This window comes from Clinocottus analis, unplaced genomic scaffold (genome assembly GCF_023055335.1).
Source record: "Clinocottus analis isolate CAN_PGR_092001 unplaced genomic scaffold, fCliAna1.0.p SCAF_23, whole genome shotgun sequence".
Classification (NCBI taxonomy): domain Eukaryota; kingdom Metazoa; phylum Chordata; class Actinopteri; order Perciformes; family Cottidae; genus Clinocottus; species Clinocottus analis.
This window is the reverse complement of record NW_027175965.1, coordinates 8,259,448-8,320,395: the sequence shown is the minus strand read 5'-3', so window position 1 is coordinate 8,320,395 and position 60,948 is coordinate 8,259,448. Positions and strand designations below refer to the sequence as shown.

Here is a 60,948-nt window from a genome sequence, read left to right as displayed (position 1 = left end):
CTACATTACCTTTATCAAACTCATACAAAAAGACCCATACATACATTTAACTTTTGCCTTAATAAGGCATATGTGTGCTTTTCTGTGCCTTTGATTTCTTCTTGGTTCCCCAAATCTAACGGCATATTTGAATTCCTACTTTAATTAAAAGTGCCATATTGGCTGCTTCACAAACGCAAATAGTGTTGTGTTGCCTTTTGACATTCTGTGACCTTCCTTCAATTGGCAGCTGCTAAAGCCTTCAGTCTCAAAGTGTATTACCGGGTTTATTAGATTCAATAAAGGCAGTGTCACATTGTTGTTGTTTTCCTTGAGAAACATTACGCTTTTACCTCATCACTCTGCTGCGGCTTTGAAAAAAAAACATGCACATCTCCATGGAAAAAGCAGCTTGTGCTGTTCAGCAAACAGCAAACAGGAGCTGCTGTTTTCTCTCTGGAAATGTGGAATTACCCATTTAACATAAAAAGGATGTGGTGTTTACGTGCACAACTTTATGAAAGTGACAGGCAAATAAAGAAGTGGGTAGAGACTCCTCTATCACAAACTTACTTTAGAGTTGTGAAGTCTGAGTGTTTTTTTTTTCTCCATTTTGTACTATATGTACTATTTGTACTGTTTGTTACGATCACTTATGTTTGTGTCACTATCTTCACGATGGAAGAGGCCAATCAGAGCTGTGAATCAGTGGCAGATTCAAGAAACTTAATTGAACAATTTGTGCACAGAATAGGTGCCATATAGTTGTGGAATGAATCCAAAATGAAATATATTTAAGCTGCAGATTTTTATTTGAACTTTATACTGAACACGTTGTTTTTGACTTCTGCCGTCCAATAGCAGCTCCCAAAAAGCAGTAGTTTAGGGGGTTGTATTTCTTGCCATCAATTTTTTTTATCAAAGGACCATATATTTCAGTTGTTAATCTTTTGGACGGATGATTCAACCAGGATAGTTTCATGTTGATATGAGTCAAAGAAATACTCCGTCTGTGAGTCACACATCATTGTGTAAGGAGAAATGAATGAGACTTTTACTTCAAGAACGAGTGGTGTCCAACAAAGAGCCGCCCACTTCGCAACTCTATGACAAGTCTGCTCTGAAAAAGGTCTACTTTCTAAATGCCAACCACAGTGCAGCTACGTTTCTGATATATGATGGTCAGTTTCTTTGTAAGGGAAGAGAGTAAGGAGAGCCGGCCTCCTCTGTGTCGGATGAACAGTTTCTTTGGAGTGTTTCTCCAAGGAGCCATCGTTAATGTTGTCAGTAATTTTTCTGCAGTGACAATTATAACGACTATACAAGGGCCTAATTGATAAGCTCTCAGATACTAAAGAGTCATCCAATTAGTGCTTCATTAAAAGGCTCTGCATTAGGAAGGTCAACCAACTCAGTCTTCATGACACAACATGCAAACAGCATCCAGCTGAAAGGCAAACATACACAATGATGTCTTCTATAGCTGCTCACAGTCATACAAATCTGGCTTATTTCCTTGGTTTGAATTCAAAAGCATGTCTATGTTCACTGACGTGTGTTCAGTACTTATATGTCACATTATAGAGCAGTGACTCTGAAAGTTTGAATGCTTTTAATGAAACCCTTTTTAAAACAATGACTGGCAGCATGGTATGTTACCCAGTGCAGGAAACCTTGGCACAGCAGAGTCTGTAATGATTAACCATCTCAACAGTGGTGTCCTTCTACTATCAACCATCATAAAGTTAACATCCAAGGCGTCTTGTGATGCCATCGTTGTTGTGGTGACGCACATCAGATTGGGCCGATAAGAGACCGAGCAACGTTCAAGAGCGTCACGACACGAAACCAGATATTTACAGAGGAGAAATGTGATTCATCCCACATTATTGTATTTATATTAATTCAGTTCTTTTTTTTTAATCCCCTGAGACTACACAGTGTCTTTTGGATGCTGTAGCTGCTTTAGTTTTGAAGCTAGAGTGAAGATAATTGTATTATGTCATGCTAGCTTATCGGGAAGATACCCCTCAAATGAGCATTCAGAGGATATACGGCTCTTCTCGGTCTATAGATATTATACTATATGTATATAGACATTAGAGGGTTTCTGAGCAGTTTCAAGCACAGATGCTCTCAACATCCAATCACCAAATGTCAAACGTTTTATTTATCATTTTTTCGATGGTGTTCAAGAAGGTCTTGGTGTTGTAATACAGTAACCTTCAAGGGATTTCTTGTTAAATTTAGGGAATCAACCGCATATGAACAGCAACGTTGCGCCTCATGAGACATACTGTATTAGCATGGGGAAGGCCACATCATATTCTTCCATAATAATGTTCTAACCCCTTTAACACAATTGATTTGAATTCATTTTTTTTAAATTTATGATCTAACACTAGAGCAACTTGACACACTGCTTCAAACTAATCTTTAGGGTCTTAACTTTCAGGTGATGCCGCCTGTAAGTGGCCTGTACTGTTGACCTTCTATCTGTCCTCTGTGCCGCCTTAAAAGGACAAAACAGGTTTTACATTCTAGTTTTACATTTTGTTCATAGTTTCTATTGCCCCGTCTTGGCTTATGTGGCATTACACATTGTACTTTAAGTGACGAATACACATTTGATTAGGAGGTAATGGTGTTGTTGTGTACTGAAGGGTGTGTGTGTGTATATATATAGGATAAAGGGAAGGCTGTCTGACCTACACTGCAGCCAAATATCTTTGTACTTCACGCCCTCATTAAACAGGGGGAGCTTAGCTAAACCCACATGTTTGTTTCCAGCTCAGAATGACTCAGACTAACATTCAAAAATAGTAATTTCACGAGAAAAAGCACTGCTGCTGTGATAAAGCTAACAACTGAAAAACAAAGTTTGAATTCCAGCCACCGATTAATGAAAGCCCAGGGGTTTTATTTTCTGCTTCTCACCAGTGATTTCTGAGGAAGGGAAAAGATAAATGTTCCTTTTCTCTGAAATTACTAGTGAATCGTGCAGATTGAGGCACTGGGCTCTGCAAGTGTTTGCAGATAAAACGGTCTGAGATGGTGATGGATGAGGAAGAGGCAGCTCAGTGCTGGAGCAGCACGACATCTAATGGGCACAAACAGTGCGGTCGTGCCTGGTTTTTTGTGTTTATTGTGGAATTGACGACACTGAAGGATTCCCAAAGGTTTCCACGTCACAGAAACAGGTCTGACAGAGAGTAGTTTGAACCCTGAGGAGGCTCTGTGAGGAAATGCATGACTGTAAGTGTGACGGCAGGTGCAGAGAAACACTTTAACTTACAGGCTGAAACTGGTCTGACACTCCTCAAACATCTTAAAGGGAACGGCAAAAAAAAGGACAGCAAACATTTAGAAAAGAGAGAACTAATTAAAAAAATGTTATAAACTTAAAAAGAAAAAAAAAGTTTAAACACACAGAAATTAAACTCCTCTTTTTGTTCTCATGTTGCTGCACTAAACAAATGGACCCATACAGTACACAGCAATTAAATAAAAACAACTATAACGTTTAGATTAAACCAATAAAACATGTAAAAGAAAGACGTATGAAATTGAATAATCTCAACCAGAGGATGAATAAGAATAAACACAAGCGGAGACTCAAAGAGTGTGTCTGAATGCTAAAATATAAATTTACTGACAAACTTTCTCACTTTCCTGTTCTGTAAATGTGTGACCGATATAATGAAAGAAAGAAAATGATGTAACTATGTAACAGTGGAGAGACACGTGTGTGTGTGTGTGTGTGTGTGTGCGTGTGTGCATGTGTGTGTGTGTGTGTGCGTGTGTGTGCGTGTGTGTGTGTGTGTGTGTCTTATAGAGGCCGAATGAAGGAAGCAGATATGGAGGAAGGAAAGAGATAAAGACAGGAGGAGGGATGCATAAGTATTTTGGGGAAATACATTCCATGTGGGTTTGCTCATGAAGCTGAATTATTCCCACCGTTCAACAGACACGGTATCTTGCTTACAGTCTCTTACACTACAACACAACTGTGACTGGAAACTATGAAGCTTAGCACTGCACATCCACAGATCTTGTGATAACACTGTTGTGGGTATGCACCTCTACAGTGTTATAAAGTCTAATAGACACATGTACAAATGTATGTTTTTGCAGGAATATCATGGGAATATATTTTTTTTTAAAAGACTAAAGCAAGACAAACACACTATTAAATATACTGACTGTAGTATAGGGATAATATTAGGGATTAATAAAGTACATATCTATCTACAAGATAGCACAAGACTCCCACAGGGAAATCCATGAAAATTCAAATCTTCATTTCCAAAGTGCAAACTGTCAGTCATTCAACTACTTTACATACTTTTTCATTGGAAACAAGTACATGTTAAATTCATTCTCTGTCTCTCTGACCGAATCTACCGTCATGTCACAGTTTTGAAGTTGAATTTAAAGGATCATTTCCACTCACCGTGTGTTCTCGCGGGGTTTTGCTGGCAGGGAAATGCCGATGGATCGGAGGTGTAACTCAGGTTATGCTGCCGGAGTCATCGCTCCTTTCCATTTTTATTGCAGCAGCAGATTAGTTAGTTAGACTTCAAACTCTGCAACATGCAGCGCTGCGTGCCCCGCCGGGACTGTGACGTCAGCGCCCCGGGTCACGTGACAGGAAGTAAAGCGGTAAAACGTAAACAACTCCACTCGACAAACCACGAGGTCTTTCTAAGCAGTTTACTGGCCTCGTAATGCAGAATGGATTATCATAATGTTATATTATTGTAAACTATACAATGTGGATGGGAAATGTGTTGCGTTTTCAGGCTTTTCAGGTTACAACAGTTTAACCATTTGTTTTTATTTCACAAGCCAAGTTTGTAAAGTACAATTAAAAGTTGGTCATAAAACAAAGATACAAAAGATAATTCTGCCAGTGTCAGACTTGAGGTCTTATGTGAAATATTTATCTATAATCTAGATAACCTTTGCTTTTCTGTGGAACGTAATCAAATGAATCAAAAATCTTTGAAGCAAGAGCTCCCTCCCACTCACACATGTTGCTCAGATGTCTGGTAATCAGATTAAAGATTACAGCTCCAAAAATTGGGCGTAGTTTTTTTTGTTGAGGAGAAGTGTCTCAACAGTTTCACGCAGACGAGATCACTTTCAGGCGACTTGCTTTAACTGTGGAGTCTGTTTCTTCTCTGGAGAAACTTGATCGATGTTGATGTGAGGGAGAGAGAAACAACTAACCGGGTGCAATGTGGTCCTGAGTCAGGGATTACAACAGCTCGTGATCGTGAAAAGCAATGATAAAGAAAACTGTAATGTGTTTTTGGAATATTGCTTTTATTTCATTAAAAATGTGCTTAACATCAGTCTGACAGCAAATATGTGTAGTGCTCACATTTGACTTGAAAAAGTGGGGAAATGCAACGGTCTGTTTTGTTTCTGCAGACACGTTTCATTGTTTGTTCAAGGCAGAAATGATACAATTGGCCAGGATTACAGTTTAACAAGTGAACAAACAAAGAAGAACTATTTGAATTTGGAAGTTCAGCGAGCCAGAATTAAAAGCTGGAAGGTCAAAGGTCAAATATGAGGCAGAAATATTTCACTGTCATTGACCAACGTGCTTTGTACAGTAATAAGAGCCTGAGAGAAAAATCATGAACATGTTTTTTTCTTGTGTGGACAAATGTAGTTTTCTCTCCAAAATCAACAGAACAGACCGGACTCCTTCTGGTTCCTGTCATTTGGAGTACTTGGCGAACGGAGACTTCTCGCTCAATTTGCTCTGGCGAGATGAAAGGAATCTGGTTTGTGATTGACAGAACACAGGATGTGTTACTTGTCACGCTAAGTTTGAAAGGATGAGATTGAAATAAATGTATTTTAAGATATCAATAGATAAGATAAGACATCAACATATTTGAAGATATGTGATTTCGTTCCGGAAGCTCAACACAATAAAGATTTTCACGACATAACCCTTGCGATCACCTTTTAAAATACAGAATATAGTCCTGTCACTTATTAAACCTGCAGATTATCTGCTCATCGCCTGCTCAGTTTCCAAACTCAGCTGTTTCTGCAGAGGACCCCTACATTGTCCTGTACATTTTGCTGTGTATGTTCACAAGTAGTACATTCTGTTCTTCTCCGGCACAACGTCATGAAACCTCGCTCAAGTGCAAATAAAGATTTAGAGATAGCTGGTGACAGAATTTTGCTCTCCGCACAATGGAGATGCTTGGTTACACTTTACACCTGATATGACTCCAGGATGCCTGCTGGCACACTGATGCAGGCCTGATTACTCATCATCAGCACTTTTTACATATCTAAAGAAAGTGCTTAGTCATTACATGCTCCCCACACACTGTCCTGTTTCTGAGAGTTCTTCACACACTGACAATGCTTCAGCAGGCTTAGTGTAAAAGAGAGAGAGAGCAGCACACCACTGTGCTCACTGTTGAGGGGGGAAAGAGGAAGATGGCGACACGTGGAGGTGGACTACGTTTTCAATGCCAGCTCTGATGCACTGCCAAGAGTTCACATGGCAGATCCCTGCAGTGTACTGCCCAGTCATGTTATTATCATATCCTCAATCGCATGCGAGTGTTGCCCCCTGCTGGTGTGAATCCCACAATCTCAACCTTTATCTCAAACAATGGATTTGTTAGCTTCCATCTTTGCATGCACTTGAATTGTGCAAATCTAAATGTGGTTGCAATTGTGCTACAGAAGCTTATGACGTGTCTGCAAGAATTTGGCAGGACATCTTAGGAAAATAGCATTGAATGTAAAATAAAACTAGGAGTTTGCAGCAGTTCTAGCCGCTCTGTTTATTCGTTGTGCATTCTGTACATATTGTGTAGCATGGAGCGGGGACCCCAGTTAATTGTTATGCTGCCAAACGGCAAGCTGGGCACAGATTGTACGATGTTTGTGCCAGCTTTGGCATCCAAATGACACGTATAGTCCAGCATTGCTGGAAGAAGCAACTATGTCACGTCAGGTGTACCAACAAGTATACCGAAATGCTGCTAGCATGGCAAGAAAATCTAATAAATAATCTCTTTTAGCCTCATCTAAATGTGTTATATTCCTATTTTGATAAAGATTTGATTACATTTGCGTATCTAAAAAACTGTTTCACAAGTAAAAGCAGTTAAAACCTCAGGTTCCTTTGTTTCTAACTCACCATTGGCACGTCTTCAAGCCTCTCAAAGTTGCTCCTCGATGATCGGATACATTTCACGGTGGCGACCAACAGCACGAGAACAAAGACAAGATGCAAATTCTGGCCTCAAGGCCAGGATTTGCAACCAAGTCATCTTTTTCCCATGCCTGTGTGAGACCTGAGGGGGAGATAAACCCAACACATTATTGTATTTTATTAAATCAACACACTAGATAGACTTCCTGTCTGCCTCAGTCAGAAAATAATGTTGAAAAGAAAATAATTGCAACTTCTAATTTGCCTGCAGAGAGCACTCAAAGTGAAAAATGTATTAGTTGTGTTTACAAAACAATGACTACATGCAGTATACATTTTGTTGCTATATTGCTATATACAGTGTATATATATATATATATATATATATATATATATATATATATATATATATATATATATACACACTACTGGCAGAGTTTCATGGCTCTTCAAATGCTTTTGTCAGATCTGTGATCAAGCAAATGTTTCATCTTCTACATCCTACTACTCTTTGAGAAGGCTGTATGTTAATCAGTGATCCAATGAGAGGCAGACACATACTAACGGGATCAAACAGACAAACTTGTGCATGCGCCACACACATTAAAAACCAGGCAAACCCCCTACAATCCCACATATAAGATACATGTGAATGAGAATGAAGGTTTTAGAAAATGACCGTCATGTTAGCTATTAAAGGTAAAGATATAGATGTTGTACTGTTTCTAATTGTGCCATAATATGCGCGTAGAGGGTTATCCAGCAGAATGAGAGGGTTAGTGACATGGGTTCTCTAATACAAGGGTTATACAGGTTCAGGGACAAAGGTGGTTTTAGCTCAGCTTTTTATAACATAGGTACGAGTTTTAAGATATTAGAGATTTCCACTCTGTCAATAAATAACCAACACAGACTTACAACTGAAGGAGCCCATTGCTGTGAGATTTCCACTGAAATAAGTAACACACACATAGAGATGAACCAATTTAGCCCATGTTTGTACCTTCATATTATTGTTTAGTAGATATTCTTCATGTCTACTAAAGTTCAGTTTAGCGACGTCAGTATAACACAGCAATGCAGCAGTAGATGTGTCTATAAAATGTCCAAGGGTACTTATTCACACTTCAACACCTGTTATGAATATATATATTGACATGAGAGAAGCAGACTGACCTTGCACCTTCCAGTCTTGTGAGAAAAGATGAGGACACAATTCTCCTTCTCAAGTTAGAAACAATTAAATGTCAGATGTTCATGAGGGAACACCGTGTATTAAAGCCGAGCTCCCGGCTGTTCAAGGTGTTGTTTTGGACGATCGAATTGCGCGTTGACTGGATTTTTTTACATCATCTCTTTTTTTTTTTTACAAGCGGAATGTGGCAACATTGACAGATTGAAGATAACAACAAACATGTAAAAATAAAAAAAAAGATTCATATATCGTCCTGCCAGTTTAACCATTATTACACAAGTACACACTGTACAGTGCAAGTACAGTACAGTTGAAAGTGGGTAATGAAAGTCCGTCCAGGAGGCTACGCCAACATCTAATCTCTGCTGTTCTGTCCAACATAATGAAATGGATCAAAATTTGTGTTTTTGGAATATTGCTTTTATTTCATTGAAAACATCACAATGTGCTGGAAGGTCAAAGGTCAAATAAGATGCAGAAATATTCCACAGTCATTGACAAAAGTGCTTTGTACAGAAATAAGAGCCTGAGAGAAAAATCATGAAGTGTAGTTTTTGTGTCAAAATCATCAGAACAGACCGGACTCCTTCTGGATTTCAGCATCGGATGAAGGTTCCTGTCATTTGGAGTACTTGGCGAACGGAGACTCCTCGCTCATTTTGCTCTGGCGAGATGAAAGGAAACAGCAGAGGAGATGAAAGGAGATAAACTATTAATTTCAACCTGAAAACTGTTTCACAAGTAAAAGCAGTTAAAACCTCAGGTTCCTTTGTTTCTAACTCACCATTGGCACGTCTTCAAGCCTCTCAAAGTTGCTCCTCGATGATTGGATACATTTCACGGTGGCGACCACCAGCACGAGAACAAACATGATACAGAAGATGCAAATTATGGCCACAAGGCCAGGATTTGCAACCAAGTCATCTTTTTCCCATCCCTGTGTGAGACCTGAGGGGGAGATAAACCCAACACAGTGTTTTATTTTATTAAATCAACACCCTGGATAGACTTCCTGTCTGCCTCAGTCACAAAATAGTGTTGAAAAGAATTTGTTGGATCAATGACTAAACAAATATTTAATCTTCTTCATATATTTTATTCCCTAACACCTCTGTTGGAGCATTTCTGACACCCATATGCTCTTTATCACAGCTGTTTAGTAAATGACTTATAATTAAGTGTCCGGGAATCAGTTTACTGCTAACAGAATTAGCTGTCTGAAGCTAATGTGTTGCCATTTCATTCTTAGTAGATATGTATTTGCTTTTGGCCTTACTTTAGTGTATTGTATTCATTTTAATTTGTTTTACTTCCTGTATGGACTTAATTTTGATCTTTGACTCTACTTGTCTCATTACTGAAGATCTTCTTACTCCCAGTGGCCAAAAATGAATCAATGTAGTAAGTCAATTAAATAGTTCGCAGCCTGTTATTATACCGCTGAATGATACTTCACTTAGTTTGTGAACCGGTCTCTTTCTCAGCAAAATAACCACGTCTGAATGAAGGAAAAAGTTCATCCTTTTTAGAGGTGTAACCATTGTTCTCTGATTCATAATAATCAATAAACCATCAAACCTTCAGCTCTAACAGTTGTCTGACCTGGGTAGGTGGTGTTTACAGCGGTGGTTGCAGTGGCGTTTGGTGATTTTGATGCTGATGGGAGTGTCGATCCGCTGTGAACTGTGGATGTCTGGTTGGTCGTAGTCTGAGGAGTGACACTGAAATGTGTTTCTTCTGTCTCGTTGGATGTCTGGTTGGTCGTAGTCTGAGGAATGACACTGAAAAGTGTTCCCTCTGTCCTGTTGGGTGTTTTTGGTGAAGTTGAGGGTGGTGGCGATGATGACACATTTTCTGAAGTGACTGCAATGGTAATCTGGTGTGTTGTTGTTGGAGTCTGTTGTGCATTGTTGCTGGTTGTTTTCTCTGCAGCCAAACTGGTCTGGATTGCAGCCCGTGTGGTTATCTCTGTTTCCTGTTTGGTTGCAGTAGAAGTGGTGGTGTCTGCAAAGGAACAAACAGCATAACATCTCTGTGAGGATGCACAGCATTTGCACCTGATCAAGAAAGGCTAGGTTATCTTTTTCATGATTGATAACCAAACTGATATTGTAAGTAACTCAATGTGTGCTAAAGTTAGAAACAGTTTGCCAATCAATTTTGTTGTTTTTTGTTGTATGTTTTGGTCTGCCATAAGCGAAATGTATTTGCTTTCATGTTTTGTTGTAAGGTGCTTTTATTTTGAAGGAGAAAAATACGGTTAAACCGGAAGTCGGAGTGCGCCGTTTAACGGCTAAAATCAAATTTAAAAACGGTCAATTGGGACTGTTTAAGAAACGGTTTAGCACTGAACCGAAGAGGAACAAGGTATTACGTTGGTTTTCAGTAATGAAGCTAGTTTTTGTAAGAAATAAAACACATTTAAAAATCATTAAGTTAAAGTTCAAGACTATCTACATATATTTTGAACTTCAATCAGAGGTGTAGTTGGAAATAATGAGCCGTATGCCCAGGAGGTATCTACCTCTACTTTAGACTGGTTTCCTTGCAGCATGCATGAACACAGTACTGCACATGGACTCACCCAAGCTTTCCTCCCACATGTACTGTAACCTCCACATAATGGATCTCCCCACCTACAACCGTTCTAATAGAGATGATGAAGTGAGATTCGTGGATTCATTCCCTTGAAACATGCTGGACAAGTCCAAAGAAAATGAGAGTATAGCCATAGATGTACTATTTTTTTTCTCAATTTGAGATCGGTGGCTACCATGACATGACATTTGTACTGGACATTTCAAAGTCAGGATCGTTCATGTACTTCCAGTGATACTGACACTGACAACTTAGTATGACTCGAGCCTCCACTGTCACCGTACTCCATTATCGAACTGCATATCAATAGCAAGTGGACTATAGTAGTGATTTAGAAACCGGAGAAACCCCATGCTAACATGGAGAGACCATGCAAACTCCACACACTTATTTAAATCGTTAGGTCCTAAAAGTTGTTAAATATCTGAGAATTATTTTTCTTTCCTCTGTTGATATGAACGAGGCTGGACTGAGAGTTTTATATATATATATATATATATATATATATATATATATATATATATATATATATATATATATATATATATATACATACATACATACCTGGCCGTTTCCTGGCATTGTGCATGTGTCTGTGGTCATAAAAGTGTTTGCAGAAGTAGAGCAGACACCACAATATTGTTGGTTTAGCTCAGGATTACTTTTACTGATGAAATACTTTAGCTTCCACCAGACAGGAGCTTCCAATTTACTTTCACTTATTCTCCTGATTTATTAATAGCAGTTCATACTTCTCTTTTACAATCTGTATCGATACAAAAGGCAAACTTTACTTTTCCTTTATGGTGAAACACATTGATGTAGGCCTTTTGCTTAACTGTATAGATGTATGTTGTCCAACTTTTAAAGAAATCCTGACCTCAAATAATGTTATAGGCATAAATGTTCTGTTAAGTACAATGTTTTTCGATGCAGTGACAAAGATAATACAACCTGCTTCTCGCCCCAAGTTTCCTGATTGCATTACTTTGCATCTTTATAAGATTTCAAGATATTATTCAAAATCTCAAACATCCATTCAACAGGTAAAATGTAACATGTCGACTTACCTTTACAAACAGCCACTACAAACAGAGACACCAGCACAGTGAGACGCATCGCTGCAGGCATGTTGAGAAAGTAAAATAAGGTGCACACACACACACACATCCTTGACAGCAGGATGTGTTGAGTGCCCGAGGAGTGCTCTGAACACTGGGTTGGTGCATATCAACTCCCTCGGGTTGTTAAGTCAATGTTTGAACAATGCTGTGTATTTGCTTTGTGTTTATAGGCACATGGAGGCTCTAATCCACAGAGAGGGCAATTTCTGAAGAAAAAGCAATGTGAATGCTGGATGATGAAAAGCTGATGCTAAACTGGATCGACGGCTTCAGAGGTGCAAAGTGTAATACCAGAGCTGTATGGTACGTTTACGTTTTGATAATTTATTTACTGGATCAAATTTAATGTGGCTAAAACAAAATAGTGTCTTGCACTTAATCATTCTTCTGTAACAATACATAATAGTTATTTAATGACATTTACTTGTGTTTATATTTTGAATATATGAGGCTACATCCAAATCAACTGCCATGATCCTGATATGTTTTTGCATTTGCAATTGCTTGTTAAATAAGTAGACAGGACTGTGATTGTGTGTATAGTATATCACTTTTTATTTGTACAGTACTTTTTATACAAACAACAATATATTTGTTTGTATAAAAATATATATTTGAATATGTGTACTGTACTTCCTCAGAGAAAGCAACAGACCCCACACACACACACACACACACACACACACACACACACACACACACACACACACACACACACACACACACACACACACACACACACACACACACACACACACACACACACACACACACCTCGTGGACTCTGAGTAACACTTGGACCTGCTCCCGGCCCACGTGACACATCTCAATGTTTTCATGAATACCTCGACAGAATAAACTGAAGACTAGGTTGTTTGGCATCAAAACATATATTGGTCTACACACTAAGGCAAAGTTTAAATAAGAGTTAATATAAGAGATGAAAAAAAAACACGTCAGCTGTTTCACGTCACATCAGATTCTTTCATTTTAAAACAGAAACATTAGCAGCTAAAACATTTAAGGAATGCCACTCTGTTGCATATTGGACAGTATAAATCTTGTAGTTTCACATTAAAAATCTGCACCAACTAACTTACATTTCAATTTTTTAGGGATGATTTTGTTAACGGCAGCAGTTACAATGATGTAGATGTGATTAAAAGTAAACCTCCATCAGAGGAATTAGCACGAGAGGCAGTGACACAGCTTGTCAGGAGTGCACAATATTAAATATACAGACACACTGCACAGACTTCACACTTGAGCATGAACTCCGTCTCTAGGTTTTCTCCTCCAGAGCTTTGGATGATGGGAGCGCTTCCTGCTGAAGCTCCACAGCTCTGCTGTCTGATAGCAGCTCAGTATGGCTGTTATCCTGTCACACAAAAAACAATACACACATCAATATCCCTTCACTTTCCATCACTGATCAGGTAGAAAATAGGACGGACACACTGAACAACACAAGCAAAGACATGGTGATGTGTTTTTTATCTATCTATCGATCTATATATATTTATATATATCTATATATCTATATATATACACAGTATATCTTACTATTTTTTTCTTCATTAGTAGCAACAATTTTACATTTAATCTTTATTAAGCCCAAAACATAAAAACAAAAGATGTAAAATGGTTATTTAATATGTAAAACAAACATTTTCTTCTTAAGAATTGTGAAAACTGTCTGACTTACTCTGTGTTTGAGGTGGGAAAGGTAGGTGTCCCACCCTAAGGTGACAACGTTGATGTAAATAACACGGAATTTAGGTGCCAGGAAGTAAAAGTTGATCATCTGAGCAGGAGGCCAGACACAACAGTCCGCCTGCAGGCAAGAACACAGGGGAGCTTGAACACAACTCAACTGATGACACGACAAACAACTTTTCTTTCAGCAGGCAAATAAGTTATGTTTGAACAAATCATAGACCGGTAAGTGTACTTCCTCGAAGAAGATATTTAGTTAGCGCGTAGTGACACAACACGATGGCTTATTTCAACAGGTTTTTGGTCAAATGCTGGAAAAACAAGCTCACTGTATTTCTTAACACAAGTTCACACAAGCTCACTGTATTATAACATATTATTCTACACCATAAAATACGTCATTTGAAAACCTCAAAAAAAGCTTTGAAATGTACATATTTATTATAACAATAAATATGTGTCAATTTCAGAGTAAACATAGTAAACTAAAGTCTATAAAAGCCTCAATGAATGTGCTTTTAATGAGAGGCTTTCAGTTAAAAGGTGTGCGTAGCCTGAGGCAGTTCTAACTTTGCTTCGGCAAAAAAAATATTGAAGAACCCCAATATGCCCTTTGATAGTAAATTATCACTGATCAGCTGATCCAGATCTACAGGTGAGAACCTGACAGGTGTACTTGCCTTATAAAATTCCCAGAACTTGTCTCTAAACTCATTCCATCCTTCGGATATAGTGTGTCCCTCCATGAGACCCATACCTGCAATAAACAGAGTTGTCTGTCAGGTCCTGTTTCAGAATCAGATTTAGTGAAACCTTGTGGTTTAAGGAAGACTGTGACAAATGTTTAGATGTGTATGTACAGTATGTGCACTGAGGGAAGAAGTCCTGCTCACCTACAAAATACCACATCCCCAAAAACGGTGAGGCGACCACCTGGTCCACCAGAACCTTCTTTCCCACTGTTTTCAGAGCGTTGCCCACAAACGCTCGATCCAGCCACATGTACCAGTAATGTAGCATCGGACCTAAGGAGCAGCCCACCGTGAACATGCAACCTTCAGGTGGAGAGAGTCATGGGTGAATAAATTGCTTAGAGTTGGTCATTCAAAGTGTAAAACATTGCACAGATATTCACCAAAAATACGACATTTGATTTCTTATTAACAGATTTGAAGTACACTGGCTACGAGAGCTCCTCTTCTCTCTCTTACCTGTCCTCCTCCAGTCTCGTACTCTGCCTGGCTGTTTAAAGTTCTCCCGGGTCTGCTGCACGATGTCTCCCATTGCCAATAACACTCCTCCACTCAGGGTGTTTGTCAGCAGCAGGGCTCGGCCCTGGAAGAGCGGCCGCCAGTTGAACTGCATCCGGACGAGAAAAGCTTTACCCATCCGAGGAAGCATGACTGCAGATAAATGAACGTTCCTGTCATCTGCGGGAGAAAGAGGACATTGTTGACCAAAAGAATAAATACAGTAAAAGTTTTCAAACATCACTTTCACAATTACACAAGCACATTTACTGGCTTCCGCCCAGTAAATGTGTGTACATTGTAGTCGCATCAAGTGGTTTGTGGAAGGTTGCAACCAATCAAACACACCTCTGCTCCCTTTCCAAGCGTGTTGGAGAACAACAGCGGCCGGCAGGTAGGGGTAGGTATCTTTAGGATTTCAGCACAACTAGGAGCTTCTCTTATCAATACTCGGTTCATCTACAAGACTGAAAATAATAATACACAAACCAAATATCATAAGAACAATATTAGAAGTTATATGTAATTAAATAGTGTTTCTAGAGCAACAGTTATGTCACCATAAAAATGAATTATTATCTCACTGAAAAAAAGAGTAAAATAACAATTACATTTCTTAGTAAAGTTTTTAAAGAACACAGAAAGGAGACAGTGTCAGTCTTGTCCTCTTTGCTGCTTTGTCTCAGCCAGCAGGAAAGTAAATATAATAGATCTGCCTTGAAGCATCAATATATTAACCGTTTTGCAAACAAAGTGGCTGAAAAGCTCTATGAAGCTTTAACTCCACATCATGACAAAAAGACGACAAACTGTAAGGCATTAACAGGAAGTTAGCAAATTGCCCTTCCTTAGAAACAAAGTTTGTAAAACATTAACACATGATGATTTTAGAGTCTGATTTGTGCAAATATCTGTCGCGTAAATGAACTCTGTGGCACAGGAGAAACAAAAGAGAACAAAATATATCAATAAGTTCAATTTACACTCATATCAATGGGTTGAAAAGGATCAGAGGTCAGTGTCATTACCGCTGATCACGACAGACATACTGGGCAGTGTTGTAGGGTTACAATGAAATGATGTACATTGTACAACACGTCAGTCAGCAGTCGCATTTAAACGGCAGAGAGCAACCAGATCAACGTGTGACCACATTGTGACTACAAGAGCAAGAACAGCAGAGCCATGACATGAAGAATTCAACCAGCCAATAACACAGAGATGTCAAACAGTTCACTTGAGCTTAATAAAGGCCACTTAAACCACGTGAATACATTGTCGCGACCCTGGGGGTCAGGAAATTAAATTAACTTTATCTGTATTACACGGGATGTGGATATGTATATATCTACGTGTACAGTTAGATCTATCGCACAGACGGTAACTTTTAAAACAGTTGAGAGGTCCAAAGGTCACTGAAACTGACGTAACTGTTAATTAGCTAGCAGTTCAGCTGTTGGCTACTTCAAACCCGGACTAAACACTCGGCTCTCACTAATGTAGCCGTACACCATCGTTTACTACACCGTTTTATATCTGGACACTACACCACCAGGGCTGACACTGACGACACATTTGCTTAATTCAATGTGACAATGATCTCTATGCGAACCTGCAACTAACATAAGAGGTGTCGTCAAGTCAATCTCCATTCAAATGGAGTTCCCCATTACGTTAACCTGACCTCAAACGTCCGATACTTTAACGCAGCCTTACCTAAACACGAGCCACGCAGCAATCTTCATACATTCATCTGAGAAACAGTCGTCTCGCGCAACGATACAGCCACTTCACACACGCGCTCTTGTGGTTTGACTTGTACAAAGAACTGGACACGTTAAATGTGTGAGCGCCACCTGCTGGTTTGGAGGATCAATTAATCCGAACAGGACGCCATAACATACTCACAGTTCACTTATAATGTTCAAAGTTTGCCTTTTTTTGACAACCATTTTCACAATGCAAGTAAATATGCATTAAAAACTCTAAGGGTGATATTCTGGAAGACATGACCAGGTGAGATATCATATGTAACCTATAACACAGAATTAAATTGTCAATGTTGAAGCACATTTATAATAAAATTGGATCTTTTTTTTGCATATGTGCATTTTGTAATGTAACAATGTAGTACGTCTCAGATTAAATTTGACTTATTTGAGGGTTAACTCACAAGACAATTTGCCTACCAGCATAAAAATACAGCAGCCAGTATCACAAATGATATGTTTTTTTTTAGATCATCTTTGGCAATTCTGCCTTTTTACACTATTTGACCACCAGGTGGTTTTGTGTTGCACAATGAACCATTTTGCATATCAACTGCTCATCACTAATACAATATAACGTCTGGCTATTTAAAACCACTGCTATAGTAGTACTAGACTAGAATTATTCCTTTTTTTTAATTTTCAAGAGCAAAAACAAATACTTGTTTGTTGTTTTAAGGAATGTCATACTATATAATATGGTGTAAAATAAACTCACAAAGTCCTAAAAACTATATATGAAGATGAATATGACCATGTTACATCCACAGTTCTATTAGTTTTAAGCACATGTAAGAATATAATAATTATAGTAGTTATTAATGTTTGTGATTGTCTGTTGATGAGTCCTCTGCGATGAGATGAACATACATTTGTTTGCTATGATAATCATAATAAATTGAGGAGAAAGCATAATTAATTAGAAGATCTGTAATACGATACAGCCATTTGGAATGGAACAATAATTATATCTAAAAATAGAAATTCTTTTATCCATATTTCTCAGCAATGTGTAGGACGTCGAACAAAACAAGAGAGACAACAGACGGTGACTGTATTATTCTGAAGAAGTATTACACTTCTATTTAACATATTAATATGTTTTTGCAGCGATATGTGTTTTTTTTTACAATGACCATCATGACAATTGTCTGACAATAGGTGGGAACGGCAGCAGTGTTTACTGATGACCTCCTAATCAATAATTCAGTTTCTCCAGCAGCGTTCATCAATAATACATGACAGGTAGACCATATTTGAACGCTTCAGGACTGTTGTTACGACGCGGCTCTCGATTCGTCAGATGTGCTGTCAATCCTGACTGTAGTCCCGCCCACATGTCATTCATTCTACGTTGTTTGTGGCTGAGTAAAGATTGCGGAGTTACGAAAAGACCGGAAATTGTTTTTTTTCTTTCAAAATATTTTTTGTTATAGCGTTGGATTTCTCGCGTTTAGCTGAAGAACACAAGCTCATTTTACTAGAGATGTCACTTGAGTCAGGGTCTGTTTTGTCTGAAGAGTACCGTGCACACATGTTTACACATGTTTAGCCACAAGCAAAACACACCTGATTGTCCAACTAAGAGGCCTGCAGGAGTGGATGGAGCAGTATTACAACTACCGATTGAAATAATACATTTAAAAAGATGCATTGAGTTTTTCCTTTTAAAATGTATTTTAGAGCATCTATTTTGTTCTCATCGATTTGTCGCATTTATTTTGAGCGAGTATACAGGCGGCTCGTTTTTAGCGACCTTTATTCTGAAATTCGTAACCGGATGTTGTGTTGCACGGACATTCGGACTCGACAGCGGTGGTGTTTCTGCGGGTGCTGGACGAGGTGGATAGTAACCGGATAGAAATATATAAAGGTGAGATTTCTGTCTCTATTAATGTATCGCATTGACAAACGTGTAATATTTAAATCTGATGTATCCTTCATTTATTGTGTATGAGCGTTTATGTTCGAATATCTGGGAAATTATTTCAGATTAAAGAACCTTTTGACGATGCTCGCTTGAGAACAGCTGTTTTCATAGTGAAAATCACAAAACCGTACTAGATGCATGCGATGCATATTTATTCGTGTAATCTGTCAGGATGGAACTGGAGGGAGCTGTTTCCTAAGTGGATCTCTGGTTGGACGAGGGGCCTGTCCTGCAGGAAAAGGCGTTTCACACCGTCCGACGCTTTAAATACGGAAAATGTGTCTGGAACAATATAATTCAATTTAAACACCTTTATTTAATTCATAAAACAAACTAAGCGAGAGTCAATATATATATTTTGTCTCGCATATGTACAATTATCTGTTATTTTCATGAGCACCCTTATACTCCCTCTTAGCCCGAATATGTAGAGGATTCTACTAATATTATTTTTTTTATGATTTGAGTTTTATACATGACACGTTGATCCCCATAGAGGACTATTGTGTGTCTGTGGTACAGTGAAACGTTTAGTCCTGAACCAATCACATCTCGGCTAGTGCATATATGATGTGGGTGCTTCCCATGCTGCAACAGCTCCTCTTATTCCAGAAGAAATCCAAAAAGGAGAAACCGGCAATAAGTTGACTGGTATATTCAAAGTAAAATATTAACTTTATTGACTCTGCCTATATTTACACATTGTATGCTTATTGCACATATACAGGGAAAATATACAACATATAAAGAGCCCCAGTTTATTACATCTTTTTTGCATAAACACACGTTAGTCTAGTGTGTGAGAGTGTGTGTGCGTGTGTGTTTTAAGGAAACAGATTCAGATTTCATCCACCTTCATCTACTGATTTCAAAGCTTTAGTTTTAAATAATAGTTGATTCATCCCTGTCAGTTTTTAAACTGAATCAATGTAATAGTAGAACAGAATGAGCTGAAGACGAAAACTCTTCTGCCAGTTTTGATTTAATCTGCATGGATTGCAAAGTGTGGCGTGAGAATGTGAGACGACAGTCTTCTTGTTCACATCTGCACGTCCTCTGCTGACAGCAGAAAGCTACCGGCAGTGAGACTTGAAGGCAGGAGTCTTGGGAACACACTTCATGTCCGTAACAAACACTGCTACAAGAACCAACCCGGGATCAGATTCATATGTCGGGTCGATATCTTTTATTACATTTAAGTCAGTCTGTCAACGTGGTTAAGACCTTAAAGAACTGTTACAGGGCTCGGCTCAGATCAGATAACAGTCTGAGTTTGCTTCAGAGGCGAAAAACAAGAACAAAAAAAACATCTCAAAGGGAAACGTGGAATTCTTGTAGGTGTTAGAACGTAAACCTGCGGAAATATTGAGCAAATATTAGCTATCGGCTGTTTTTAGGCCAACATTGTAGTTTTCAAAAAGCTGTAACTAAAACTATAATATACTAATACATAAAACAAACTATAACATAGACAAAGTGTGAAGAGAAAAATGTTTACATTTTCTCTTAAAAGAAAATTCCTAAGCTGCATAAAATCAGGCAGGACGTGTCCAATAAAAGTCCAACATCTATGAATTATAATCTCCAAACAGACACGTCCTGGATTCACCTGCAGACTCCAGCACCAAAATACATCTCCCAGATCCCGGCTGCTCCCTCCTCTCTGCTTTCTGTTTGCTCGGGAGGGAGAGAAAAAAAAGGAAAGAGGAAGAAGAAAGGCTATTTATAGCGTTCCCTCCTCTCATCTGCATCACCACTCCTCCTCGAAAAGGAGTCACGTGATTGGAGGAAAAGGGGGAAACTGCTGTCTTCTGCAACCTGGGAGCAGGACAGCAGCTGTGTTCAAATCCCCGGCATCTTCTTCGAAATGTCGAAAACTTTAAAACCTTGACAGAAAACTAGCTTTGTTAATTCTGTTTTGGTGTTGCAGTTATTATTGTCCCATTTGTTTTTGTTTTTTTGAAGAATTTTAGCATGATATACTTATTTAGAAAGAGAAGAACAGACAGTGAGGAAAGATGTGTGACTGGGGTTTGTGATGGGAGGAGTTTTACGACAGCATCCTCTCATATTTTAACAGATATTTTGAGTTTGCTTGATTCAATCTGGTGGCAGATAAATATTTGACTCCTCTGAGTTCTTCTAGTTTAGATGTCACTGGTCCTGGTTTTGATTCTGGTTGTGAATTTTCACGTCTGAACATTTTAGGTCAGTAAAAACCTTTTCTACCCTCACAGCCTGTTCACAGTTGGAGTTTTCCTCCCTAATGGTAAATTTACACGAGATTGCACTCTATTTACAGCGGTGGAAGAAATAGTTTGATTATTTATTTTGGTAAAAGATAATACTATAAAGTTGATTATTTTTAAAGGATGGATTCATATATAAGAGTCACTTTAATGTTGTTACTGGTCAAAGTGGAGCTGACTTTAAGTACTTTTTTACCACAAGTATAAAAAGTAAATGACAATTACTTGAGCCATTGCACTTAGTTACTTTTCACTAGAAAATAGCAGACAATAGTTTACGATTTTGAAAACTTTAATGTAAATAAATGGGATTATCCCATTTATTCCCAAGTGAAATTTGTCTCTTAATCTCTCGTGGAGATCTCAAGTCGCCTCTGCGGGTTCCTCAGTAACCGTCTTTGAGCAGAACGTTTGGATGATCTGGGATCAGCTGAGGATCAGCTGTCAATCTGCAGGAAGCCAGTCGCTGCTGATTAAATGAGCCTGACTCGCTGGCCGCGGCAGCACTTAGCTGTGGCTCAATGCAGCTCCTGGAGGGCGTCAATCTTCTTTAGGTGACAGGTTTAGCAGAGAGCTTGATGATGTCATCGCACAGAAACTCTTAGTCATGATTGAATTAGGATTCAAGAAAAACACTTCGCACTTGGTGATGGTGTAACTACTGACGGTGTTGAGCAGAGCAGAAAACATGTAGCTCTATCGTGTTGTCATTAGCTTTTGTTATATCTAGAAACTTAAACTCTTTTTAATGCTTTATGCTATGCAGTGGTTAGCACCGCAAGAGGCCTCCTGGTTAGAACGTCTTTCTCAGTTTTCCTCCATACAGGTTTGGTTAATTGTTGACCCTAAATTGAGAGCGTGAGTGTGAGTGTATGTGTGTGTGTGTGTGTGTGTGTGTGATTGTCTGACAATCATTGTCTCTCCAGGTCCTCTCGCCCAATGTGGACTGGGTTATGCTCCAACCCCGCACGACGCTGTTGAGAATAAGTGTCATAGATGATGGATGAATAGATGGATGGATTATTTTTAAAAGCTCCTCCTCTGTGATATCAAAACGTTTCTCCGTGACTCCAATTGAGCTCAAAAGCACAAATAAAAACCAACCGTGACAAGAGCTCATCACATGAAACTCATAGTGACAGCAGGAACATCAGAGACGTGGGTTTCACTGGGATTCGGCCATCTTTGTTATCGAGTCCCTCCTCCTTCATGACAGAGGAGCAGAGTAATCCTCACTTTTATTTGTAAAGATTTTACATTCATAAAAATGATGATGAGACTTTTTAGATCCTTTCATTGGGGGGTCATGAGTCGGCACATTGGACATGTCGAGAATAAGCTAAAAGAAACGTTTAAAAATAAGAAGAAATAAAAAATACTGCAAAAATGCCATTAATCAATCTATCGAGTACATTAAGAGAAAATAATTTGTGGACTAGTTTCTCCATTGTTAGATTTTGTTTTGTTTAATATCTTTGTGAACTGAATTAAATTATTTTTCGGGCAAAAGAAGACATCTCAAGACATCAAATTGGCTGTAATAATTGCCAAAGTGCACTTTTCACACTAAAACAGAGTTACAAGGCTCCGAGTGTCACATAATTGTAATGTATAGCCCATTGTACATCTTACAATGTCTTACAGTCATATTTCATAACAAACAATGTGTTCCTGCAGCTCTCACCTGACTCGTGTTCAAAGGCCGTTCACTACGGAGGCCAAATGAAAGCAGCAGCGTCGCCCTGCAGGCTGAAAGACATTTGCATAATGAGGATTTGTTAATTACTTTGAGATAAAAACACAGAGGCCTGCAGTCTCTAAGCTTCTGTATGACAATAGTGTTTCGTGAAATGTAAGACACAACTAACCTCTGAGAGGCAGCGGAGAGGCTGCGGTCATTTCAACATTTTAGACGCCCAACAGTTTTTGATAAGACTTTAGGAATGAAGCAAAGAGTCAGATGACGCTGTTGCACCTCCACAGGTGCAGCGAAAAATTAAAAGAGGACAGGCTGAGTGCTTTTTGAGGACAGCAAGCCAAGAGAAGCAAAATGTTTAGAAGAAGTGTGCAATCTAATCTGACTGGAAGCTTGGATTAAATATCTATTTCAAAGTGAACCTTTTGCTGAATGCACTAAAGCTGCAACATTGCTGACTCAGCAAAAAACAACAACTTGCAGATGAAAAGCACATGGACGGAAATATCTACTGCGTTGAGTAGACTTTGGTGCAACCGTAACATGAGCGGATCCATTTTTAATAAGGCTGGCCAAAGACGAAACCCAACACTGAACCTCGACTGTGATCCAGTGAGATCTCACTGCCAATAGGTTTGTTTTAGACATTTAGAAACACAACTTGTTTTGGTTCACGGTGACAAAAAGAACCTTCTTTGTGTTTTAGTCGAGCGTTAACGTCCTGAAGTCTTTGGTATCCTGTTATTTTTGTGAAATGATTGTGTATTTTTAAAATCTTTCGAGGGAGCATTTTGAAAAGATGTCTTGAAAAGTCCATTAACACGTCATATGTGAAAGCCTTTTAGTTTTCTGTGATAAATCCACACATTTTTCGGGCAGTTCGTTCACTTTATTGACACAATGAAGCCACAACAGCAACACTGTTGAGTTTAAAGATAGGTGCTGTATTTAAACGAGTATTTCAATCAACTCAACTGGAGTTTCTCCAAATTAATTTTTGCATCAGGTCTTTGAATAAACAGGAACCTTTTTTTTTCTTGTGAAAATGTAACCCAAAACATGTAGATAAAAGTAACAGTTATTTTTCTCTCATTCATATAAAAACTAAAGTTAAAGCATGATCAGAAATACTATTTAAGTGCATGCACGCACATGTCTTCACACGTAATATTCACATTATTTTAAATACCTGCACAGGTGACTGACATCAACTGTTTTTCTCTGTTCAGACCGGTTCCACGTATACACATAAAGAGCTCAATATGAGCATCAGATCATCAAAATATTCCCAAAACTCACACTGGACATCATAATCATGTGTGAACATCTGTGGGATGGAGGACTTGTGGGTGTGGTGTCTCTTTCGGGTCGGTGTGAACCGTACGTCTCCTCCAACCTCTCTGTGTCGGTTCACACTTCCTGTCGCTGCCGTGTGTTACGCTCTCTCCCTCGGTGAGTCACACTGCAGTTCACTTCCCTGCAGACTCATTTTCAGTCGACTTGATTGGATGCCAATCAAATTTAGCCGAAATAAAACGCTGATTCACATGTACCACTTTAGGAACTGTGGCTTGTTGTATATTTCTGAGCTGGAGACACGTACGTGAATATAAACAAATAATATAAATGCATTGTGTTGAAAACAATCATTAAACTATTATTTTGAATTGCACAGTTTGTTGTACTGAGACACTCTCATCACATTGAATGAAACTTTAGAATAAATCATTCAAATATGCATTGTTTTGTTTTGCAGACAACACTAAATGCTGGATGCATGTTTTTTTTGCTCATAAATTATTCTATTTAGTGAATAAATCCAAGCACTAACATGCCTGGAAACTTCGAACTGAGCAAATATATTCAGCAATTCCGTCAAAAGATATTTTAAAAACTAAAGTATTTGAAGTCCTAACGCGACTATTACTATTTTAGAATCGTACTAATCTTTGCAAATAATTGATGAGGGATTGCCGATGCTCAGTTTGCCAGATGAGGTCTCTTATTTCCCAGTTTCTGGATTGAAACTCATCCTTGAATAAATGCAGGAGAAGTAATTTGTGAGGAATTATTGACGTCAGAATCGAAGCTGAACTCGCCATCAACCAGATAGAAATCTACACCCACGCTGCTGCTGCGTTTGTCTTGTTTAAATGTGTGATTTATTATTTTTTTCTTCCGTTTCCTGTTTGAACCCCACTTAGAGTTTTGTTGCTCGTTGCAGGTTTGATGGCTTTAACTAACCTCTGCAGAAAAAGCACATCAGGGTGTGAAGGAAGGGTCCGTGCTTCTTCATTATTCAACGAGCATCTCTGTGTTCCTTCGTGTAAACCGATCGTCCGGCGCTCTGAGCAGGGTGCAGTTGTTTTGTTTGCGTTTCATTCCCTGAGAGTTCTCCTGTTCCACTGCAGCCGAGTGGAGATAACGCTCTAAATATAGAGCAGGGTGCTGTGACTCCCAGGCCTGTGGGCTCCGAGTCCTTGTGCTCTCAAGAGTCAAAAAGGTTTCCTGAATCCTTTTAGCCCTCTTGTCCCTCTGGTAGCTGGCATGGTTGCATCACAGCCAACGTCTCATTCATGTAGCTCACACTGTGAGAGAGGGAGGGATGCAACTCTGTTGTTTCATCACTTTTTATGCCAACGACCGTGTATTTGTCTCCAAGGAAAAGACTGAAAAGTCTGAAAACGTGTGGTGTTATCACAATATCATAATGATGTTGCATCTCCTCCCTCTCTGTGTAACAACCTGCCTCCACGCGACTGTTTCCCAACCTGATAATGCTGCTTCTCCCGTTTCTGCCGCTTCCTGTCATCCTATGCGTGCTTTGTTCTCTCGCTGCCGTGGTTTCGTCTTACTGCTTTGTGCCACGCTTCTCTGGATGTGGTTGCGTTGCTTGGATTCTGTTGTTTGTCGTACTGCCCGATGCTTGTGTGTCTGTATGCCAGTAACGGGCGTGTGTTGGAAACTTTCAGATGTGTTTTGCTGTCGCTTTGGCTTTTGATTTGACTTTCATTTAGTCCCCAATCCCCTCCTCCTCTCAAGAGGCTTTGCCAGGCTGCCATTGTAAATACACTGACCACCCTGGTTGAATGAAGGTTTTAAAAGAGAAGAAGGTTTGCAGAGATCACAAGAACACACTAAGCCGATTGGTGGATTAAAAAAACAACATGAAACATACATTTTATATCAGAATCGTTTATTGGCCAAGTATGTTGCCCTACAAGGAGTTTGACTAGTTAAAGGTGCATAACAATAAACATAGACATAGGATAAAACAATATAATATTGCAATAATACATACATATGGTAAACATATATAAGTAGAGAGGAAAGAGCTTCACATTTGCTTCATGAGCCAGTTCAGGGTTTGGGAAGTTGCATCTGTGTCCCATTCACACAGTTTAAGGTGAAGTTATGGTAGTTGTCAGTGTGGTTGTTGTTCTCACGTTTGTCGGTCATGACAACATTTTACTCACCGCAGAGACAGAAGCAATGTCAGCAAGCAGCGCAAAAATGTCAAACACTTCAGTTTAATCAGACACGGAGAGTAGAAACTCATGAAACTTCACAGATGAGTGTGTTGGTCGCTAAATCTAAAGTTGTCATGTAATCACCTTTTAGTGATGTCATCACTGGTGTAGATAGATGTCCTGAGCATTAGATCGCCATGAAAAGGCATCAATGTTTGTCATACTTGACCCTAAAATAGCCCTTTTTATCACAATAATGGACGGTATAAAAACAGAAATATTCTGTTAAAATGCACGAATATCAGCCTCCAAACTGACTGCATGTCACAGCTGCTTGTACGATGAATGATTCCTCCCACATCTCCAGCTGATTGTGACGGATCGAGCCATTTGCCTCCAACCTTTCTGCCAAATTGTGAAAAAATTCAGACGGGCTTTTAGTTTTCCCCTGGCGTCGCAATGTGCTGCTTTGATTAATTACCATAAAGAAAATGTTCAAGCCCGACTCGTTAATTACAGTTACGCTGAGTCTCCAGATGCTGACAGATCCTCATGTTTTGTCTGAGCTTTTCTGTGAGGAAAATCCCCTCTGCTGCTTTTTTAAAGGTTTCTGGTGTTTGATTTTAAAGTGAGATTTTTGCTCATGTCTTGAAAGGAAACATTTATTCAGATAGAGCAAATAACTTGTTTCTATTGTTGTCTCAATTAATGTTGTGAAAAACGTTCTAAAACATCATCATCTTCACCTTTTCACAGGATTAAACACATCCGACAGCATTATGCACCACTCCAGCTGCACTTCATTTGGCCCATAAAATTATGCATAAGCTTTTAACAGCATTATAACGCAATATTTACAATCGTCACATTTTATTGCTTTCAGCTTACGCCAAAGAAAAAAAGCCTTTTTATATTGTCCTGTTGGCACATTTTAATATAGCAGCACTCTGGCAGGTCCTTCACATTGTGGGGAACCAATTGCTATGCCTGATTTTAGTGCAATACTGTTACTATATGTGTATTATCTGCTGTTATCTGTGCATATAGACAACGAAAAATATCTTGAATGTAGCGGCGGCGGCGGCCATTTGATTAACGCTTTGTGCGTCTCCGTCCTCTCCGTCCACAGATGGCCTCAGCAACAGCGACCTACGGGCAGAAGGAGTCTTCAGACCAAAACTTTGACTATATGTTCAAGATCCTCATCATCGGCAACAGCAGTGTGGGCAAAACCTCCTTCTTGTTCCGCTACGCCGACGACTCCTTCACGCCGGCCTTCGTCAGTACGGTGGGCATCGACTTCAAGGTGAAGACCATCTACAGGAACGACAAGAGGATCAAACTGCAGATCTGGGTGAGACTTCCAGAGATGCGTCGAGACTTAACACGTTAACATGAATCTGAGGCTAAAGTTGAAGAAGTGAGTCCCGGTTTCCATCGTTAAACCATCGCCTGCAGTTGGTCCACGGTGACCCCACACGAGCTGCGTTTTCACTTCATAGGAACTGTGAGCCACAGATTCACAACTTTCTTCTCTTGTCCTTCCGTCGCAGTTCGAGTGCTTTTGTCTTTCCTCCTCTTTGTGTGTATATTGCTCAGATGAATCAGTTTAATGGGAGGATGGCTCTGTTATGGCTGCACAGACACAGAGGGACCTCTTAAGTCCCCGGGCATCAGTACGCTTCAACCAAAGTGCATGCTGGGTGGTTCAATGTCTGAAAGCCCGTTATGACAACACTATGCATGACTTCCAGGAAGGATTTCTTCTTTTGCATCTTGTCATATTCAATAGCAGAAGGCTTTTCATCCAGTTCAGAGTAGCTGTGAACACACACATTCGATTGTCGCCCGACATTTTGTACAAAAGAGTTTGGTTTTAAAAAGCATGATTAGAAAATGAGACGTGAGAAAGATGGTGCTTTCTTCTTGGGCTACTCACTTGAACCTCTGAAACAAAACCCTCCATTTTAGTCATGTCTTTTTTTAATGATGTCTAATAATCCAGCAGATTACTCTGTTAAACACTGGCATGCAGTTTCATTGAGGCAACTTCCTGTATGATGCTGTAGATCATACCATCATATCCACGTTTACTTAGCACAGCACTGTGTGTGTGTGTCTGTGTGTGTGTGTGTGTGTGTGTGTGTGTGTGTGTGTGTGTGTGTGTGTGTGTGTTGAGCTGTCTCTGTTGTCAGCCTTCGCTCGGTCTCGCCTCGAGTAAGGGAGACACCGTCGACCAATCGGAGCATGAGAAATGGATGACTGGACGCTCTCTCCCCTCCCCCACTACTCCACATCTCACCCAGTAGACTTCCCCCCTCTCTCACTTCCCTTCACACAGTAAAAATCCCCGACCCCGATCTCTCAGCAATTCTGTCAGCGAACCATAAAAATGGTTTGAGTCATGAGCTCAAACGTCAACATACAGTATTCTATACAGAGGTTTATTTCACGGTGTGCAGTTAATCCCATTTATATAGATTTATGCAGATTTATATATTTTGTCATGCACATCATCTCACTTTAAACCGCCACTGTGTTGCCGTACTGCAGCTCATGCTTGAGGCTGACGGCTACAATTTGATCATATCTGTCTGATATCATATTGATTATTTTCTCCAAAGGTCTTGTTTTGTTCAACCAACAGTCTAAAAAACCGACGATGTACAATTCATAATCATATAAAACAGAAAACCTACAAATTTGCACATTTAAGAAGCTGAATAGAGCAGTTGTTTCGAATTTTTGCTTGATGAATGAATGAAGTTATGATGAAATTGTTGACAAATTGATGATAAATCACTTTAGCAATTTAATACTGTGCACAGACCAAAGATAGTGATTACAATCAGTGATGGATTATTAGAGCATCTCTTGAATAAAATCACCTCTTTTACGCAGGTAAACAATATAATCCGGTATCTTTCGGTCATTATCAGATGTCTGTTTGGTCGTTTTGTTGTTTTTCAAGTGTAGAATCAACAACTGAGGTTTTGACCCAACAAACAGAATAATAATTATTCTCTGTGTTGCAGAGAAACATTTAGAGCTTGTGCCAAATATCTAACATGAGAGTAATAAAGAGAAAGGACCAACTGTCTAAAAGACTGGACGTTTATCCCCAGCCAAGTCTGTCAGAAGTCACTGTGAAATAGATTATGTTAAATATCAATAAACGCTAACAGCTGCTCTCCTCTTCCCCCCCAGGACACGGCAGGGCAGGAGCGCTACCGCACCATCACCACGGCCTACTACCGAGGAGCCATGGGCTTCATCCTCATGTACGACATCACCAACGAGGAGTCCTTCAGCGCGGTCCAGGACTGGTACGTGATTGGCTGAGAAGAAGGCGTCACAGCGTGAAACGATACCATGAAGCTTCACCTGTGAGAGGGAGTGCTGCGCTGAGGATGGATTGAGTGGAAATAGATAAAGAGATCCTGTAGATTGATGGACGGAGCACACAATCTGTTTGAACTCCTCTCAGGAGCTGTGTGTGTGTGTGTGTGTGTGTGTGTGTGTGTCTTTTAATTTGTAAGAAAAAGGTTATCCAGATTTCTTTTTGACACGCTGTTACAGAATATCAAAAACGAGGTTTAAGTTTCCCCGCTTAAAAACTTTATTGATACAGCACCTTGTGAACACAATGTTACATCGTTCTTTACAATAAAAACACGGTAAGTGTAATTAGTATCAAGATATCGGCAAAATAAAAATCATTCTTCACTTTTTCCAACATACTTAACAGTGGACAGTGAATCTCCATTTTCACTGTAATCTAAAACGTGGTTTATTCACTGCACACACACACACACACACACACGCTGATGGGAAAGCGTCAGGCTGCAGGCTGATCGCTGCTGACGGTGTGTTGGTTCCCAGGTCGACTCAGATTAAGACGTACTCGTGGGACAACGCCCAGGTGCTGCTGGTCGGGAACAAGTGTGACATGGAGGATGAGCGAGTGGTGGGAGGAGATAGAGGCCGGCAGCTGTCTGAACACCTCGGTGAGTTCATGGTGTACACACACACACACACACACACACAAATACACACTTCTTCTGTTAGGTAAAGTGACCTGAAGTGACTCAATGGACAGGCAGAAAGGTTTGATGAAAAGTGAGGTGATCACCACCGTTATTAAGCTCTTTTAACAACCATTTCACCATAAAAGTGAGCTAGAACAAGCTGCAAACGTGGTTAAAGTTGCATTTTCACCAGCTGTACCTGCGCTACATCTCCACTGCTTCACCATGCCGTCGCGGAGACGATCCACGTCCTCAGTGAACCGCCCTGACCCCCGTTTCCCCTCCAGGTTTTGAGTACTTCGAGGCCAGCGCGAAGGACAACATCAACGTGAAGCAGACCTTTGAGCGCCTGGTCGACATCATCTGTGAAAAGATGTCGGAGAGCCTGGACGCCGGAGATCCCGCCGTCACGGGGGCCAAACAGGGGCCCCAGCTGACAGAGCAGCCCGCTCCTCCTCACCAGGACTGTGCATGTTAAAGCTGACTCCTCCCCCCGCCCCTCCCCTAAATACCCTTCATCTCCCTCTTGCTCTCTGTCCTCCCACAGCAGGACCCCCTGCTGGGCCTCGGGTCAAATACTCCCATCACCCTCGTCACTCACCTTCCTGCTTCTTTCTGTAACCTAGTAAGAAATGATTGGCTGAGGGACACAAGAGCCGGGTTGAAAAAAAGGGTCTGAAATGCTCTGAGATGCTCGCGTTCCTCCTCATAAGAGAGCTAAAAGGCGGTCTGAAGCCAAACCAGATTGTTTCAGACTCTTTTGCAAACCAGGTTCCTGAAGGTTCCCGACCCGTCATTCGTTGTCTCCTTTGTTCCTCAGTGTGGTTTTTACAAGAAGGATTTGGCGGCTTGCGTCCTCAGAGTGCCATTTAAATCCTTCCCATGTTTACAGTACTTTGTTTCATGTCAGTCGAAATGTCTCGAGAAGATGTCAGCCTCGGATATGGTGACCAAGAAGTTCCACAGGGGAGTTGATGTGGCAGCCGAAGTCTGCTCCAAACTAATGTGTTACCTTTTCTTTTACATACGTGGATCTGTGTTTCATATGTTATCTCACCTGGTATCGAACCACGAGTATCGCAGGTGTTAGCACGTGTTTTGTTTTCATTATTCATCCGAGCCTTTTTCATTTGGCCTTTTTTTTTAATGTTATTTTATTCTGGTGACTTTTAACATAGGGTGTGGAAAATATGATCAAGATAGCGCTACGTAAAAGTAGCAAAAACTTAAGAGACACCTTTATTGAATTATATTTATTTCAAATGTACATATAAATGTTGTGCAAAATATATATATATATATATATAATATATATATAATATCTACAGGTATGCATTTCTTGAAATGAATTCAAAGGTATAAAGTGAGGATAGTATCAAATATATGAGGTCTGTGTTGTTGGGTTTGTTTGGATGATGTGTGGAATTGTTTGAACCCTCGCGAGCTCCTCCGTGAGTCCTTTCCTTTTCCCTGCAGACATGTTTGTACATGAAGTCTGAATTACAAGTTAGAAACTTACAGATATGTTTTTGCATCCTCCAAATCCACTCGGTGAGATTCCCAGCATTTTGTGCACCACGCTTGTGCTCGCGAACAATGCTGCGTATTGATATTACAGTATTTTACATCGGGAAGAGAAGATTTTAAAATCTTTAAAAACAGCAAAACTGTTAGTTTTACCTCGGCTACTTCATGAAATACAAACGTTCCTTGTAAAATTGCATCTTTCTCTAAAACACGATGGAATGGATTTGGAAGTTACGAACATGTTGTTTTGTTTGATGATTTTTATGGTATTTTGCTTTCATCTGATAGTTTGAGACTGAGAGGAAACACCAGGAGAGAATAGAATAACGTGTGACACACTACCAACACTCACTGCGGTTTAATGTTTCCTTGCTTTGCGACAAACAGCCCACCAGTTAGCAACTTCCTCAGAATCCATATTAGAGTGTGTAATGTGTGTAACGTTGTGTCAGTCTTCAGGTGCACTACAGGTAGAACCAACAAGCATCAAACAGCTGGAGGCTGAAATGTCCACAGCGCAGGTACAGCAGCTGAGTCTCCAACTCATTTCTACCAGCAGCTGTTTTAAGTCGACATTGCATCGCTAACAGTGGGCCCCTCTACCAAACATCTGCCGGGTACTTCTTCTTTTCACTTCACCAAAGATTGCTGTAGAAGAAACTCACACTTTTTGTAGGTCGCCCACAACAAGCAGCGTGACAACGTTTCAAACTGTAAAGAAGCGAGAGGAGGGAGGATGTGTTGAGAGGGCAAAGCACGATAAAAAAATCATGATGGAGGTCCAAACCTTTGACTTCATGAAGTCAGTGATCCTGACGGTTTGATCAAAGTAAATCAGATTCAGAAAGTATTTATTTTGAGAGCATACAAATGCACACAAACCTTGAAATCACAGATGAATATTACAGTTTGAAAAAAGAAGCCCCGGTCAAAGTATTGATTATTGTAAGAAACGGAGTGATGGTGACAGACCGGAGAGCTGGATGTATTTGACTTCTTACTGGTTGTGACTGTTTCTTTACCGGTTAAAATCCAAACTTTTAAACTCTTCTCCTTTCTGATATGTCTTCCTCTCTATATAAACCAGATCTGTAAATAATGTTTCTTTGAGTCAAATTTGTGGATTGTGTTGTATCGACTCAGGCTTGCAACAAAGAAAAAAAATAAGAGGAGAAAAAAAAAAAGACAGTAAAAACCTGAAACCCCCCAAAAGAGCCACGTTGTACTGCATTCATTACTCGGCCTGCTTGTGAATGAATGTGTCCCTCTGTTACAAAAGCAATACACACAACAGCATCTACACAAAATAAATGCCATCAAGCTTGGTAGAAGTTGCCGACTTTAGATCTTCTACGAGCACGCAGGAACATGTACTTTACCTGGTGTCACTGCCTCTTACACACTCCTCAGTTCGGGGCATTACAGTGAGAGAATATGCTGTGGATGTTTTTATCTGTACTTTGTGGTAAAACAATAAAACAAAAATGACCAACAAGCAGTTGATTCTCGAAAGACTTTGTACCTTTAGAGCTGAGATCAAATTAAAATCTCAAAATGAGCTGATGTTATAGACACAAACTAACTGAAATCATCATGAATGTTGTTCAACCCAAAGCTGTAAAGTGTCCCAGGAGCCTCAAGATGTCCCTGTTTCACTCTTTGTTGGCAGATATAGAAGGATGTTGTGCAGCAGGACGCTCAGGTTTGATGCTTAAAGGGAAAATGCACACATAATGTACTTGAATAAATGCATGTTGCTTCTGACAGTGAATTATGGAAGCCCATTTCTGCCACAAAAAAAATAATCTGAATTATGCCAACACAAAAAAAGTCTGACAAAAAAACTCATAATTATGACAAAAAAATGAGATATGAGCTAAAAAGTCGAAATTATCAGATAACCTGCAAAATGTAATTTTTATAATTTATGTATTACATACATTATAAAAAATACATTTTTCTCATAGATGGGCAGCAACATCACAAGGCAACACCATTTTTAAGGAAAGGAAGGTATCATTAATATCTTTGTCTAACCTGGATTTGAAGGACCTCTGCATAGATGCAGATAATATACATAGTATATTTGATGAGTATATCTAATTCTGCCATTCTGATAAATCAATAAAACTAAAATAATCAGTCCTATAACTTCCATTAATATCCTGCAGCTATTCAAGGAGCCTTCAGGAAATCACAGCATGTTCACTAAGATGCCCTTTCAACCATCACTCAACATCACATGCAATCTCTCATTTGACCAGCAGAGGGGGAAGGAGTCCAGGCTGATGACGTGATGTGGATTTTTCCTAAATTCTGGTTATTATACAACTCTGATTTCTCTAATTCATTCTCCATCAGAGGAGCAACTATGAATGAACTTCCATCAGGATCATGTATGTTGATCCAGGAGCAAAACATTCAAGGTCTTGGTATCTTTTGATCGTCTCAATCACTTTAAGAGCTGCTGACACTGAGTTATATAAGTTTGAACATAATAAATAGAAGATTTTTATTTCTGCCTGAACATTTATTTGTGAATATATGAGTGCAGATGTCTATAAATGGGACTCATGAACTAAACAACAACATGGGACGATATAGCCTGAAGCCTTATCTGATCTAAAAGAAAAATTAAATTAAAATTTAAATGTATATTTTACATGTTTTTCTTATGAAATATCTGAGCTTTTTTTTAATTTTGAGACTGAAAATATTCATTATATATATTATATTTCTAATAAAAAGGCTTAAAGTCTTGCAAACGTATGCTGTAACATAATAAAAAAGCATTCCCGTGTCATGCTCAAGAATAATGTGCCATGACAAACGAAGCAGATGTTTTAGTCAAGTTGATTGCCTTTATGAAACTAAACACAATCTTAAAATGAATGGTTATGATTTGACGGCCTTCTGTGGAGCTGAAGGCCTTCCGCCAGCTGGTTCAGTGTTGCACATACTGTACCGATGATGTTACCAACATGCATGCAGAGTTCTGCCAAAAATGTAGGAAACGGTGTTTATTGCCGGGCGGCATTTACTTCAGAACACATAAATCCAAACAACTGCAGGTTCAAGGTGATAACAATAGTTAGTGCAACAAAAAGGTTACAACTATTCACATTAAAACAAGAACACAAAGAATTAGGGAGACAGTTGCGTAAAAAAAAATGTATGAAATGTGTTTGTAAAGAGTATAAACATTGATAATTGCACCCTTTGACACCCAGCTGTGGGCAACATTCGAGTATGTAAACAACATGCAAATTGTTCCCATAAATAAATGGCAAATCGTCTATATATGTCGATTATCTTTTACATTTAAAATATGTGCGTTTCTTCTTACAGTCACCTCCTCATATATCAAGGATATCATAAATATGTATTATATTAATATTACTGTAGAAATATTGTACGTGTGTTGTGTTTGGCCCAGGTTTGAGACTATATATAGACACAGCTTCTGTAAACATTTTTACATGGGAAAACAATTAAATGTGCTTTCTGTCCATAAAGTTGAGCATTTTTTTCATCAGGAGAGCCCATAACACTGCAGTGTGAAACTGCTTTGTTCACTAATACACATATGCACGAGGCAGAACAGGATTTCATCAAACATGCTGAAAGGAAAAACGCTCCTCATTTCGTCATAAATGCAAAAAACATCTGCTTGGAGGCGCATGTGGAGCAATGTGGATCCTGGAATTGCTCCACACGTGAAAATGTCTCAATAGTCCAGTTTCATCCCTCTCGTTATCTTCAGTTGTGTTCTACCCTCGTATTATTGTCTTTCAGTAATGTACAACGTGACATCAACTCATTCCACATGGGAACAGCACACATCTGGGCTACGCTAAACACAGAAACCCCAACATGACCATGAAGTCCATAAAGCTTAATCGCTGGTCAGCAGCTCAGCCGCAGGTCTCTAGTGCACCTGAACCTCGTGTGGCAGCACCTGGCAGCCGCTGTTGACGTGGTTGAGGACTTTCTGCTTCAGCTGGGCCACCTGGTCCCTCAGCAGGCTCGCCGTGGAGGCCAGATCGGTGTTGTGGCACTTCAGCGATTTGACCTTGTCCTCCAGCCGGGAGATGCGCTCCAGTTTGCGCATCCGACACTTGGAGGCGGCGATCCGGTTCCTGAGCCTCTTCCTCTCGGCTTTTCCGTTGTCCTGCGAGTCGATGTCGATGGGGGACAGCGGGGGGCTCTCCCCGAAGCTCTGGACGTCGGGGACCGTCTGAGGCTCCTCCTTCAGCGGGTGCACCCGAGAAGGCTCCGGCTGCGGCGGGGCTGCCCCCAAATGATGCGTCGGAGGCGGCGGAGGCGGCGGCGGGAATGGGACCGTGTCCGTGGAGTAGTTGACGGTGGTTTCCAGCGTCCCGTTGCCGTAACTGTTCAAGTTGGTGTACACCGGTAGATCCGGATGCCCGGCCACCGGGCCGAGGTTCGCGCACAGCTCCAGGCTGCTGCTGCTCGTCGGGCCGGCTCCGCTCAGCTGATTCTGCTTGTGCAAATCCTCCAGCGCCTTCACGAAGCCCTCCGCGAACTCCTGCTCGTCCGTGACCGCCTTCGGGTAGAGGAACTGGGGCATCGTCGGCGTCGTCGTGACCATGCCGTTGGACTGGATGATCAGCCTCTCCAGCTCCGGGGAGGCCAGCTTGAGCAGCCCCAGGTCCGGAGAGCTCAGGAGGCTCTCGGCGTCGCGGAGATGCGGCTTGAGGTCCGCGTCGTCCGCCAGGCTCAAGTTAATATCCTTCTTCATCATTATTTTCCGTGAACAGAAACGATAAGTGGAACTCCTCGGCTCGCCCCTCCTCACAGCGGCGCGTTGCCCATCACCTCACAGGGAGAGATATCGCTGGTGGGGAAACGATGATCAGTTCAATTAGAATATCTTCACTGAGCGCGTTATCAGTCGTCTGTTCTGGAGCAGTATCTGGGTGAAGTGCACGCCTGCGCGCGCCGCCTCGAGCTTTTCTATGCTGGCACGTTCCGTTATGTCACATCAGCGCGCGCGCATTGGGCAGAAATTACGTTTGCCAGACTTTAACTATAATGAGACAAACCGAGCAGAGAGGAGAGAGACGCGAGAGAAGTCTCACTCTTCTCTGCTTCCTGGCTTCAGACACAGAAACAGGAGGCAGCGCCCTCATAGGTACATGAATGTGTGTCAGAGTCAGAGTCATGTAGTCAGGAGAGTTTGCACAAACAAGGAATTTGTCCTGGAGGAAGATGCACAACATTTAACAACAACAACAACAACAATAACAATGAACATTTAACTATGTATAAAAAAATGAAAAAATCTACAGATAATACAAAATGAAAGTACAAACAATTAGATACAATAAGTAAGTAACAGTACAACAAACAAACATAATAATACAAATAAGTAAAGTAAAGTGCACTGAATGAAGTTATTGATTCTGTGAAAGTGACAGGTGAAGGTTAAAGTGATGAGTGTATCAACTTTACTGTCCTATACATCTGTGTTATTAGCAACATGTATACATATTATGTCATGTATGACAATGTGATGTTTGGATGTTCATTCATATTTGAGTTAAAGGGTTTAGATGTCAACTGGAGTTTATATTCATTGATTTGTTCATTTTTATATGTATGTTGGGTTATCCAAAACTGCAGCTCCCGCAGTTAAACCAAAAGAGTCGTAACACAAACCTCGTTGGACTCCATTGCTGAGTCTCTTTATCACAAAGAGGTCAAATTGCATTTTGGTGAATCCAAAAAATGTTCACCTTCTTATCATGCATGGAATTATAGTGTAAGAGCATCAATTTTAAGGAATATTATCTGCTTTAGCTGTAACTTCAGAAAAGCAAAGTCTGGCTTGTACTTCAGGGGTCTTGCACACAAACACACGTGTTGTCATTTATTCGTTGAAGTTGGACCGAGCCTTTAAGGTCCAACCGAGCTGAGGGGTTAAAGGAGGCCGTGAGTCTGTGTGGTCACACAGTCAAAGGCATCAGGGAAAACATTTGCTCCGGTGTGTATCGTCTTTAAAACCAAGAATCTGTTGGAGAAACCATGAGGTTGTTTTTCAGGAAGTCCGTGACTGACCATCCAACATCTTTTCACAGTCCTTGGGGCGTTAATGGAAATATCAGCTTGCACAATACATGAACAGTCGTCGATGTATCCTTAAAAAAAGGCTCACTTCTGTTTTATTCCCTCAGCACAACGCACACGTGTTGTGTTTCTCCAGAGCACCATTTAGAGAAGTCGATCTGATTTCAAAATGTTCTTGATTCAGAGTTTCACGTTGACTTTGGTCTCACGCACCATCCTGTGGAGGCACGTGAGGATTTCACTTTCCGTTCACGCGTCGTCATCTTCTATCACGGAGTTTCCCATTTTACTTTAAATTTTGTGTCTCGTGTAAAATCTCCCTTTTTTATTTAAATCTAACATAATTTACCATTTTAAAATGGAATGTCATATAACTAGAATATTAACACTGTTTGTTTTAGGTGGATTTCTTTACAAGTGGAATGAATGAGGTGTATACATAAACATACATAATATAAACATTTGGTCATCATTAGACTATATGGGATATAAATTGATTGAATTGTTCCTTTAATCATGACCCTTGTCTGTGTTTGGTTTCCCGTTGTTTTTGTTTTGTCTGAACATAGATGGCACCAGTTTGTTCCCTTTATTGCCAAACTCTCTGTCAGCTTGTGAAGGGTTACACAGAGGAGGTACATGTGCGTCACAGGTAGGCCCCATCCATCACTGCAACGCTTTGTGTGGGAGGATCACATGATGGACCCTGTGATGTCAGATCTGAACACTGTGGCGGAAATGGAAGTGGGTGGAGGGATGGGAGGGGTAAACCAACAGAGGAGAGATATTTTTGTCTAAAAAGCTGAGTATCAGAGAGAGTGGGGGTGCTGAGCCTGCAGTCAAGAAAAAAAAGGGCAGGCGGTAGCTGAAAAAGGATGTAGCACACACACACACACGCACACACAAAGACACACAGAGAGACACAAACACAGATGTTAGTCTGTCTCGTTATCAATGAGTAAAGTGAAGCAGTGTATCGAGCCTTACTTTGGTTAAACTGTGACTCTTGTAACACAACAGAAGAAGATTCTGCATCAGAGACGTTTGGAAATAGATTCTTAACCATAAAAAATGGTGGTTGATTCATCAGAATCAGAAACACAACACAACGAAACACAGCTTCAGCGTTTCAAACCGACAGAAAGTGAGAGTTTGATACCCAAAACTATTTATTGGTTGGAGTATCATTTCAAATGTTGTTGCAGAGTTGCGTTCATTTTGTGCTGTCATTGCAAACGCCAGAGAAAAAGTTGAATTCCTCGAATACACCATAATCAAAATCTGAACAATTTGGGTAACTTTGCAAAACTGTCACTCTAACATTTACGTATATGAGGATAAGTTTAAGGACAGCAACCAACCAGATGTGTGCGGTGAAACCCTTTCTCACTCACACTTTCCATTTTCATTCTTAACAAACTGTTTCTGCTATTTTTAATGTTCTCACAATTAGGAACATCCAGCATGATATGAGCCAGATTGCCCAAAAATGCCTCCTGGAGCAATCAATAAGACAACTTTTTGGAAAGATTAGGACCTAAAGAATCAGTATCAGCAACAAAAATCATATAAAACAAAGTCTTGGTTTGTTACGAAGGAGTTTCAGTCAAAAAAACTGTCGTTCAATTTTTAAAAAATGGGGAAATTATGTATTTTATGCCAAAAGATTGTCTGAATGGGGCATGCTGGGACTTAAAATTAGCACGGGAAGATTTTTCGCGCGGTTTCGGAAAAGTTAATAGGACATTTTTTTTGTTCAGTAAATAATCTAAATTCAAGTAGGTAGACTACTCGTCCTACTAACCTGCTCCACTGGCCCGGTGACGCAGTTTCATGTTCATGTGTGTGCTTTGGTTTGTATGAAACACACTTGTGCCAACACACAAACACACACCGACTGTTTCACACACTTCACCACAAAACCTCACCAGGCCGACACCTTTCCACGGTTACACATGAGTTGTTGTAGAGACACAGACAAAAGCATCTGAGATCAGTGATTTGATTCATATTTCTTTCCAGAACATGTTACACGTGGAATAAACTGGGTTTTCATACGGGAACATTACACCCTAAAGTTGCCCTATATTTACATATTTAAAGTATTCACACAGAGGGACTTAAACAGTTCAATTCATTTGGTACAGTATTTGTTCTTTATCTGGTTCCTTACTGATATAAAATGTTGTATTTTGACTGAAGTTTATGAGTGAGAGTGTACAGTACTGTAACAGCCTAGCTTACCTCTTTTTATTCCCTATATTTATTTGTTTTATAATAATATAATAACAAGGTATGTATTATTATTGTGCATCTCTAATAGTCAAGCAATAATATTTCCTAGTAGAAAATACGTGTAATACTAGAGATGTTTTGAGAAATGTGCTTCATTACCTCAAAAGAAGGTTTCCATCCATTTTCCATCCCGACTATGAAACATAAAAATCACATTTTGTGGAAGGATTTTGTAACTGTCTGATGTCGTTTTCACCTTCAAGGGCGATAGTTTGATTTATGATGTTAAATGTTACTAAAAAAAAGACCAACATGTAGCCGTTTGTGTCTGGAATGCGTTAAAAGATGATTGAAACCTCTGCAGTGGATGTAGGAGGACAATAGGTTGATCCGCCACATCCGAACAGAAACTCTGCAGCTGCTGAGCGGTGAAGTGGTTGATACTCACACACCCAAAAGCAGGAGAGGTGTGTTTCAATATTGGTCCTGATCCCTCGTGTATTTTCCTGTTTGACACAATTTTTGTGCGCGTGTGGTTTCCCCTGCGTGCCCATAGTTTCTTCACACAGTCCAAACACACGCACGTCACATGATGTGGTACAAGGAACTAGCTCAAAGCAACTGACCACAGAGGCTGGAGACAAGGACAGAGAGACAACTAAACGGACTAGAAAGTCCTCACGACACCCGTCCAGAAGCTTTCCGCACAATGGGGAACATATTTGTCTGCCAGGTGTCTGTCACAAATGCTACCATTAGCTTGCTAGCTAGCTAATCTCATCTGCACATGAACTTTCTGGGAGTTTTGACCTCCCCATGTGTGATGTCATCATGCTATTTGCTCATTTCAAAGCACTGGTCACAAAAGCTTGATATCCTGGGCCTTGATCTTCCTCGCAGTAAATACCATCAATGTTTAGCTTCTTTTTTTCTTTTTTTTTTTTACCATATTCAAAACAACTATGCAACAACTAATAAGACTAGCCAGTAGTTCTCAACATTAGTTTGGTTAGTTTGCCTGTAACAGCCACCTTTGCAGATGAATACTCACCAAGACCACAATGTCACTGATATTGAGAGAGTAAAAAACTAAAAGTGAAGCGTGATATGATGTAATATCGAAGGGGGTGGAGCTAAGCTGCTTTCCTGGTTTCTAGTGACCAGTTAGAAACCTGTGGGCAATGCCACGCTGACTTCCTTTACTAGTCTCTGACACAACAGGCGACTTCTGTCTCGTCTCAAAGTCAGATTCACTACATTTTTGGGGGGTAATTACAGAGCAAACACTGCCGGAGAGTTTTGCATTTGACCGCAGCCCTCCATCGAGCAACGTGTGCATGCACTTGAGGTTTAAAGACTGCAAAAGCCATTCAGGCCTTTTGTGAATTCACAAACTGAATCTTTATTAGCTCTGGGGGCTAGTAGCGCTCCTTGGTGTGACTGCGACCACTAACCACTGACCTCCATGTAAATGATGGATATGTGTGTGGAATGATCTCACTTCGGTAATGAATACAGTATCACAGATTAAACAGCATCCACCATCTCAATTCAAGGGATACAGTGATGCCTTTTGAAGGAACAGCATTGATGTGAGAGGAATGTCGGGGGAGAGAGGAACGCTTAACACGGGGAGATGTCTTTCCAGGCGGGCTGCGATTAGATGCGGCTCCATAAATATGTTGGGCAGCGTGGTTTACTTTGTGCCCAGTGGTAAAAATAGGCCTTCTTCCCGAGGGAAATGATGACGCGTGCAGCCTGCCTGCATCATCAGCCACAAGTCGGCTTCATCTTCGTACTGAACGAGGCGAGTGTGGGCGGAGCATCAGTGATCACCATGGCAACACATGCCGAGTGACGCAGGTAAAGGGAAAAGAAAGGAAGAGAGGTAGCGATTGGCTGGCGGCAGCTATGGTTTGTGTGTGTGTGTGTGTGTGTGTGTGTGTGTGTGTGTTTGTGTGTGGAAGAGATGTGTGGGTGGTGAAGAAGAGGAGGAGGACTCAATAGCCACAGCACTGAGATTAGCTCCCACACTCCCAACACAGATACACACACACACACACACACACACACACACACACACACACACACACACACACACACACAGTCCAAGCCTGTTAGCATGGCGTACAATTCAGCCTATAGCAATACGATGATATGATTTAACACGCTCCTTCAGCACTGACTTCAGAGGCAGTGGAAAATTGTGTTATTTTCCTCCCTCACAAATGCCATCTTGGATATTATGCATGCATTTTGGGAGAAAGATATTCCTAGCAGCCCCCCCACATGAACCAAATGCATCTTGCTCTTTCATTTCAGTGCCATTAAAATAGACCTTTTGGCAATTCAGCCGCTTTGGCAAAGCCTTCGCTCTGAATCTAATTACATTTCAAAGGCTGTTCTGTCCCGCTGTCTTTTCCTTTCCTGCAGTTACTTCCTGTTGTCTCTCAAAGTCACATTTTACAAGCCTTCCTGTTTTGTTTCATTTTAAAGAACATGGATGTTACTTTTTTTAATAACTCATTCAAACAGTTTGGGTGAAGTTGTTTCAGCTTGTTATTGTTGGCAATACAAATGTCATCCTGCAATATTGTAAATATGAATCCATTAGAGAAATGATAAGTTTGCTGGCATGAACAATTTCAATAAACATTTACTCCTTGTCTGCAGTGCCTTTTTTTTTTTTTTTTTTAGAAAAGGCTGGTTGGATGAGATACAAACAAAACGGGACTCAATTATAAATGAAACCTACAAAAAGTGTCTTTATCCATGATAATGTTGTTTTACAACGTTTCACTGCATGGATGATAACATGAGTTGAGACTTTGAACACAGTATACTAAGTAGGTCAATACAGAAAGAGGAAAAGAAAAAGAAAAATACCATTAGTAACACTATGTATTAATTTTAACTCGCTATTGAACTACAGTATATGTTTAGATGAATTAATATTGCCACCTAGTGGTGACCAAAGAGGATCTCTTTGTGTGTTAGTGCTGGAGGTTTATTTGACTATTCACCACCAGAATATGATAATTAGAGTAGAAAATATCTGCATCGGTACAATAAACTAGTACAGAATAGTTATACATTCAACATTGTATATTTCTTACACTTTTACATGTACATGTTTTTTGGGGTTATATATTAGAATCACTCAAATGTAATTAAACTTTAAAATCTTAAGTAGTAATATCTACTTAAGAAAGCAAAAAAAGAGTAACTTAGTCTCATTCAACATATGAACTCTGTGACAAGGAACTGAAAATTTGCTTTCAATTTCAGAGTAATTGTAAGGGTTATATTATAGAATCCATTGACCATGTAAAACATCACTACTCCTTCCAGTTATATGGTCTTACTTTAATAAGTGTAACTTTAAATTACATCGCGGTTATAAATCTTGCTTTATGGGGTTTAAAGGAGTGCAGCAGTGTCAGATTGTTCAGACTAACAACACAGCAGACAAGAGGACATCTAAATAAATACAACCACTTTAACAAAAGTTCTTTTATTCTCATGTAAATAAATTACATCTTTTGTTGCAAAAATAAAATGAAACCAAACCAACACGACACATTGAACTTATCCATTTCAGACTTAAGAATATGAACATATTTTTTTTATCTGAAAATCCTAATTATCATAATGTATCATCTTGCAAATGCTTTAACAAAAGTGTTCATTTTCAGGGACTGAAATCTCACACACCCCCACCAACTGCCAGTCTACTGGTCCACCGGCCATGATGGAACCATACGGCACACAGCAGACAACTTACAGAACGTCGCAAACACAAAAATAAAGAGCTAAGACTTAAAAAAATAATATTGCTGCAACAGAAGTTGGGGCTGGGCAAATTTCTTTACCGTGAAATATACAACCGAGGAGACAACAAATCAAAATCTCATTCCTGTGTACCAACTGTTTGGATAGCACAATATGATACAACACACTCTTGTAAAGTTTTTATAACACCTTATCGAAGGATGCTATCGACGGGGTCTGTCAGCTGTGGCTGATAAACTGGCGTGTGGTCATACTAAAAAAAAAAAAAAAAAAAAATGTAAATACCAACTTACAGATGCTAAAAAAAACAAAATTCAGTGCAACAGCACAGCTTCTCCCGTTGTGATTTTCGGTGATCGTCAGTCAAGACAAACACCGCAGCAGGAGGAGAGTTAATTTGTATTTTCATGTCCAGAAGGAGAAATCGCTCTGAATAGCATGATGTGTTGGCGAAGGTGTAATGTTGTCCGTCAGTGCTGGTTTTTCATTCCCTGCGGTTTGCTCGGTTTCTTATCCTGCAGCTGCAGCTGCTGCTGCTGACCCCGACTGGGACCGCTCATCCCTCTGCCACGGCCGCCGAAAAGACCTGCAGAGAGAAATAGAAACGTCTTTTAATCTTACTGAGAGAGAGAATTATTGTTCGTCCAATTCAGTAAATGAGATAGTGGCTTTTCCAAAAACACAAAACAATGAATTATTGAGCTTTTTCACAACTGTTTGACAAAACTGCTGATGCTCTTAAGAGATAATAATAGCAGAGAAACAGTCAATACTTATATCAAGACAGCGGGCACAAATAAACACATCTGCAGCAGCACGTCTGATGAGCAGTGAGTGTTTCCATTCACCTCGGCCAAGTCCTCCTCCTCCACCGCCACTTCCTCCGCCGCCATCTCCTCCACCTCCTCTTCCTCCCCTTCCTCCTCTGCCCTGCTGTTTGTTCTGCTGGGGTCCTCCACGTCCCCGTCCCTTCGACACCACCTCCTCCTTCACCATGTCGATGATCTCATCGGGGATTCGCAGGTACTTGATCGTGCTTCCTCTGATATAGCACTCGGGCATCCTCCAGAACTTATCTCCATCCTGTTAAGATAAGTACCACCATAATGTTACTTATGTGTTTTCTTATTTTTCTGTCTTATGTAATTATTTACAGGTAAAAAAACAAATACATGTAAACACCGGACCACAGAGATGTCTACTTTTCCTTTCATACAGAGAGAAGCACTGTGCCTACAGTTTTAGTGACAGCACAGAAGTGAATCCAGAGCTCAGCTTTACCCTTGAGGTGCAAATGACTTCTCGCAGGTTGATGTTCATCCAGTTGTCGCAGCTCACCAGGTGACCATTGTACGTCTCTCCATTCTTCAGCTCCACTAGCTGAGGAGAGAAAGGACACTGGGCTACACAGACTGCAAATGACAACACAAGCATAAAACTCATTGAACTTCAATGGATGTACAGAGTCTATCTTTGACCGTTCTAGCATTATAACAATTACAATATGAATTGATTTTTATTTGGATTGATGTAGTGGACCTATACCAAATCCAAAAGTTAAATACATGAACATTGTGCGTGTTTGTTTTCACAGTGCATGAATTATTCTATTATTACAAAATGGACAAAACGTCCAGGAGAGGACCAATACTAAGACAGATGGAAAGCTTCACAGCAGAGATTGGAGTGAACACATCCAGCTGCTGCTCCATCAACAATGAACATACGCTCCTTGAAAGAGTGCAGCGTCTCCTCACCATAGGATGGTTTTGGGCCGTTTTCAGAAGAGATAGTGGAAGCTGCGAAATGACAGAGAAACAGGTCACACATATAAACTCAACCTACCATGAACAGTATGTAGCGTTAGCATAGTTACCAGAGTGAACTTGACTTTCCTTTATACATAACGAGCGTCACTATCAATAGCAACACATCGTTCAACGTCGCTGTGCTTTTAGTGAAAGGACAGCTGTCATTTGCGGCTTCTATTGGTATGGACGCGTTTATCCTGGAGTATGTAACGTTATTCACAGCGTCAAGCTAACTCACCGTACGTAAGCTACAGCAACGTTAGCTCCTTTAATTTAGCCAGCATACCGAGCATTACGTCGCCTCGCGCCACGGTGCAGTTAACGCGGTTAGGTAGCGCGTGCTACTGTAAAAATACCGGCTATCATCGTTTCTTCTGAACACCGCAGTTAAATACTTACCATTGTGAAAGTAAATCTTTCTGATTGTGAATCTTGCTTGCGGTCTTGGCCCCTCACTGATACGATTTGGGATTTTTAGCTGCTATTCTTCTTCGTCTTCTGCTCGTGAACTTCCGGCTCCGCGGTGAGTAATCACGGCTGTGATATGAGATGCTGCCCTCCACCGGCAGGAAACAGGCACTGCGACTATATTGGCTTATATTCAGACTTTCCGTTTATTATTATTATTATTATTATTATTATTATTATTATTATTATTATGAAATCAAAGCTATAGTTACGAACTGCCATTTAATTGTTTATTCTAAAAAATAACACACAACAGAGCAACCATACATTTGGGATATTATCACCCAATACATTTAGGATTTATTTTTGTGAAACAATTTCAAATAGTTCTGACAAATAAAGGTGTGTCAATCCTATACAAGTGGTAAAACCTATGCTTTGAAGTGAAATATGAAATGTTGGTAAAGATTACTGCAGTTCTTTAATTTGTTTCACCATGTATTATTTATATTTCTAAATAATTGTACAATTGTATCTTTATGTCATGAAGTGTTAGTTCGTTGGATTTATTTATTTATTTGGTTATTTTCGATGTATTGCCCCCGTAATGTATTTGTTCAGTGCGTCACTTTAGCGTCCCTTCGCTAACGTGATTACGTCACGCCTCGCGCAGCCTACGGCAAGCGGGGCTGTATATGTTTGTCTCCGGCAGACGGAGGAGCCTTCAGCGGTGGAGGGTACCTGGCTCTCTTTACGGCGCTGGCTCAAAAAATAAACATCGGAAAAGGGCGACGGATCTGCAACCGGACGGGAGATGGACAACAGTAAACGGACTGTGGTCGTTACAGGTTGGTCTGCTTTTTCCAGCCGTTGTCGTCGTCTCTGTCGGCCAACTGAACATTAGAGCGAAGTGGAGGAAAAGTTGTGCCGCTGACAGCTGCTAACGTCAATGGCGTCAGGCTTCACTCCGATATGAATTTGTACACAGTTGAAGAGTGTTGCTTGCAGTTGTAATAATAACGTAATGACAGTGGTATTTTGTTTTATATATTCATATCAGAGGCGCTACTGACAAGCTTGGGGGAAATTATCTTATTGTTGTTTACGGTCTTTCCTCCGAGGCCACAACAAATACAATAAGCCATACACATGCTCCGCTGAGCGTGAATAAATAAACACAACAGCATCATTCAGTAGAAATGTAAATGTCTCCACAGATCTTGCAAATGTGTAATTATGTGTGAAACGCGTTAATTATAGAAACGTGTCCGTCATTCATAGAGACGATCTAAGTTCTCTTAAACAGCAGTTTATGATTAAAACCATCACGATATTAGATACAACTATCACGTTGATATTTGTTCGAGAAATAATAATCGACAGACAGAGCAACCATGAATGAGCAATCTATAAAAGTATTGCTACCTTTTTACTCCGATTTTTTATGTTTTAGGATTCATATAGAGTAACTTAGGGAGGTGTTGTGATAGTGTTTTTATTTTCAACGTTTCTGCCAAAGAAACAGGGTCAATATGTTTCTTCTGCGTGGCTTTCTAATAAGAGTTTCACAACAGTTGGACTTTTCCTAAACGTCAGACTTCTGTCCAGACATAGCTTTAGCTTTTGTGTAGTTCAAAGTAAATAACACAATAATAACTCAAAGTAAATGACACAATAACCAATCAGTGATTGTTTTCCAGTATTTATCTGTTTTTGCTCATTCGTTTTATTTCAGGTTTAATTACATCGCTTCACATTATGATATGAAAAAGTCTGCTACTTCCAGTTGCCTCCTCAAAGCTGCTTTACATGTTTCATTTTTTTTAGGTAAAAACACTTTGCATCACTATTGATTAAACAAGAAAAACAAGAGTAATTGTAACTACACTTCCCATATTATATCTTCTAATCGCACAATTTACAGTCTTGAACACTGTGTCAGTGGAGGATCACAGAGAGCAGTGACTTTTCAGACACAAAGGGGTGCAGAAGCTGGCAGTCCCAGCTGATAGGAGATGTGTAGATTGCCTGGGAACAGCGCCTGCACAATAGCGAGCCGGCTGGCAGCTGCCGGCCCCTCGCTCTGCTCCTTTTCAGCAGCCTGTCAGACAGACTGATCCTCCTCCACCCAACCCCCAGGGACCCGCTGACCCTTGTAAGGGTGGTGGAAGGGGATCAGGTATAGATCCCTACATAAACAAGCCTGAGTGAATGTCCACGGGCTGCCGCTGTGATTTTATAGTTACATAGAGTGATGCATGGAGGGACTTTTAGTGATAGTGGTTGATTTTAATTTGAAGGAAAGCAGGATGATGCAATACTGTAGACATTTCAATTTGTTTTTTTAGCAGTGTTTGTTTTCAGAAAATCTAGTATTTAAGAAGGTTCATGTATGTACTCTGTTAATAGTTAAATATCTGTTTCTCCCAAATTCAACGTATATAATTATTTTTTTGCCATTTTTTGTCTCAGGTGTCCCACTAACAACCCGAATTTATACGTGTTTTGCAGGTTTTGGGCCATTTGGTGAGCACACAGTCAACGCCAGCTGGGTCGCAGTACAGGTGGGTTTTACCCCTTTATTGCTGTTTGAATGCACATATTTATTTATTATTAACAGGATATTTTTAACCAGACTATTGCAATTTCCTTTTTAATGTAGTGAAAGCAGGCTAAACAAGTCCGTAAACTGTTCCCAAATGCTTTATAATTACTTCTTAAATATGGCACACTAATAAAGCTCTTCATGCTTTTAGACACAACTTCCAACAATAAGAGCAATTGTGACTTTTTCTAATTACATTTCGTCACGTTGAGCCCGTTTACATGATGCTCTTATAGTGACCGGCCGGCTTCACATTGAGCGGCAGCGTGTCGGACACTCTCTGTGTCCCGCTAAGTAAACTACTTGTGGGGGGATGACGCTGGTTGTCAGGGTGTCTAGACGGACTTGATAAGGATATTAAAAGGCAAACAAAAGGCCGCTTTGTGGCGGGGTCACAGACGTGGTCAAACAAGCCTCTTTTCAATTCAAGTGGGGGTCAGTGTCCGGGGCCACTTGTCCTGCAGGCAACTGGGGGAGGTGTCTGTCCACTGGCTGTGAATTTGACAATTGCATCGTCTATTTCTTGCTTTTTTTCTTACAATTCATAAAGAAGGTTGAGTTATTTTTTGGACAACAAAAACAGACACCTGTCCTGTGTATATAGCAAAAAACATGTCAAAGAACTATGTATCTAAAGTAGAAGAAATGTGCACATGCTCATTGGATGAAGTTGGTGTTTTTTTTTGTGATTGAAAGTATTGTTTTAAATGTATCTTTTGCAATTAACTCTCAAGTCGACAACTGTCAAATCTATGGACATATTTTCAGTGGGTTAGTGAGTGACACTGATGAGGGAAAAGGCAAAGACAGCAATGAGCAGTGTTAAATTAATACACCGTTAGAGAGGTGAAAAAGGATTAAATGAAAGTTACTATTCGACCAAAAAGGATAACGTTTTGTTCATCACGGTTATCTACTTCAGTGTCATAACGTGTGTGTTCTCTAAACTCAACGGTCCACATTTTAGCTTTAAATATCGTCACTTTCACAACTGTGAGACCATTTATTTCATGATGCAAGAAAGTGTTTTATGTGTTTTGTTTGTCTTGGCAGGAACTAAAGAAGCTCGGACTGGGTGGCGAAGTGGACTTGCATGTGTCCGAGGTTCCTGTGGAGTACCAGACAGTCCAGAGTTTGGTTCCTACGTTATGGAAGAAGTATCATCCACTGGTAAGAAGACAACGTGGCGTGACCTCTCTACTTTATTTCACTCTTACAGGTGAAACACAGGAACTCCTGTCTGCCTCATTTCCAGGTTCGGTCTGATTTTATTATCTTGTGGAAAGGGAAATGTGAGTTATATTTGGATCTGCTAGGCCTTGAGAACAATAAGATGATAACTAATGTATTCAAAACATGTTTCGTTAAATTAAATCACAAACAATTGTCAAATCATGCAACACATTATACGCTAGCTCATTAAAGATGTGAACATTGATAGAGGAGGACTTGGCCATTGAAATCTGTGTTTATGTCAAATAAAAGTTAATTTCTGCTCTTTTTTTAGACACTTTGAGGTTTAAGACAGAGAGCGCTGCCACAGATTAATTTATGCTTTATTCTGACCTGCGTTGTTATTATTTCCTTTGTTTTCCAGTTGGTGGTTCACGTTGGAGTCTCGGGTATGGCCACCACCGTCACGTTGGAGAAGTGTGGCAGAAACCATGGCTACAAGGGCCTCGACAACAGCAGCTTCTGTCCTGATTCACAGTGTTGCATTGTGGGAGGCCCGGACTGTATCAACTCAGTTATTGACATGGAATCAGTCTGTAAGAGAGTGACCGCCTCGGGACTGGGAGTAACTGTGTCTGTCTCCAAAGACGCCGGAAGGTAATTATTATCCCGACTTTTTACATTTCGAATCAGTCGTTTTGTGGCGTCTCCCACCTCCTGATCACCTGCTTTAGCTGCTGAGGGAAAGAGACGTGATACAACAGTCATTTCACAAATCAGCCGTACGTAATGATTACTATCTGCATAATTAGTGTGGTCGGTTTGATAATTTGCATTCAGTTTGACAGCATGAAACTGTGTGTAACAAAGTCTGGAGTAAAAGTAGAACGCTGAGGAGGCTGCAGCTGAGAGTTAAATAGTATTTACAATTTGCAAAGAAACATCAGTTTGTGACAGTCAGCCATGTTTTTATTTATTTGAGTTTGGCGTTGTGCACCGTTTCTACTTCATCACGCATTTTGATGCATCTGGACACTGATGTATGAAGCGTGCGTGCACGTGTATAACTACTCTATGTCGTAGGGATGCAGAGACTTACACTCATTTGATGATGTGATTTCCTCCCTGACAGGTATTTATGTGATTTCACTTACTACACGTCTCTGTACCTGAGCCATGGGCGTTCTGCCTTCGTCCATGTGCCTCCTCTTGGAAAGCCCTACAGCGGGGAAGACCTGGGCCGTGCGCTGCAGGCCATCATCCAGAAGATGCTGGAGCTTCTGGGCCAGGCCGAAGAGAAAATCCACTGCCAGCAGCACTTCCACTAAGTGACCTCCAGATGCCAACCAGCCTCTCCAGCCCTCAACACACAAGAGAAATTGCACTTAACCACAAGTAGCCAAACTTTCTTTTCTTATTTTAATGTCGTCCACACTTGGACCAAATGAAAACTTCAGAGTATCACATGTTTCTGGTGTTATTTTAGGTTTTTGCTTTGTGTTTTTCTAGCCCTGACTCAGTTTTGTTTTAATGTCTCCCGATGGCGAGAAGATACAATGGGAGTCTCAAGCCTAACTGTGTTGTTTCACACTTAATGTTGAATTGTTTCTTGAGTCACTTTTCTTTATAAGAAGTTGTAATTTTGCCTTCTTTTACAAAGGTTATTTAAATCAGGGAACGGGTTGGTTCCAGCTCATATTTCCCCCAATTTTGTCGGCCCAATTCGGACACAAAAAAAAACTGCAACTCCGCCCACGGATATCTGTGCTATTTATTTTACAGATCTCAAGTTCAGTCCTTTAGTTTAAGGGTTATCGGAATTATGTTATGACTGCAAGGTAATTTGAGAAAATACGCTTTCTGTTGTTCCCTTCATTAAATCACATATATCTGCTTAATTTTTACCTGAGGATTTGATTTGGTAAAGTTGGACAGTCAGTTCAGTCAGAGTTGGGCCTGGAATTTTATTTCTGTAGCACTTTCTTTATTTTGTTTTTAAATATGTACTTAATCTGGAATATGAGCAGCAGTTGTAGTCACATGAAGGCTTGCATTCATTTTTTTTTCCTTCATTTTTGTCACTTTAACTTTAAATAATGTAGCTTTTCAGACACACACACACACTTGTATCTTTTTTTGCCCCATAACAATTATAATGATGCATGCTATGGGTGAGTTTTGCTTTATTTTCCTGAGTTATGGTTTGTTCTGACCTCTAAACAAACTGCAAATTCAGTCTTTGTGATGGTGCATCTCCCAGGTGTAAATGTTCTTGTTTTCAGGAGTTTTTATTGGATTGTCCTCGGTTTCACTGTGTGGCCCAGTGTATCCCCGGCTCCTGATTCGTCACAACAGCCCATGTCACCCAACGCGGTTTCAGTTGGTTTTAGTTGAAATGTTAGCATTGGATGATAAGCATTCTGCTCCAGCATCCTGTGTTCCCCCCAAAGTAATATAGTTGTCGGTTGTAAACTGTCTTAGCTAGTCTTAGGTAACTAACACTGTGGTCTCATAGCCTTTTATTGAGTTTGTATTCAAATGTTTAATCAGTGAAGCAAGTTGCCAGTGAGTTTGAGCAAATTGGTATTATTTAGCAATGTGTGTCATTTTAAGTGATATTCAGTATCTTGGTTTGTACCACAAAGTAGCACCCTAGAGCACTGACCTGAACAAAACTGAACCTACATTAAGACCTACATTTTGTATGTTTTGTGATTTAACCTAAATCTTGAGTTGTGTGGTTTAAAAATCTCAAATAGACCTGTTGAAATGCTGATATCTTACTGTGCAGCTTTGTGAGTGCAGAGAAGTGAAAGGGATGCGGAGGAGCTGCCCGAAAATGTCTACTCACAAAAGTGAAAGCCTCAACTTTACATATGAGGTGTCCTCTGACCCTGTGCCTTGATGTTGTTTATGTGTTTATGAAAAGGCCTTAAAAATACTCGGCGGGTCAGTTCAAAGATATATTACTGATGCGGTCCAGTCAGATGTGTGGCTACCTCAAAAATACTTGTTTTTTCTTTTTATCCCTGTTTGGGCTTTGTTGTACAATAATATTATGGCTCTGTGATTTATCCTGAGTTTCTCTGTTTAGTGAGAATCCTCTGAAAGGTGTTTTCTTCTGACATTAACAAAGCACTGTTACAATAAGTAGCCTTGGCTTTTAAAAGGAAATGCTTTGAAATAAAGATAATTAAAGGATTACAAGTAACATGTTGTGTTTATATTTACAACTTCTTTTTGCAGTGGTGGAAGTAGTACTCAGATCTGTTACTTAAGTAAGAATAGCAATACAAGAGCATAGACATACTCTTAAGTATTAAAGTCATGCATTCGAAATACAGGTTGTACTTATGATTAGTATCCAAGAACAGAGGGTGTTTGCTGTACAGGATGTAAATCTCCCAGAGGAAAATTTGTGATTCGTAATATCGGGCTATATTAATAAAATTGACTTGACTGGAAATTTAGAATCAAAATATACTTGGAGTACCAATAGTACAAGTACTCATTATAGCACATTTCAGAAAAAAATACATCTGGTTAATTTGACAGATTTTTTAAACTGCCTGGTTACTTAATTTATAATAATACATTGTGATGTATGTGTTGGATTATACGTTGTGTTAATAATCTGCAAAGTAACAAGTTTTCAGATCAACTTCGTGACATTAAGAGTAAAACATATTTGCCTCCAAAATGTAGAGCAGTAGAAGGATAAAGTAGCATAACAAAGAAATACCGAATGAAAGTACAGATATCTCAGATTTTCACTGTAGTAAAGTAGTTGAGTAAATCGTACTTAGTTCCCTTCCACCAGTGCTATTTCCAACAAACTTCGTGTATAAAGTACTTCCACGTTTGACCAACAGAGGTCCACGATTCTGTTTTGGTACACAGGAAAAAGATCAGAGTGAGAGCTCTCCCTCTGTCGACGATCGGCCTCATTGGTCCAGCCCATGGCAGCCTAGCCTACAGAGAACGTCACACGTTGAGCGGCGCAGCGAAGTTCGTCACCGTTGCTGTTGGACCTGCTGAAGCTTTCGAGGTTCTGAGCGGATCCATTTTTGTTTTGGTTCATATCCCTACCCCGAGCATCGGCATCTAAACCAGCATTTCCATACACAAACACCGCGGAGGATTTCGTACATCTTCAGACGAACACCGGAAACCGCTCTGTGAAGCGAAAGTTGAGACTCAAGATGAGTGTGGAGGCGTACGGGCCGAGTTCCCAGACCCTCACCTTCCTGGACACCGAGGAAACGGAGTTGCTCGGAGCGGACACCCAGGGCTCCGAGTACGACTTCACCGACTTCACCCTTCCCAGCCAGACTCAGACCCAAGGCCACACCCAGAGCCAGCTGGACAGCCAGGTATGAAGCGTTCACTTGTTTAAGAAGGCACATTAAAGCGCGGTTTACCGACGGTAGCTGGGTTAGCTAGGTTAGCTGCATGCTAGCCCGCTGCCATTGGATCTAGCGGCTTCATGCTAGCTCCATGCTAGCTAGCTGGTGCCGCTAACACACTGCTAGCTAGCGAGCCCGCTTATTAACCATCCCAAAGTAATGTGAGGTGTCCGAGCGCGTTTCGTTTTTTAACTGCTCGATGCAAACCAGACACACGGGCGTGACTTTAATGCCCAGGGATGAGAGTTAAGAGCAGTGACAGTCTCTCAACTTGTAATTAGCCAGCTGCCTTTTTCGCGCTGCGTCTCCTAGCCGCTAGCCGCTAATCGTTGGCGTTCAGTTTGTTTGGTAAAGCTTCTGTTGTGCTACAGGTAAACGGTCCTGATGAGGGTCTTCTCAACGGGGGACTGGAGGACTCCGTGGCCAAAGCCAGCCAGCTGTTGGCCGAGCTCAACTTTGAGGAGGATGAAGAAGACACGTACTACACCAAAGACCTGCCTCTGCACGCATGCAGGTAGAGAGAAACCAAACCACATCGTGCCTTGGTGTCGTTTGATATTAGAGGAAGTGATTATAGTATATTAGTGTTGGGTTTGTCTTGAGGAATAATCAGCACTGTATACACGGTGATATTATTATTATAGTCCTTGATCTTGAACAGCACGTGCAGGGCATACAGACCCCACTTACTTGATTCTCACTGTTACAGCTTTTCTGATACACGCAGTATACTGTCAAACTTTACAAGTAGTACTAATTTAAGACTTGCACAAATCACTAAGGAAACACTCCAGTCAGCTACAGTGACAGTTTTCATACCGTTTGTAATTACAATGCTGATCCCCATTTCATTTAACTTTACAGACGACTATACACAACTTCCATTATTTACATTTCTTTAAGCATTCCATAATTATACAATTATATGCACACACGTGGGAAATTGTTTAAGATATTAACTTAAGAAAAAGGAGAGTAATGTCATATTACTGTAGTTCGAATGATATTGTCTTGGTTGTAGTTTGTCTGGAATTTCCAGGCACAATTTTTTTGTGTGTGTGAAGATAACACATTTATTTGTTGTTGACAAAGTGGTGATCCTTAAGATTTAATTCCTGGTTGATGTACAATTTCTAGTTTTCATAGTTGTGTAAATAATGGAAATTACAATTTCAAGATTACCATTTTACCTGGGAGTTTTTAAGAGTCCTATGTCGGGGTATGTCGGGAGCATGAGCCCACGAAATTTCATGTGAAATTTCTTTTATTGTTCAATTAAAAAAAAATAAACAAACCTATTGCATGTTAGATACAATATGCTAACTCCTCTGACACTTACTATAATGTTTGTATTTAAATAATTCATCCTTTTGTCATGTTAACATGGCCTTGCTTTTGTCTAGACAAGATGTGTACTTGTGTCTTTTTAACTAAACACTGCTGTAATTCAGATGCGGTTTTGATACACTGTTGTTTTTGCAGCTACTGCGGTATTCATGATCCAGCATGTGTGGTCTACTGCAATACCAGCAAAAAGTGGTTCTGTAATGGACGTGGCAACACATCTGGCAGGTGTGTAGTCTCCTTGTTTTCACCTGATTACCTCTAATATAAGCACCAGAACATGAAGCTAATCAAATATAAACACTGACTTAAACTTGATGAAATAATAACTAACACTGCAATAAATGTGGGTTATTCTGCTATTGTTACCATTACATTCAGCTAGACGTTGTGTGTAAAGAGAGGTCTGTGTAATGTAGTGACTATACTGTCAGCGGTTGACATAAGCATATAAGCAAGCAACGAGAACATAACATTGTTTGTTTGAAACTGAAGTAGTGTATTACGTTTGTCCTGTTTCGGGGCTGTAGGTCAATATTTGTTCTGCAAACTATCAATAGATTTCTGCAGCAACGCTACCATGAAAATGTTGAAGAGATCAAAGGGTTTCTGATCATTTTCTCAATCATTTTAACCCCTACTCTCTGAATTTCAGTCACATTGTTAACCACTTGGTGAGAGCCAAATGCAAAGAAGTGACGCTGCATAAAGATGGCCCACTGGGCGAGACAGTGCTGGAGTGTTACAACTGTGGCTGTCGCAACGTCTTCCTTCTGGGTTTCATCCCGGCGAAGGCAGACTCAGTGGTGGTACTACTCTGCAGGTAAGTGCGTGCTGGGCGGTGGGCTTGTACATAGACACACCGTCCTGTAAGCAGTGTTCATACCTGACAAATCCAGTATGATCTGTCAATATTGTCTTTCAGTATAGCATTGACAGTCATTATATGCCATACTGCAGCGCAAGCAAGCTAAATATGCAAATCCTTTCTTTGAAACTGGAAGACTGTATAGGTTTCAGGCCTTGCGATGAGTTATCATTGGATTATCGGGCATCTAGATGCACAGGAAACAGATAAGAGTTAATTAAGATTAAACTAATAATACAATTTAACACCTTTTCTTTTTATGTACTCGTCTGTGCAAACTATGTAATGGTTTAGTTCAGTTTATTTTGTAATGGTGACACTGTTTCTACCTCAAACATATCTTTGGAGTTTGGTTTGAACTTGTTAATACCAACATTTTTCAACAACCTGTTGGATTCCCCCAAAATGTGACTTGACTGTCAGAAAAGAGACGTTAGGTATTTAGTCTGCAGCTGTTGTTTGTGGAACTCTGCTGATATCCACAGACCTTCATATAGTTCCTCGTGCTCTGTGGAAATGATTTTAGCCGTCTCTGTAGTCATGTAGATAGAAGTACACGTACTACTGAGAAGCAGGAAAACAAAATGTATTTTTTTAGTTTATTTTTCATAGTGAAATTACTGTTTAATTCCACACGTAAACTAAGTTTCTGTCTGTATGAACCTTGTATCTCCATGCAGGCAGCCTTGTGCCAGCCAGAGTAGCCTGAAGGACATCAACTGGGATAGCTCACAGTGGCAACCACTTATCCAGGACCGCTGCTTTCTGTCCTGGCTGGTAAAGATCCCATCGGAGCAGGAGCAGCTTCGGGCACGTCAGATTACCGCCCAGCAGATCAACAAGTTGGAGGAGCTCTGGAAGGTATAAATACAGCTGACCGGCTGGAAGTTAGGAGCAATGCTGACTGGATGGTTGTAAACTTTAAGTTCTTTAGCACAGGCTAAAGGTTTTGTAAGTGACACCTGCTTCACACATTGGTGTCCACCTGTGGCATAACAGTTTTAAGTCTGCCACTATACAGTGGAATAAGACTTCGTAATTGGATAATGGATCTACTTTGGATTGACGGTTGCCTTGACTTTGTTTTTCCCCAGGACAACCCCACTGCCACCTTGGAAGACCTGGAGAAACCTGGAGTGGACGAGGAGCCCCAGCACGTGCTGCTGCGCTATGAGGATGCCTACCAGTACCAAAACATCTTTGGGCCTTTGGTCAAACTGGAGGCTGACTACGACAAGAAGCTTAAGGAGTCCCAGGTACCTGAACTGCACTTCTGATTAGGAAACTTTGTAACTCAGCAACTGGTGTTTTTCTTCCTTGAATGTCCATGGCTGTTGGTGTGTCTCTCAGTTCAGGAGACAAAAGCATGTGCTCAGAAACCCAGTCAGTTAGTTTAAAATACACTTTTATGGTTTTATTAGTTTTCGGCGATCAGACTGGACGCCTACATATAAAGCACAACATCACGTAGCCTTTGACCTTTTATTTGTAGTTGATTTTATGTTTCCGTTTTGTTTTTCCTTCTGCAGACTCAAGACAATATAACAGTCAGGTGGGACCTGGGGCTGAATAAAAAGCGGATTGCCTATTTCACACTGCCCAAGACGGATTCAGGTGGTAATTCTCCGAGTTTTACTTCCTCCCAGTGGTTCTGTGGTACAGATAGAGCCCCTCCTCATCTCCATTCAGTCCTGAGAATTGCACGCAACCTCCCCAAACCCCGCATCGTTTGGTGACATGTGTGCTTGGTTTTGGTTTTGTAATGGGTTTTTGTGCGTGCACGGTACTGTATCATTTGGTTTTTGAAGATAGCCCATCCTCATCAGTTTATTTGTGGGTGGGTTATTTTGAGCATATATCTCTGTCTAACTTGTGTCCTTTTTATTAATCCCAGATATGCGGCTCATGCAAGGTGATGAGATCTGCTTGCGGTACAAGGGAGACCTGGCCCCTCTGTGGAAAGGCATAGGTCATGTCATCAAAGTCCCTGACAGTATCCTTTACACTACTCGCAATTGCTTATGTATCGTCTACGCGTCATTGTATTGTCTCCTGTCATAGGATACGCATTGGTCTTTTACTGATGTAGATATTTTTTCAGCTACACATGAATCATCCCTTTTAATTATTTAACTAGACTGGTACACACAACATACTATTTACTTCCTTAATAGCCGGTCTTTAAAGATTATGGGGATGAAATTGCCATCGAGTTGCGTAGCAGTGTTGGAGCACCTGTGGAAATCCCTCACAACTTCCAAGTGGACTTTGTGTGGAAGTCCACATCCTTCGACAGGTAGGCTCCAATTTTTTAGCTCCTTATGGCGCATTGTATTACTCCAAATTACAGTATGTACATTTTCCCCACACATAAACAGTGCACAGAAATAAATTGTTTGCGTTGTTTACTCACCTTCTTGGTTTGTGGACAGCGGTTTCAAAGATGAAGGGACAATAACTCACATTTGTGTTGATGCAGGATGCAGAGCGCCCTGAAGACCTTTGCGGTGGATGAGACCTCCGTGTCTGGTTATATTTACCATAAACTGCTGGGCCACGAGGTAGAGGATGTCACCATCAAGTGCCAGCTGCCAAAGCGCTTCACTGCCCAGGGCCTGCCCGACCTCAATCACTCACAGGTCAGACCTCTCAAAACACAAGAGTCCCCGTGACTCATCTCATCATGTTGTCATGAATTTATTTTTCAGAATTTGACAATGGGAGAAAAACAAAACAGAGATGAGTTGTCTTGTACATGATAAATCATAATAAACATCTGTGTGTCAATATAGCTGATCTATTTTTGATCATTTGAAAAACAACGAAAGCATGTGACTTAGTAGGAAAAGCATTCTTTTAAGCAAGCAACAAACACACCGTTTTGTGACTTGTCCAGGTGTACGCTGTGAAGACGGTGCTGCAAAGGCCTCTGAGTCTCATCCAAGGTCCTCCTGGCACCGGGAAGACTGTCACTTCTGCCACCATCGTCTACCACTTGTCCCGTCAAGGAAATGGGTAAAAATCTGTTACGTTATATTAGTTGTTCTTCCACAAACTGTGTTTTACATAGTAGTTCCTGTTTTAACTCTCTCTCTCTCTCTCTATTGTGTATGTGTCTCTGTTTGCAGACCAGTGCTGGTGTGCGCTCCCAGTAACATCGCCGTGGATCAGTTGACGGAGAAGATCGACAAGACTGGACTGAAGGTCGTCAGGCTTTGTGCTAAGAGCCGGGAGGCCATCGAGTCACCGGTCTCCTTCCTAGCTCTGCACAACCAGATCAGCAACATGGACAGGTCAGTGGCACGTGGAGAAACTGACTCAAAAGTCACTGATGCCTGAATCCTGTTTCACTAGTTACACCAGAGGCTTGGCACGCTAGCTTTTTCTTTTTTTTTACACCTCTATATTCATCATGTTCTGTCAATTTTACCAAATTCGCTTACTCATACTCACTTTTGTCCAAATTCCTGGTACTTTTCGTTGTGTATTGTTTAATTGACAGCCAAATAAAGGAAGTACAGCTGTTAAGATATTACCCAACGTGTGAGTGCATAAATAAACAGATCTATAATCTCACTGCTTATAGGTCTTTTCAATGAAAAAAGGCTCACTGGGAGAGACTTTTGTGTAATTCCATTAATTTATTGCTTAGCTTTTAGCAGCGAAAATATTTTTCATGCACGCCGTGAGAATACATCGGCAACATATTTATGTAATTATATTCTCTAGATGAGACAGTGATAATAAACATCTGTTAATTTACACATTCACACCATCAATGGTACATGGCCAAGTGTATTTTTAGTCTGAATTAAGACTTTATGTGAACACACAGACATAATAACACATGTTTATATTCAGTGTGAGAATGTGATAATCCAGTGTCCATTGTGAACAAATTCCCGATCTTCAGTGTCGTAGTAATCCTAATGAAGTAATCCTGTGATAAATGCATCTAAGATAATAAAATGACTCCATGTCAACTTTAGCCGTCGTGTCTAGATTGAGGATTTTTTTTACTTTTTAAGACTTGTACTCCTGATCACAGATCAGTTGAGTAGTGTACAACACCACTGTGTTTTCTGCAGTAACCCTGATGTGTCTTTGTCGCTCTAGCATGCCAGAGCTTCAGAAACTACAGCAGCTGAAGGATGAGACCGGTGAGCTGTCATCCGCTGATGAGAAACGCTACAGGGCTTTGAAACGCACAGCTGAGAGGGAGCTGCTCATGGTGAGGAGCTTCAAAGTGTTCAACCAAAATAACTCAAACATGAAACTCGGCTCACAAAAAGTCCCGCTGCAGCTTTTAAAGCACTGCTAATGCAACAAGTGGTTTCTGCCAAGCATTTTCAAACTGATTCTGACTGTTCTTATTTTTCTGCATTTACAATATTCTGTGTATTTGCTGTCCACTACTCATGACTAAGATTGGTATAATGCATATGCTAAATTTCACTGCGTGCTGTAGTATGTACAATGTGAGA

At 40.3% G+C, this 60,948-nt stretch overlaps 7 protein-coding genes across 11 annotated transcripts in view; 3 read left to right on the top strand and 4 right to left on the bottom strand.

Annotated features, from left to right (window-relative positions):
• Positions 1 to 8,879: 8,879 nt before the first annotated feature.
• cist1 (colon, intestine and stomach enriched 1) lies at positions 8,880 to 12,104 on the bottom strand. The gene is made up of 4 exons (XM_068590145.1): positions 12,044 to 12,104; positions 9,978 to 10,379; positions 9,160 to 9,323; positions 8,880 to 9,039 (listed from the first exon to the last, which is right to left on the bottom strand). Exons 1-4 carry the CDS (start codon positions 12,102 to 12,104, stop codon positions 8,995 to 8,997), a joined length of 672 nt encoding a protein of 223 aa, XP_068446246.1. The 3' UTR covers positions 8,880 to 8,994.
• Positions 12,105 to 12,737: 633 nt separating this feature from the next.
• Positions 12,738 to 16,879, bottom strand: LOC137793637 (mpv17-like protein 2). 2 transcript variants are annotated; one of them, XM_068589907.1, is made up of 6 exons: positions 15,412 to 15,511; positions 15,025 to 15,243; positions 14,707 to 14,868; positions 14,494 to 14,570; positions 13,803 to 13,931; positions 12,738 to 13,475 (listed from the first exon to the last, which is right to left on the bottom strand). In XM_068589907.1, the coding sequence occupies exons 2-6, from the start codon at positions 15,212 to 15,214 to the stop codon at positions 13,380 to 13,382; spliced, it is 654 nt and encodes a 217-aa protein (XP_068446008.1). In that variant the 5' UTR covers positions 15,215 to 15,243; positions 15,412 to 15,511; the 3' UTR covers positions 12,738 to 13,379. The 2 variants fall into 2 exon arrangements, with proteins under 2 accessions (XP_068446008.1, XP_068446007.1); XM_068589906.1 differs by lacking the exon at positions 15,412 to 15,511 and adding an exon at positions 16,780 to 16,879 and having other exon boundaries at positions 12,739 to 13,475.
• A 1,743-nt stretch (positions 16,880 to 18,622) lies between these two features.
• rab3ab (RAB3A, member RAS oncogene family, b) lies at positions 18,623 to 33,223 on the top strand. Its single transcript, XM_068589590.1, has 5 exons — positions 18,623 to 18,705; positions 27,307 to 27,531; positions 29,385 to 29,503; positions 30,060 to 30,184; positions 30,493 to 33,223. The coding sequence occupies exons 2-5, from the start codon at positions 27,307 to 27,309 to the stop codon at positions 30,681 to 30,683; spliced, it is 660 nt and encodes a 219-aa protein (XP_068445691.1). The 5' UTR covers positions 18,623 to 18,705; the 3' UTR covers positions 30,684 to 33,223.
• Positions 33,224 to 34,423: 1,200 nt separating this feature from the next.
• On the bottom strand, positions 34,424 to 36,786 carry LOC137793431 (transcription factor JunD-like). The gene has a single exon (XM_068589589.1). It carries the CDS (start codon positions 36,495 to 36,497, stop codon positions 35,661 to 35,663), a length of 837 nt encoding a protein of 278 aa, XP_068445690.1. The 5' UTR covers positions 36,498 to 36,786; the 3' UTR covers positions 34,424 to 35,660.
• Positions 36,787 to 43,577: 6,791 nt separating this feature from the next.
• lsm4 (LSM4 homolog, U6 small nuclear RNA and mRNA degradation associated) lies at positions 43,578 to 46,169 on the bottom strand. Its single transcript, XM_068589914.1, has 5 exons — positions 46,060 to 46,169; positions 45,607 to 45,648; positions 45,131 to 45,229; positions 44,698 to 44,932; positions 43,578 to 44,435 (listed from the first exon to the last, which is right to left on the bottom strand). The coding sequence occupies exons 1-5, from the start codon at positions 46,060 to 46,062 to the stop codon at positions 44,320 to 44,322; spliced, it is 495 nt and encodes a 164-aa protein (XP_068446015.1). The 5' UTR covers positions 46,063 to 46,169; the 3' UTR covers positions 43,578 to 44,319.
• Positions 45,882 to 53,053, top strand: LOC137793641 (pyroglutamyl-peptidase 1-like). Its single transcript, XM_068589913.1, has 6 exons — positions 45,882 to 46,183; positions 46,742 to 46,916; positions 48,580 to 48,632; positions 49,727 to 49,843; positions 50,271 to 50,503; positions 50,979 to 53,053. The coding sequence occupies exons 2-6, from the start codon at positions 46,883 to 46,885 to the stop codon at positions 51,172 to 51,174; spliced, it is 633 nt and encodes a 210-aa protein (XP_068446014.1). The 5' UTR covers positions 45,882 to 46,183; positions 46,742 to 46,882; the 3' UTR covers positions 51,175 to 53,053.
• Positions 53,054 to 53,843: 790 nt separating this feature from the next.
• The window catches only part of LOC137793441 (regulator of nonsense transcripts 1), an 11,195-nt gene continuing 4,090 nt past the window's right edge, over positions 53,844 to 60,948 (top strand). For 2 of the 4 annotated variants that reach the window (XM_068589601.1, XM_068589599.1), the window contains exons 1-13: positions 53,844 to 54,219; positions 54,624 to 54,766; positions 55,735 to 55,824; positions 56,252 to 56,419; positions 57,145 to 57,325; positions 57,559 to 57,720; positions 57,994 to 58,081; positions 58,359 to 58,457; positions 58,643 to 58,760; positions 58,944 to 59,103; positions 59,361 to 59,479; positions 59,593 to 59,757; positions 60,581 to 60,695. In XM_068589601.1, coding sequence (XP_068445702.1) covers positions 54,049 to 54,219; positions 54,624 to 54,766; positions 55,735 to 55,824; positions 56,252 to 56,419; positions 57,145 to 57,325; positions 57,559 to 57,720; positions 57,994 to 58,081; positions 58,359 to 58,457; positions 58,643 to 58,760; positions 58,944 to 59,103; positions 59,361 to 59,479; positions 59,593 to 59,757; positions 60,581 to 60,695 — 1,779 coding nt within the window. In that variant the 5' untranslated portion in view covers positions 53,844 to 54,048. The remainder of the gene's footprint in view (positions 54,220 to 54,623; positions 54,767 to 55,734; positions 55,825 to 56,251; positions 56,420 to 57,144; positions 57,326 to 57,558; positions 57,721 to 57,993; positions 58,082 to 58,358; positions 58,458 to 58,642; positions 58,761 to 58,943; positions 59,104 to 59,360; positions 59,480 to 59,592; positions 59,758 to 60,580; positions 60,696 to 60,948) is intronic. The other 2 variants (XM_068589600.1, XM_068589602.1) reach the window with 2 other exon arrangements.

What these genes read in the sequence shown, in the direction of transcription:
- LOC137793637 (XM_068589906.1), bottom strand. Translation starts at nt 15,214, where the DNA reads ATGCTTCCTCGGATGGGTAAAGCTTTTCTCGTCCGGATGCAGTTCAAC. An exon ending in GGGGATGTGGTATTTTGTAG is followed by an intron (nt 14,571 to 14,706) that starts GTGAGCAGGACT and finishes TGTTTATTGCAG; the next exon opens with GTATGGGTCTCATGGAGGGA. An exon ending in AGTTCTGGGAATTTTATAAG is followed by an intron (nt 13,932 to 14,493) that starts GCAAGTACACCT and finishes TCTTGCCTGCAG; the next exon opens with GCGGACTGTTGTGTCTGGCC.
- LOC137793641 (XM_068589913.1), top strand. Translation starts at nt 46,883, where the DNA reads ATGGACAACAGTAAACGGACTGTGGTCGTTACAG. An exon ending in ACGGACTGTGGTCGTTACAG is followed by an intron (nt 46,917 to 48,579) that starts GTTGGTCTGCTT and finishes CGTGTTTTGCAG; the next exon opens with GTTTTGGGCCATTTGGTGAG. An exon ending in GTCTCCAAAGACGCCGGAAG is followed by an intron (nt 50,504 to 50,978) that starts GTAATTATTATC and finishes CCTCCCTGACAG; the next exon opens with GTATTTATGTGATTTCACTT.
- LOC137793431 (XM_068589589.1), bottom strand. Translation starts at nt 36,497, where the DNA reads ATGATGAAGAAGGATATTAACTTGAGCCTGGCGGACGACGCGGACCTC.
- rab3ab (XM_068589590.1), top strand. Translation starts at nt 27,307, where the DNA reads ATGGCCTCAGCAACAGCGACCTACGGGCAGAAGGAGTCTTCAGACCAA. An exon ending in TTCAGCGCGGTCCAGGACTG is followed by an intron (nt 29,504 to 30,059) that starts GTACGTGATTGG and finishes GTTGGTTCCCAG; the next exon opens with GTCGACTCAGATTAAGACGT. An exon ending in GCAGCTGTCTGAACACCTCG is followed by an intron (nt 30,185 to 30,492) that starts GTGAGTTCATGG and finishes TTTCCCCTCCAG; the next exon opens with GTTTTGAGTACTTCGAGGCC.
- cist1 (XM_068590145.1), bottom strand. Translation starts at nt 12,104, where the DNA reads ATGCCTGCAGCGATGCGTCTCACTGTGCTGGTGTCTCTGTTTGTAGTG. An exon ending in TGTAGTGGCTGTTTGTAAAG is followed by an intron (nt 10,380 to 12,043) that starts GTAAGTCGACAT and finishes GTTCCTTTGCAG; the next exon opens with ACACCACCACTTCTACTGCA. An exon ending in TGTAAACACCACCTACCCAG is followed by an intron (nt 9,324 to 9,977) that starts GTCAGACAACTG and finishes TCTCCCCCTCAG; the next exon opens with GTCTCACACAGGGATGGGAA.
- lsm4 (XM_068589914.1), bottom strand. An exon ending in CGGCCCAAAACCATCCTATG is followed by an intron (nt 45,230 to 45,606) that starts GTGAGGAGACGC and finishes TTCTCTCCTCAG; the next exon opens with CTAGTGGAGCTGAAGAATGG. An exon ending in AGGAGGAGGACTTGGCCGAG is followed by an intron (nt 44,436 to 44,697) that starts GTGAATGGAAAC and finishes TTCTCTCTGCAG; the next exon opens with GTCTTTTCGGCGGCCGTGGC.